At 42.1% G+C, this 72,089-nt stretch overlaps 1 protein-coding gene across 1 annotated transcript; it reads left to right on the forward strand.

Moving 5' to 3' along the window:
- Nucleotides 1-3,248: 3,248 nt before the first annotated feature.
- On the forward strand, nt 3,249-41,776 carry LOC148020594 (F-box protein At5g52880-like). Its single transcript, XM_087698376.1, has 8 exons — nt 3,249-3,408; nt 3,511-3,636; nt 24,502-24,659; nt 24,775-24,862; nt 24,950-25,146; nt 40,584-40,732; nt 40,949-41,099; nt 41,225-41,776. Exons 1-8 carry the CDS (start codon nt 3,359-3,361, stop codon nt 41,281-41,283), a joined length of 978 nt encoding a protein of 325 aa, XP_087554502.1. The 5' UTR covers nt 3,249-3,358; the 3' UTR covers nt 41,284-41,776.
- Nucleotides 41,777-72,089: the final 30,313 nt, after the last annotated feature.

Here is a 72,089-nt window from a genome sequence, read left to right on the forward strand (position 1 = left end):
ACTTACATTATACCATTTGTCTTGTTGTGTTGCACTTGCCATTTTGAAGAGCATGGTTCCCTCATGAATGACTTGAAGAGACAAGGGATCGACCTTGTACCGCTGGAGTATCCTCTCCCCTGCTGCCAATCTAGCTATGTGGCTCTTGCTCGACCCATAGACTTTGAAGCGCTAGAGTCAACTGCGAGAAAATAGTCCCTTTCAAGAGCATAATGTATCACAACAAAATGATAAACAACATTCCAACTCAAAATCAAGCACATTACCTATCTCCTGCTTTTGTTTGAAGAACTCAAGTGCGGTTCCACCCATTCTCGATCCCAATGACGAGTTGCCAACAAGGGCGTGCAATAGATCCAATATAGTCCTGTTGATCTTGGCATCAAGTAGAGTGCACTTGATGTACTGCCATAGTCTCTCAATTAGATTGGTGGTGTCAACATTACCATGCGAAATCATGTGATCAAACTTGGGCCATCTTGTACACCATATACAATCTTTTCCACACCATCCATTTGTAACGTATCGTACCACGTTTGGATGAGAGGAGTAGCGGTGCAGTAGCTGCTGAAAACAACTTGTCAAATTGCAATTCTATTGGACATTGCATGAGATTGGACAAGGATGCGTATACCTGATCACGCTCATCCGATGGAACCTTGATCCACGAGCACATGGGACATTAATCACTACCAAGCTCATTGAAACACACGAAATGTAGTTCTTAAAATCAAAACAATCATAGCAATGTGTACTTGTGGGAGAAGATTCTCAACCCAAGCCTTCTTTGTATGGAACCAACAAAGAATAATATGGCATGCAACTTGGTGTCTAGTGCTATTGAGATAGTTGGCAGTCCAGCAATGAGGATCATCAAAGACAACCTTTGAGAGTGCCTCCAACTCTTGTTGAGACTTATCGATGACAAGTGCAGAAGAGCGAATGTCACCCATTCTAGAGAGAACTATTTTCATTGTGATATGCAAAGCGATGACCTCTTGGTTCAACCCATTGTCACATGTGCACAACATAAACCAAATAGGAATGCCCATTCCATGTTGGTTTGGTAGAACTGCTGCATAGAGAGGAAGGCCAAACACATTGGTCTTAAATGTGCTATCAATCGCCCAGGCACTATTCTTCGAGAACCTCTTGCTCATTTCTAGCATCCATTCATCTTGGACAACCAATATGAATAGTCTATCCTTGTCCTCTTTCGCATGTGGATTATACGGTTGGCAATATAGCACCTAAAGGACCCAAGATTGCTTTATCAAATAGATGTACTAATCACTATAACATATAAATATCGAGAGAAATATGACAAGTACCTTGTTTTGGTCTTGTAGACGAATCGCTTCCAAGTACATCGCGGTCCAATCATCCTTAGAAAGTTTGCCTGCAATATACCAATAGCATTGATGCTCAAGGTAGCCCAAGAACATCGAACAATAACTTAAAAGATGAGAACATACCTTCATTTCGCATTTGGTAAGACAGTGTTTTGCACCTCTTTTGGAATCATGAAGAACCTATACGTTACACGATCTAATGGAGAGGCATTTTTGAAATGAAATTGCTCTTTCATCAAGCTCATCTTGGCGACGTGGTGGCATGTTCCCACGTCAACCACACATGGATACACTGGCAAGTGATACAAATCACTGCGAGAACTAGGTGTATGGCCCTCTTGTAGAGCATGTATTAGTAGAGTAACCCTGTGGAGACCATCTTTATACTCGATTTGCACCTTGAATGGGCAACCACATTTCTTCGAGGTTCTCAATCTGCGAATTTGGGAGCCTTTGCGAGTTGTGCTACCACCACGATGACATGCATATTCCACTATTATCTTTCCTAAACCATGCGTTTTGGTTGAGCGAACCTTGACTAGCCTGGCTTTGTGTTGAACCATGATCTCTTGAAGTTGGCACTCCACAAGAGATATGTCTGAGGTAAGCTCCAAGGTAGGTACTTTTCCGTCAAACCCATGGGGCTTTGTGGATGCCTTGCAAGTACAAGAACCGATGAGCTCTTTCACATAAGTGAGAGGGATGCCATGCTTTCTCATATCCATACACCAATTGGATTTGATGGAGTCCACTGTGGCATTAATGCTTGCGTGAGCACCTGTAACCCTATTTATGTGATTTGCAAGGAAAATACTCTCCCATTCCTCTATACATGCAATGTGCAATGATGGCTCCGGTTTAAGGGCTAGCACAACTTGTCCATCATCGTTTCTTCCCATGCAAAGACTTTCTTCTCCGTTCAAATCACTTACCATCAATCCATAGCTCTCCCTGTCGAATGAGAAGTACTTTGATGAGGTGAAGTTAAGCGCGCTTGGTGCAATGCCGCTGCTTTCTTGTATTGTTGAATCATTGCCTTTAGGAAAGAAGTCAATCATCTTAACCGCATCACTTGCTGATTCATCCGATGTTTCTTCATCGGTATCGACTTCCTCAATCTCAGGATCACTCTCCATAATCCATAGCCGTTGACTATATAAGCACATATCACCCATATATCACGAAAACATCATCACAATGTCGCAATTCATCCATTGCAAACATAAGAGAAAGAGATAGAGCTATGTGTACCTTGATGGGGAAGCCATGATTGACGGATCACGAAGATTTCAACTTGTGATGCCCATGTATGGTTGCCACGCGGACCTCAGAGCTCCTGCACAAAGATTCCTTCAATATGCATTGCATGCAAAGATATTCTGTGGGTAATACCGAGAGTGTTTTTTGCATCGATAGTTTTGCGCTTACCCTGTGACGAAAAGGTGGCCGGGTTTACTATTCGGGTTGGGTTTACTTTTGGTCCACTTTGGAAATCATATGAAGAATGGACTCCCCACGCCGTTCTATTGACCATGGGGCGCAAATGTCGTGTGTGACTTCCCTCAATCACCCCTCAGCAACTGTATAATAACCCGCACCCCACCGTATCCATTAATCTGAAGTACCCCCCCTCCCTCCCCTTTGTTGTCATGATGGACCTGCCTCATGCCCGGCGAAAATCGTGGGCCCCATCCACGTGCTGCGTGACCACTCAAATCATCCGACAGCCTCCCTTTTCCGGCGGACTGGGTTTCCTTTAGCGCTGGCCGGGTTTACACCCAAGACCAGGTTTACTTTCGTGGGCGGGGTTTATTTTTGGGGGTGGGATTTACCCTGAGCCAAAAGCAGGGGTCCACATCCTAGCTGCGATCCACGGCCCCGTGGCACATAGTCCTGAGGCCCCACGTGAGACAGGACGAACAATTTCTAGTAGGCGTGAAACTCAGGCGAAGGGAGAAGCAGTGATGTTCTTCTAGGCAGGCTTTTTGTACCGCATTATACGTACGATGCAGCAACGATACGAGGAGCTAGCCCTGAAATCAGCCCTCTCTCGGCGGTAACACAAGATGCCCCCGCCCCCCACCCAATCCCTTTTCTGTCCTGTTCCCTTGCCGTTGATTTTACTGATCAGGCATTTGTATTTTTATCTTTCTCGCAGCTCCGACTACGCTCAAGCGTGCAATGAACTGGCCGCGATTCTAAAAGGATGCTTCAAAGTCGCACCCAAGCGCTTGCAGGCCAACGTTTTCGAAGATGTGCGGGAGGCCATTCGTTTCGTGCCTGAGTAAGCCATTTGCTCGTTATCCTTGTTATACTGTTGTTCTTTCTATGCATCAAATGACAATTTGTAGGTGTAAGACAGATTATTCTTATTATCCTCGTTGTACTGTTGTTCTTTCTGTGCATTAAATGATAACTTGTAGGTTTAAGAGAGATTATATGCAACCGTTTGCAAGAGGTCAGGGGACCAGGGGATGTCTCTCGTGACTTGGGAAGTGCCATAGTTTGCTTGACCAGACAGGTGGCTAGAATTTACGGCAGCCTTTAAGTTGAATATGAACTGTTGGCCTGAATAGATGCTCTCATTGACCGCAACTGCTATGCTCCACTACCTCTGGTCTCGAGGACTGGGAATGAGGTGAGCTGAGAGTGGTGTTGGAGACCCCGGGAACAGCTCTGACTGTGTCATACTTGTGACGGCTCATGATACACAGTAGCAGTGCTGCAGTCCACCAAGGCTGATGACGTTGTGGCAGCAGCAGACAGAGCAAAATTAGTCCTCTAGGGTGAGCTTGTTGGAAATGAGCAAAATGCAGATCTCAGGCTGAAACACAGCTGTCCATGTGTGCTAATGATTGGGCAGGCATGTACAACCGATGATGTGAGCAGGGTGGCTGCTGATTATAATTGGGTGGCCTGATCCAGTGTTTGGAAGGCCCTCTATAGCCTGAAACAGCTTCCTAGGGCTTGGTACCAAAGGATTGATTGATTCTTCTCATAGAGTGGCTTCCATCGATCGGAACATGACCCCAACCTTTATTATAAAGTTGTGGGTGACAATTGTGTTTTAGTCATCTTATATGTAGATGACTTGATTATCACAGGGAATGAGTTGGACCTTGGGTTCCTTTGCCTCTTTCTTGGTCTGGAGATTGATCAGATGACACAAGGCATTTTCATCTTCAGCACAAGCACATCTTTGAGCTGCTTTCGGAGTTTGATATGACTGAGTGTTGGCCTATTTCTTGTCCCCATGGACCTAGAGTCCAAGTTGTTTAGTACTGGAGACCCCCTTCCTAATGTTACCAGGTAAAGGTGTCTTGTTGGATCACTAATCTGGCTTATCCATACTAGACCAGCCATCTCTTTTGTGGTGGCATTGTTGTATTCATTCATGAAGACTCCTACTCAGGCTAAACCAAAAGAACACAGAGGAATGATCAACTTTGAATGGAATTCATCACATAGTGTTCATCTTTCATCATCTTGATAGTCGTCATAGTCTTTTTGGATGGAATGACTTAGATTGGGTAGGTGATTGGAGTTGAGATGCTCCATTATAGGTTTTTCTTTCTTCCTCGGCTTGAGAGATATCTCATGGAGCAGTAAAATTTAGCCTACTATGGCCTTATCTTCTATGTAGGTTGAGTATTGTGTACTTTGTTCTATAGCTCAGGAGGTAGTTTGGCTGTGTCACTTGTTGGGGGAGATTGGCTTTTCAAAGACAGGTTCCACATAGTTGTGCGTGGATAGCCAGAGTGCCTTATCTCTGGCAAAAAACCCTATGTTTCATGCTTTTGCACAAAGCAGATGAAGGTCCTACCACTTTGTTTGAGAGCCAATTGTGGATTTTGAGTTAGCGGTGGCCTACTGGCCCATGGCACATAATGTGGTAGATCTCTTCATGAAGCCTCTTCCACAAGCTTCAATACTTCATCATACGAGATTGTTGGGCCTTCAAACACTCCCACGATGTGAGAGGGGGTGTTATTGCAATAATGAGGGCAAAGGAGATTTTGTACAAATCCATGGGTTGTTTTTCCCAAAAAGAAAAAAAAAGCATGAAATTTTTGTTATTTACTAGATCTATGAGGTGGCTTAACAAGATTGTCCTTTAGCCTAGTGGTAGGGCCATGGGCTTATACCAGAGCTCCTAGTTCAAATCCCATACCCACAAGCTTGAAAATAATATTTTAAAATTACATTTTAACCAAGATGGGTTGCGCATATCGGCACCAATTTTGGGTATTATCCTTTTCACACACGTGAATTTTGGATATTGCCTCCTTTTTTTGTGGGGCTCCTTTACATGTGGCAAGCACTCCATTGTTTGTGCATATGGGCACCAACTTTTTGGCAATTAAAAATCACATTTCTATTCAAATTTCAAAAATCCCTCTATGAATTCTTAGGCCACTATCTAATTGTTTGGAATTTTAAATTGGAAAAACCACTACCTTTTTATCAAAACCCCATTTGTAGGCCAAAGGTGGAAAAGGGAGTGGTTTAAATGTGTATACCATTGCCTCTCCCATTGGATCACGTCATAATCCACTAGTTTATGAAAGCGATTAACTCTTAAGCTAAAGGCCCTTTTTCATATTTTCCTAACATGCATAGTAACTAAAAGTTTTGAAAATGGTAAGGCAGGAAATGAGTTTCAAACAAAACTATGTCTGTAAGCGAAAGGTGGAAAAGGGAGTGGATAAAATGTACGCATCACTTCCTCTCCTATTGGTCCATGTCATAATCCACTAGTTTTTGAAAGTGATTAACTCTTAAGCTGAAGGGCCATTTTTTAAGTCCATATTTTCCCTAATGTGCATGGTAGCCAAAAGTTTCGGAATCGGCAAGGTAGAAAATGAGTTTCAAACAAGTTTCCTACATAATTAATTTTTAGGAAACGTGTGAAAAACGTTTCTTACCTATATAGTAAAAAATATGGGTCATAGAATCCATATACATGAAACATTTAAAGAAATAATCCTACTTATCCATTATCTATGTATCCAATGATCAAATTATACAATGTATACATGTAAACAATGTCAAATCTTCAAGAATTTTAAAATCACATTACGATTCATAACTATTAACATCATCATCAATGATAGTTGACACAAAATTTCAAAGAAACCTAACAGTATCAAATATTGATTTGGAGCAAGGACACATCACACACATTATAAAAATGATAAACATGAATAAAAGTGACAAAATGTCAAATAAGTCTTAAGCCTCATGAACCTTACCAAATGTTCAATGCATAAATAAAAACTACTAAAAGTCACTTCTAAATCCTATTGCAAGAATCCAAGATCTCAAGTAGATCCTCATCTTTGGCTGCAATAGTACTTGTGCTAGCTATATTACAAGTATGAGTTATTGATCTTATAGCTGGAACAAACACCATAAGCTCCTCATACAACATGGAACAAATATCCCTCTCCTCCAAAGAGATAATAGGAACATCTTTTGTCTTTGTAATGTCAAACTTGTCAACATTTACTTGCCTTCCCTCTATTGGATTCCCCTTTTGTTCCATTAACTTCAATTTACAATTGCAAAATATAAGTCTCTCTAACTAGCAATCCCAATGTTCTATTGTCGCAGATTGATAGTGTACGGACTGTTAGGAATATCGAGGTACGCTTGCAAGAGAGAAAGCGTCGCTTTTAGATCCTTTTAAGAGAAAATATCGCCTTCATGATTGGTCATGTATTTGGGGGAAAAAACGTTACTTTTTAAGCATTATCTTCAAAAAAAAATGAATAAGGTATACCTTAAAAAGGTAAGAAGCTTTTCGTACTTGTTTTTTCAGTTTTCTACCTTGGAAAACACATTTTTGTGCCATTATGTGCTTGATGAAATAGTTAGTGATTGAGACCCTAATTCACTGCCCATATTTGATAGACGGTTTTCCAAAAATTGGAAAGTCAATTGGCCTTGTTGTCCTTGAAACATCCAAAGACTAATGGATAGACTAAGAGGACATATCAGACTATGGAGGATATGTTGTGTGCATGTGATAGTTTGGCTATAATAATGGTAAGCATTCGGCTACCAACTATAGCTAGTCTATGCTTATGTATGAGTATGAGCTGAAACCACTAATTCTGTTGAGCTTGGGGGGGGGGGGGGGGGTGAAAATGTAGTATGTAGTTGATTTTCTGCATGATATGCAAGAGATGTTGACGATTGTGGGGAAAGCATTAAAACGGCCTAGAATTGTGCCACACTTTATGCTAATTAACATCGTTTTCTTGGAGAGCTCAAAGAGGGCATGTGGGTTTTACCTTAAAAGTCCCTAAGGACTCTGATTCAATGACTACCAAGGAGTACTATAAGTTATCTTTGAGGTTTTGTGGCCCTTTCTAGATTACCAAGAAGATAAGTAGCGTATCTTACAAGTTGGACTTATGTCAAGAGATTCGTGTTCATCTTGTGTTCCACGCGAGTCATTTAAAAGAATGATTAGGTCAAGGCGAACTGTTAGTTCCAATTGTGGAAGTCTTGCAGCTCAAGGATATTGCTCAATATGTTCCACTTGAATTGGTTCTTGACGGTCATGTTGGACTCTTTATTCGAAGTATTTGGTCAAGTGGAAGAACTGCTTGGAGGTAGAGGCTACTTGGGAGTCTATACATTCTTTCAAGAGTTATTTTCTTGACTTTGTTCTCAAGGATGTTGCTAAGAACAACAATCATTCATACGGGGGTTTGTGGATATAGCTTGTGTCATGTCTTGTGTGCAAGTTGAATCCTAGATGGATGTTTCAGATAGGCTGCGACAAGAGAGAGAGAGAGAGAGAGAGAGAGAGAGAGAGAGAGAGAGAGAGAGAGAGAGAGAGAGAGAGAGAGAGTCTCTCAGGAAGAGAAGAATGTCTACAAGAGAGAGTGAACCCTAGTAACCTTTAGTTTAATTAGAAAAATGATTAGTGAATGTAGCGTTCTTAGCAAACCTCTCAATCTCTCAGGAAATATTGAATCATGACCAACACAATGGTACCCTAAAAATAGGCAATGAATGCAGCCAAGTCAGCTTGGAAAATTGGGTTCACATGCCTGAAATTCTGTGCAATCTATTGTAGGTGACCGATTGCCTGGTGAAGATGTTCGTCGACTGCTGCCCACGCGTCCATAACTAGCTGCCTGACCTGACTGACCTGTCTAACTACTTTCTGTCCTTCTTGATCTGTCTACCTTGTTTGATTCACACACACACACACACACACACACACACACACACACACACACGAGTTGATCCTTTGGCTAATGCAACTTGGGGGATATAATGTAGTGGCATGTTTGGATAATCAATGAGATTATACAAATGTCATGAATGCAGCAGCTATCATCAAATGTATTAAGTAGCAGCTCTGAGTTCTTTGTTAATATCCATATTAGTATAATAAGTAGAAATTAGTCCTCTTCTTACTGAGGCAGGTCAGTGTTGTGCATGCAGTCTTGTTGGGTGAAACCAACCTTCCTTCTTGGAGAGGGTGGTATTTCCTTGATTAAGCACTTAATTATAGCAATCAGCAAATAAACATAAATTGGAATGCACAATTTACCTTAATAATCTTGGACATTGGACACCCTGTTGGCCCCAGCGTGGCACCCCTTTCGGTATTTCTTTAACTTGATTGCTAGTGGAGTGAGTACAAGTTGAGATTCACAATCTCCTTTGCTATTCCAAAAAACCTCTTTGTTGTAGCAACAATTAGCAATCAATTCGGGCCAGTTGCCCTTTGATTTTTCTCCTAGGAATTGCACAAATGGAACCACCAATTGGCCAAATGTTGCCCCAATTCACAATGGATGGCATGACATCTGAAATCCTTGTTAATTTCATGAATTTTAGGTGTTGATTTTAGTGTATGATGCTTTCTCATGTTGGTACGGGTTCCAAGTGAAAGGTGAGAAGGATCGAAGCTTGCTTGGAAGTAAGCTATGGCGAAGAGCAAGAGTAAGAAGAGAGAGACACAAATGGGAACTTCAACAGTCACAATGTGTGATCGGGCCTTTCTTTATTCAAACTGTCACTAAAAGAATAAAGAATAAAGTGACGATGACGGGCGCTCACCACCTGAAGTGAGCAGTGGTGGGTACTGTCAGTGTAGTAATACACATGCGGTTAGGCAGGGGCCTTTACCCCCAACAACCTCCCACTTAAAGGTGAATTTGCCCCAGTGAGGAGTGAAAAGAAAAAGAAAAGACAGTACAATGTACACATGTACAACAGGATGAGGAAAAACATCATCTCATCCAACGGCCATTAATCTCTTGAGGAAGGCAAAGCGCTCAGTAGTGAGGCTTTTTGTGAGCAGATCTGCAGGATTTTCGTTAGTGGAGATCTTGACAAGGTCAATAGACTTGTCCTCCACGACCCCACGTATGAAGTGATACCTCACCTCAATGTGTTTCGTCTTCGCATGGAAGACCGGATTCTTGGCTAGTTGAATACCCATAGAATCCGAATGCAGCGTAGGTATAGTATCAATCCCAAGGTCATGAACCAAACACCCCAACCATATGGCCTCCTTGCAAGCCTCAGTGGCCGCAACATACTCGGCCTCATCCAAGAAATAGCACCTCCAGTATAGGTAAAGACATAGCCGGAAGTGGACCTCCTACTATCTGCATGTCTTGCATAATCGGAGTCTGTGTAGCCCACAACTCCTGTATCGTGGCTGACATAGCAAATACATATATATGCTGTTCTTCAGATATCTCATGATACCCTTTACGGCATTTAATGCTTTTTGCCAGGTGTAGCCATATAGCATGCCACAACACCAACTGCAAAGGCAATATCTAGACGAGTGGCTATCATGGCATACATCAAACTGCTCACGGCTGATGCATAAGGGATCTTGACCATCTCGGCCCTCTACTCATCCGTCTGTGGACAATCGGATTGTGAAACCTTCACATAAGAAGGTAATGGACCGCCAATAGGCTTTTACATCCTGCATGCGGAAACGCTCAAGGACTTTATAAATGTATTTCCTTTGTGAGAGATAGAGTAGTCCTTGATGCCTGCCACGCTTAATGCGCGTACCAAGAATGTGAGAGGCCTGTCCCAAATTCTTCATCTCAAAGCTCTTCTTCAGCTGAGATTTAAGAGCATCCAGCTCATCATGAGCTTTTCCTGCTATCAGCATATCATCCACATAAAGTACTAAAATAAGCAATGAGCCATTACGGGCTTTCTTCGTGTAAAGACACGGATCCATAGCACTTCTATTGTAGCCCTGTGACTGCGTAAATGTATTAAACTTATGATATCACTTCCTAGGTGCCGGCTTCAAGCCATAAAGACTTTTCTTCAACTTACACACTAGGTGCTCCCGTCAGGTCCTGCAAAGCCCTTAGGCTGCTTCATGTATATCTCATTATGCAAATCCCCATGTAAGAATGCAGTCTTGACATCCATCTCGTACAAGTTCAAGTCAAGCTGCGCGACTAAGGCCAAAACCAAGCGTAGGGTGGTCATCTTGACCACAGGAGAAAAGACTTTATCAAAGTCAACTCCATGCTCTTGTTTAAAACCCTTAGCGACAAGTCTTGCCTTATAAGCCGGCTTGGGGTTTCCAGGGGTACTTTTCAGCTTGTACATCCATTTGCATGGCAAGGCCTTCTTACCCTGAGGTAGTGCAACTAAATCCCAAGTCATATTCTTGTGTAGGGAGTTTATCTCAAACTGTATAACCCTCTTCCAGGAGTGATTGTCACCCCTGCACATAGCCTCATCATAGGTAAGAGGCTCTTGCATCTGTAACCAAGACATAATGCATCGAGGGCTCAAAATTATTAGGTGGACGTCTATCTCTAGTAGATCATCTCACGGTAGGCTCTGCGGCCAGTCCAACACCCTGGCCATGTGTACCAATTGCTGCTGCAGGCTGTCCAACTGGCTGTGCAGGCTGTACTGAAGCACGGGGCTCCTCCTGGAATATAACCTTGCGTATCTCTACCACCTTCTCAGGCTGTCTATGCATCTTGTCTTTATGGAAGACTATATCATGGCTGTGGATGACTTTCCGTGCTTGCGGATCCCAGAGGCGGTAACCCATCTCGCCTGCATCCCCATAGCCAAGGAAAATGCATTTGACACTCTTAGGATGCAACTTAGTATGCTTGTCTTTGGGCACATGGCAAAATGCCTCACATCCAAAGACACGTAGATGCGCATAAGATGGAGGTTCCCCAGTCCCTACCTTCTCTGCAACCTGGAAATCCAAACCACTAGAAGGTGATCTATTTATAACATGCACAGGTGTATTGACTGCCTCAGCCCAAAAGCTCTGTGGTAAGCTTGCATGGCTAAGCATACTGCGTACATGCTCCTGGATGGTTCTATTCATCCGCTCAGCGAAACCATTCTGGGGTGGGGTATAGGGGGCAGTCAACTGACTCTTAATACCCCTCTCGTCACATAATTGCTCAAAAGCACATGACATATATTCTTCCCCATTGTCGGTCCTAAAGCATTTCAGCCTATGCCCAGTCTGGTTTTCAACAAATGCAAGCCATCTCTGAAACACAGCTAAGACCTCGGACTTAAGCTTAATGGGGTAAGCCTAGATTTTACGCGAAAAATTGTCAATGAACGTCACAAAATATTTTGCACCACCCATAGACTGATAGGGCATGGGCCCACAGACATCCGAATGTACTAATGCCAGGGGCTCACTTATGCGTGTCCTACCAGACTTTTTATGTGTATTCCTAGTCTGTCTGCCATAAAGATAATGCTCACATGAATCAAAACATGCGTAGTCAAGGGGCGGTAAGTACTGCAAACTAGAAAGCATTTTCATTTCTTTCAAGGACATATGACCCAAATGGGCATGCCAAAGAGATACATGTGGGATGGAACCCACTGACAAAACATGGTTAACAGAGGACCCATCAACTACAAGAGGATAAAGGCTGCCAGCTTTGGCACCTCTAGCAAGCACAAGTTTGCCTCACGGGTGATCTTCTAGGCAGAATTCCCAAATGAAACATGAAACCCAACATCATCAAGCTGCCCTACAGACATAAGATTGCGTGTAAGCGCAGGTACATGACGTACATCCTGTAACAGAAAAGTACTGCCAATAGAGAACTGCAGCCGTACATCCCCAATGCCAACAATAGCAAGTGACCTATCATCACCCAAGTGAACTGAACCAGAGACATGCCACCCTGTATGTCAGAAAGTAAGGCGTATGCCTTTTGAATTAAGGGACGGGTTGTACGAGGAACTATAGAAGTTGCAGAAAGCGGGTTTGATCTTCCTGTTCAACATACTGAATGGTGCTCACCAGTTGTGATCAGGAAGAAGAAGAATAATCAAATGTGTCTTTGTGTAGACTTTAGAGAGTTGAATAAGCAGACTATTAAAGATTACTACCCGTTGCCATTTATTGACCAAATTTTGGATCAACTAGCGGGTAGGGAAAGCTATTCGTTTATGGACTGTTTTGCAGGGTATAACCAAATGGCGATTGTTGAGCAAGACAAGCTAAAAATGACGTTTATTACAGTCTTTGGTACCTTTGCATACCATGTGATGGAATTTGGGTTGTGTAATGCACCTGGTTCGTGGCAAAGAACAGCCGACAAGACCTTTGGTGACATCTCCCCAAAGGAGCTGAAAGTATTCATTGATGATCTGCGGGCAACCACCATAAGGAAGAGAGTTGATCATTTTGCAGAAGTGTTTTGAGCGTTGCAGATAATTTTGCATAGCTCTTAACCCATAGGAGTGTATCTTTGGAGCAAGCCTGTTGAAATTTTCCAGCCAGTATATATATAACATAAAACTGAAATCAGTCCAAAACTGTTGCTAGAAACTCATTGGATGCATCCATAACTCATGTTTCTTAACTGTTATGACTATCAACCATAGAAAATCATCAATTCAGCATAAACCATAGCTAAAACTATCAATGGCATTTACTAACATGTTGTTGTCCATGGAACCAGTCGTAAACCATTGAAACTGAGTATATTCTGATCTTAAATTGATCACTTGCTGATCTGAGAACTGATCACAAAATCGTTGCAAAAATTGACCAACAATCAATGCAAAAATTGATCCCAAACGTGACCATAAATAGTTCTCAAACTGAGTCGAAACTAATTAGAGTTTTTGTCTCAAATTGAGGTAAAAAATCATATCAAACTGATCATAAATTGATGCAAAAGTATAGTTCCAGTGCCTCGGTGAAACTCATACTCATTTGCATACATCTCATAGTAACTAGTACAATAAGTAGTGACCTCATGGCAAACATACTATCAGCGTAGAACCTTGGATGTATGCTAAATACATCCAGGATCCACTACATACAAGAGCTGTCCACAACTGGGAGAGTGGAAGTGCTACCTTCCCCTTGAGCATCATGCAATACTCTGGACCCTTACTCTACTAAACCTGATTGAGCCTGAACTAAAGTCGGCTCTAATTGAAAGGTATCTAGGTCATGCAATACTCTGGACCCTTACTCTACTAAACCTGATTGAGCCTGAACTAAAGTCGGCTCTAATTGAAAGGTATCTAGGTAAAGCTGCAACAATTGAGGATGGTTTGCCAAGTCATCCTCTTCCATCCATGTGGCATCCATTGATGAATAATAATAATTTTCACCAAGTATCTCTTGGAAACTTTTCCTTTGATATTTCTTTCCTTATGTTCCAAAATCTGCTCGGGTACCAAAATCTCATCTAGCTCCTCAACCTCATACTGAATTCAGACTGATATGAAAGGCATTGTGTATCCTTCAATATGGAGGTAATTTCAACTGATATGCCACATCACAAATCTTCTCCAACACTTGAAAGGCCCCATAGTATCTCATACTCAACTTCGGATATAGTCTTTCTCTTCCTTTCATATTTTTCAGCCTTGCCTTTTCAGAATGCAGCAATACATAATCGCCCTTTGCAAACTACAAAGCACATCTATGAGGATCAACTGCCCTCTTTTGCTTTTCTTGTGATCTCTGAAGTGCATACTTTATCTTTTCATAGGCTACATCCAAGTTTTCCACATAATGGTCAGCCTTAAATATCTTATCTTTAGATTGCAAGATAGGTGGTATCGTCTTGCCACCCTCAACCACTTCAAATGGAGCTTTGCCAGTGGAACCATGCACTGTGTTCTTGTAAGCAAACTCAACTAAGGAAAATACCGCTCCCACTGTGTTTTATGGTCTAAAACATAGCACCTCAAAAGATCTAACACTATGGAAATATTCCTCAGATTGACCATTTGTCTGCGGATGGAAGGAGGATGAGAATTTCAGTGTGGTACTCAGATTCTCAAACAACCCCTTCCAAAATAAATTGGTCATTGGAGGGTCTCGATCACTAATGATCGACTCTGGCATGCCATGATACTTAAAGGTGTGCTGTAAAAACAATCGTGTCATATGATCAGCTTTTATTTTCTTTCTTATTGGAATGAAATGGGCTTGTTTGCTAAATTTGCAAAAGATAGTCCATATCCCATGATTCCTTGTAGGTATGTTAGGAAGCTCAAAAATGAAGTCCATTGCAATGCTCTGCCAAGGCCTGTCTAGAATAGGCAAGGGTTCCAATAAGCCTGAAATCTTTTGCCTATCATGCTTTACCTTCTGACATACAATGTATATCTTGACAAACTGTTCTACATAATGCCTCAAAGTTGGCCAATAAAAGAAATGCTCCATTGCCTTGACTGTGGCATCAATGCCTCTGTGTCCTGCATACGGAGCAACATGACTTTTAGTTATAACTTTGGGTCTTAACTGCTTTGTGACACACACTCGTCCATGCATTATCAGAAATCCATCTCTTAGCACAAAGTGCTTATGCCTTTGGCCATTGCACAACTGATTATAAACATTGGCAAAGTTCGAATCAGCAACATATTGCTCTTTCATGGTATTGAACTCAGTGTGATAAACCATCCTGAGGGCTGAAATTTGTGGCTTACGTGACAATGCATCAGCTACAACATTCTTTTTACCATCAATATGTATAATCTAAAAATGAAACTTAGAGAGAAAATTTGCCCATCTCATATGCTTCTCTCACAACTTTGTTTGCGTCAAAAAGTATCTCAAAGTCAGATGGTCCGTTTGCATTGTAAAATCAGCCCCCAACAAATAATGTTTTCATGTAGACAATGCATGAATTACAGCCAAGAGTTCTTTCTCATAGACCTGCAAATTCTTTTATGCACCATGAAGAATTCGGCTCTCATAAGCCAGAACTCTGCCTTCTTGCATAAGAATATAGCCCCAATGCTATTACCACATATATCACATTGAACTACGAATGACTTTCTTAGATTGGGCAACACAAGCATAGGATCTAAAGTCATCTTTTCCTTCAACTTTTCAAATGCTGAAAATTTCACTGCTGTCCATCTAAATGGCACATTCTTCTTTTGCAAGGCATGCAATGGAGATGCAATTTTAGCTAATCCACGTACATACTTCCTGTAGTAAGAATATAAACCCAAGAAATTGCAGATCTCATGCATATTTCTCTAAGGTGACCATGATCATATTGTCTCAACCTTTGTAGGGTCCATGCGAATACTATTAGCCGATACAATATGCCCCCAAAAGTGAATTTCATGCAAAAAGAATTCACTTTTCTTGTCATTGATAACTAGTCTATGCTCATGTAGTTCATTGAACACAATGTCCAAGTGTCTTCTATGCTCTTCCTCATTCTTTGAATAGACAATCATGTCATTAAAGAAGATGTCCACAAATCCTCTATGTGGCTTGAAGTTGCAATCCATCATTTGATTAAAAGTGGCAGGAGCATTTGTAAGACCAAAAGGCATGACAAGGAACTCATGTAGCCCAAAAGATATTCTGAAAGCTGTCTTAAACACATCCTCCGGTCTAATGCATATCTGATGATACCCACTTTTCAAATCTATACAACTGAATATGGCTGCCCCTTGCAACCTATCCATAACATCATTGATTCGAGGAATCGAAAAGTGATTCTTTTTCGTGACCTTGTTCAGAGTACGATAATCAATGCACATATGCCATAAACCATCTTTTTTTTTGCACCAAGTGTACATGAGAACAAAAGGGAGATGAGTTGGGCTGAATCAACACTTTTTCTCTCATAGCTCATTCACTTGATTCCTAATCTCCTCTTGTTGAGCTGCACTGACTTTGTAGGGTGGCTTATCAGATGGGCTACTTCCAAGGATAAGATCTATGCCATGATCTTCTGGCCTTTCAGGCGGTAGCTGCCCTGGAAGTGATTGATAGAAGTGATTAGCATGCATTTTTAGAAATGACATGCGATCCTTCTCTAACTTAGATATGTTGCCAACATTCTCACTATCATCTTTATCGTTAGTAAAAATCAAGTACTCGAAAAGATGATTTTTCATTACTTTAGAAATGACAGTTGTAGATACAAGGACAAATTCACCTTTCAACTTTACATTAAGTGAATGCATTTTCCTCATGTTGAATAGTGATCTTTTTTGGATGAGAATCAATCAGTGCATGCATACGATGACACCATGGTATACCAAGCGATACATCACAACCCTCAAGTGGAGCAATGAAGAACTCTTTGCTGTCCACATATCCTTGTATATGCAACCAAAGCTTTCCAATGAGTGGTGTGACAGGCGCTACGTAGCCTTTACATGCCATTCCAACATCCCCCTTAGGCTCCATCTCATCCTCTCTGATGCCTAGATGGGTTGCCATGTCAACAGAGATGAAGTTGGCTTGTGCACCATTATCAAAGAAAATCAATGCATACCGATCCCTAATTTTGCCCCATGCTCTATACAACTCAATAGCATCATCATTGGGTTGATAACTAACAACATCGAACACCAATCCTACTCATGTTTTGGGCTTCTTTCCTTTAGAATCTCCCTGATTTTTTGATTTTCGAGCTTGTTGTCTATTGGGACAGTCCCTTGCAATGTGACCCTCTTGTTCACAAACAAAAAATTTATTTGCAATGTGGCCCTAACATTGGTGTCCCTTTTGGTATTTATTTAACTTAATTGAAGAAGAAGTTGATGTACAATGGGATTCTCCAAATCCCTTTTGGTATTCCAACTCCCCTTGCTGTCCAAAATGACGAGCAAGTCTTTAATCTGATTTGCCACTTGATTCGGGCAGTCAATTGGCCTTTATCTGCTTTGATGGAGATGGAAAATGCCCCAAATTCATTGATTTGCTGGTTCCTCCACTTGAATTTGACTAAAAATAGCTTCAGCCCTATTGAATCCAAGTCTTGGAGCCTCCAGTTTTTGGCACACTTCTCGGGATTGCTCCTAAACCCTAATTTTTGCTATAGATTAGGGTTTACAGCAGAGAAATTTGAAATTTCTCAGTCTTTGGTGATCTCAATGCTCTAATCTTTGGAACAAGGCTAGGAGAAGAGAGAGAATATCGAGGAGAGAGAAAATTCAGACTTTCTTTGTGAAGAACTGAAGGAAATTTGTCATTTACTGTTGCTGCCCTGTCTCAACAACTTGTAGATGCAAAGAAGTGAAGAAAATCAGTTATTTACTGCTGTTGCTCTGTCTCAACAGCCTATAGATACTGTTATCTGCTGTTGATTGGTCTTCTCTTGCCCTTGGTTACCTCATAAGATCCTCCAATGGCTGCAAATCAACCCGCAGCATCTCCTCCCTCTCTCTTGCAAGCTGAATACACTAAAATGTCACTGTCTAGCCTCTAAAGACGTTTTTCAATCTTGTATGAGCATTTTTGACAAGTGACAGTCTTCCCAAGTGGTTTTTTTAGCATTATCCATAATTAAATTATAATTTTTAAGAAGCATCTTCTTCCCCTTTCTTATAGTTTGAATACACTAAAATGCCTCTCTCTAATCTCCAAAGACGTTTTTCAATCTTGCATGGGCATTTTTGACCAAGTGGCAGCCTTTCCAAATGGTTTTTTCAACATTATCCATAATTAAATATTAATTTTTAGTTTTTAAATATTAAAAAGTAATCTAATAATTATTTCGGTGCCTTGAAAAATAGTTTGATTGGCTAATAATTAAATTGGCTAGGCAACTTTCATTCCCAAATGTCTTTACGTCATCTTTGACCATCAGATTGGCGTTAGGTACCATTTAAAGCCACTTTTCTAGTATCACCAATTGATACCTATGGCTAAATGAATGACCTAGGCCAACAACTGGCACTAGATACCACCAAGTACTTGTGTAAGATAACTTATAACAACTTTTACCTTTGACATTCCGTGATTTTCTTGGGTACCGAGCTCGTAAATTTACTCTTACCTGAGTTATACCTCACATGTGTAACATTTACTTAACCATATGATTAAAAATTAATCCACATGTTAAGTGAGATTTTAAAAATACATGTCCTCATGACATCCAGCTTATATCAAGTTGTCATGATGTCCTCCTCAAAGATACTTGTCAACCAATTTGATGCAAAAATTTGCTTGAATTGTACCCACGTTGATGGTGCTCTACCTTGCATTAAAAGAGTGGACCAACACTGCAATGCATTCTCTTTCAAGAAAGTGGTTGGCTTTTGAATCTTCGAGGACTCGGTGAAATTCCTCCTTGAATAGGTTGCATCAAATTGTTAAATGTAAGTCAAAGCTTTTAGCCTATCTTGTGCACCACTGAAGGACTCAAACTTCATTGCTTTTCCACCCTCATCATAGTCTTTTGTTGCTTCTTTTGGTGTCAAGTTATCATATGTTGGCTGTTGCAAAAAGGATGCACTTGTTGAATTTATACCAAAACCAATGCCTAATAGAGCATTTGCATGACCAATACTCATTCCTTGAGTCCCATAAGCATTTGGGGATGTAGATGCATTACCAAACATGCTAGTTTGTGCCCCAGCCATCAGACTAATGTCACCGTACAATGGGTTTTGTATATTTCCAGCCATACCCGAATACATTGGGCCTTGCATACCATAGGAATTTGTGCCATACATTCTCGTATGTGGTCCTATTAGAAGTGGATGCGATGATGGAAGTGTATGGAAAATTGCTATAATAGACTACTGTACACAAGAGATAAAGAAAAGAGAAAGAGAAACACTGTAAAAGAAAAGAACATTGTATCGAGAACTTAGAAGCAAAGAGATACTCGGGAAATGGAATCCATATACCAAGATATGAGACAGTACAGAACCAATGTGAGTCACTAGCTATGAAGGCATTGACACATGCTCCTCTCCCTCCACTAGAACTGGTCAAGTGATGAATAATGATCTAACATATCTGCTAATATCCTCTCTCAGATCATGGATGATTTGATACAATACAATATACAATGATAATGTCCCATCATAGTACATACAACAAGGACCACCAGAGTAGAACCATAGATACCCAAGCAATGGGTGCGCAAGCCACCACCAAGGTGTCTTAGAGAGAACTTGATGTCAATGTCGATCGTACCAGCTCTTAAAAATAGAGAAGAATTATAGTAGCTCTCAATATCTTTCAATAATGTCTCACAGTAGCATACAAGACTATCCTGTTAAAAATGCCTCTGAACATATGTGACCAAAGTATCCCTCCATGTGAGCTTAGACTAGGAGCCAATCTTGCCCTTTGTCAAATAAACAGCTCATCATGAACCTGGATGTCAATCCCAGCTCCAGGATTTGAACCTGTTAAACTTTGGTTGGTGCGTCAAGGAAACGCCTTGCTGGAGCCTGTGTACTTGTATACATGTATAGATGAGGTGCACCTACCCCATCTCACCACTTACTCACACTCCCTCTTTGGCACTGGAGAGTTGTAGGGGATGATCCCATCACGTATACTAGCAGTCTGGAAGGGAGGCCCCTGCAGCCATTGTTGGGGCCACATAGATGGAGCCTAAACTTGGACATGGAGAAGATGACGACTCGCCTAGAGAGTCATCACTGGTCATCACCATCTGCGCTTGCTCTTGTTGTAAAGTTGCTAATGTCTTGCAATCCTTCCAAGGATATCCCTTCTTGCCACAATAATAGCATTGAGACTTCTTCGGCCATATGGCACTTCTCTAAAACAGGAACCTCTGAAGTACCAAGAGATAGCATCCTCATGGAAACTTGAAGTTGAACACAGCAAGTCTCCAATATAACACTTAGAGATGAGTAAAGAATATTTGCATGCTGACCATCAGGAGGAGATGCCGAAGGAGCCATCATGAGGGAGATGCAAAGAAGATGAAAACAGACTCATAAGGATTGCACAAGTTCCAAGTAGTAAAGAAAGCACGTAGAGAGTGTAACGAGAGTGTAGTGACGAAAACACGACAACCGGATGCACATGAATCTCTAAAGTTGAACATTGTACCACAAAGTGAGAAGATGGACCAAAAAATAACTAGAACCAACTTGAAAATATTGCTGCCCAGCCTTGCACAGGACCAAACAGCCAAAACGCAGGTGCTAATCAGTAAAACGTAGGCAGTAGACACCAAAACATAGATTTGGAAGGGTCAGTAACAGGTCTCCAACCTTGAAACAGGCCCAAAAAGCTGAAAACGAAAATGGCACTCTACAAAACGCTCAAGAAACATGTAGAAAATGATTAGAAGAAAATGTAGAAAACGAAAATGGTCACTTAGGTGGAAATCGGTCGTAGCAGTCAGAACAAGTCCAATCAGCAGACCAAAAGTCAGAACTCAGACCTGAAAGAATGTAAAATAGCAGCAAGAACAATGATCTTGCAATCTGATACCATGTCAAGAGTGGATGCAGTGATGGAAGTGCGTGGAAAACTATTGTAATAGAGTGCTGTACACAAGAGGCAAAGAAAAGAGAAAGAGAAACATTGCAAAAGAAAAGAACACTGCACAAAGAACTCAGAAGCAAAGAGACACTCCAGAAACGGAATCCATATACCAAGATATGAGACAATATAGAACCAATGTGAGTCATCAGCTGTGGGCACTTTCTCGTCTCCCTCCACCAGAACTTGTTAGGTGATGAATGATGATAATGTGGAGGAGAAGCTTGAATAAATAGGCAAAAATAATGCCACAAATAATGTCAAGTCAACCAGCAATAAATGCTAAAATGACCATCATAAAATGCTAGGAAAAATGCCTAAACGATCAGTATAATATCTTGGTACCCCAGCCCACTGATATGCACAAACTGAGCCATGAACTGCCATATTTGCTAACAAGTTCCTGTTGTCAAAAGATGACGTACTGGTGAGATAGTAGGGTTTGCGGGGAGGAACACAGAGTGAACTCGGCAAACATGGAGAAGAGAAGAGAAGAGAGAAGAAACTCTGATGAATGGAATGATGAAGTTCTAAATCATGGAGTGAATGTGATATAAGGGAACAAGGGTGCCGTAGCACAAGGAAGATGATGAAGACAGCTACCAACCACGAACCGCAATGTCCTCCTGAAGGGGTGTGAGGGTAGTGGAGAGGCTAGAGAGAAGAGGTGACGAATTTTATGAATTAGCCGTAAGGAATAAATAAGAAAGTGGCCTATAAATAGGCATAGTTAGTCTAGGATGGCGCCCCTTTTTGGGGCTGCAAACCCTAAACGCAAAACGCAGAAACGCAAAACGCAAACTGCAGGTGAAGGGTTTCTCAACACCCCCTCTTAGGCCCAAAAAGGAAAACAAGAGAAGAGTGAGGTGGAGATGCAATGCTACATGCTGAAGAATGCTCATGCAGTAGGTGCCACTTGGATAGTGTCCCTCGCGGGGAAATTGTTCACTTGCCCTTGCCCAAGTGCCCTAGTACAAAGGTGATGAAAACATGCAATGCATAGGAGGAATGTCGGACTTTGTGTGGTGTTGAGAACCATAAGGATATGCCCGTACTTGATTGTCCAAAATGACGAGCAACTCTTCAATCCGATTTGCCCCTTGGCCTTCACCCGCTTTGATGGAGATGGAAAATGCCCCAAATTCATTGATTTGCTGGTCCCTCCACTTGAATTTGACTAAGAATAGTTTTAGCCTTGTTGAATCCAAGTCTTGGAACTTCCAATTTTGGGCACACTTCTCGAGGCTGTTGCTAAACCCTAATTTTTGTTGCAAATTAGAGTTTACAAGAGAGAAAGTTGAAATTTCTCAACCTTTGGTGATCTCAATACCGTAATCTTCAGATCACCTGCTGTTGGTTGGTTTTCTCCTGCTCTTGGCTGTCTCAAAAGGTCCTTCAATGGCTGCAAATCAGACCAACAACATCTCATTTCTCTCTTTTGCATGTTGAATACACTAAAATGCCTCTCTCTATCCTCTAAAGACGTTCTTCAGTCTTGCATGGGCATTTTTAACAAGTGACAACCTTTCCAAATGGTTTTTTCTGCATTATCCAAAAATAAATATTAATTTTCAGTTTTTAAATACCAAAAATTAATTTAATAATTATTTTGATGCTCTGAAAAATAATGTGATTGGCCAATTATTAAATTGGGTAGGGAACTTCCATTTCCAAGTGTCTCTATGCCATCTTTGACCATCAGATTGGCGTTAGGTACCATTAAACGCCGCGTCTCTAGTGTTACCAACTGACACTTATGGCCAAATGAATGACCTAGGCCAACAACTGGCACTAGATACCACCAAGTACGTATGCGGCATAACTTATAGCAACTTGTATCTTTGATATCCGTGATTTTCTCGGGTTGCGGGTTCGTAAATTTACTCTAACCCCAGTTACATCTCACATTTGCAACATTTACTTAACCATGTGATTAAAAATCAATCCACATAGTAAGTGAGGTTTCAAAAATACATGTCCTCATGACAGTATCCCTTTCGGTATTTATTTAACTTGATTGCTAATGGAATGAATACAAGTTGAGATTCACAATCTCTTTTGCTGTTCCAAAAATCCTCTTTGCTGTAACAACAATTAGCGATCAAGTCGGGCCAATTGCCCCTTGATTTTTCACCTAGAAATCGCACAGATGGAACCACCAATTGGTTGAATGTTGCCCCAAGTCACAATGGATAGCTTGGCATTTGAAATCCTTGTCAATTCCATGAATTTCAAGTGCTGATTTTAGTGTGCGAGGCCTTTTCCTATTGGCATAAGTCCCAAGGTGGTTGCTAAACCCTAATTTCTGCAGAAATTTAGGGTTTACAACAGAGATCTCTCTGCTATCCATCAAATTTGACTGAGGTCTACTCAAAATGGCTGAGAAATGCTGAGATCTCCTAAGAATGGGTTAAAGAAGGTGAAAGAAAGCCAAGATGAGAGAGAAATTTGATTTTCATCATGAGAAAACCCTAAATTCAGCCTGCTGCTTGCTTCAGCCTATATTTAATGCAATCACCTACTGCTAGGCGCCTCCAAAATGGTGTCACCTAATCAACAATGTTGTTACCAGTCCTTGGAAGGTGACTTCTTGCTGTCTCTTTCTTGCTGAGGTCCCCGGATGACTGTCTTTTGCAGCAAATTGCTGTTCTTTGATCAGAAAATGGACCAGCAGCTCTCTCTCTCCCCCTCTCCCAAATTGTAAACTAACTGAATGGTTGAGTCCCAGCCCCCAAAAACGTTTTCTTAGTTTGCATGAGCATTTTTGCGAAGTGGCAGCCTTCAAACCCATTTTTCAGCATTATCCAGCCATTTAATTCATTTTCAGAATTAAATAATCCTGAAAATTAATTTCAGCCTTTTTGACCCTGCCGAAAATTAAATGTGCCCATCCATAATTAAATTGGCTCGGCCATTTGCAACCTAGAGTGGTCCCCATTAATTAATTAATTAATGCTAGTCCCTAGTGTCACCACCGACACTTATTGGCCAAATCACTGCCCTAGGGTCCAATTTGATACCAATTGACCAATAGAACCCAATCCACATCACTTATCACAACGTTTGCCTTTGACACCCATTGCACCCTCGGGGTTCTTGGCTTGTTACTATGGAATATTTGCCATGTGCATCACATGTGCTTAAAGAGCCTTGCACATTTGGTTAATAACTTAATCAAATGTTATCAGCAAGATTAAAGCATCTCAAAGTTTCACGTCCTCATGAGATTGGGACTTCAAAAGTCATGTTGGCATCTCAAACTGAAACACACAAATATAACTGATGTAGTTATGTTCAAAATTCTAAGTTTTGTGAGTTTAATGCATCTATAACTGTGTAAGTTGTTATCGAAGGATAAGATCTGGTTTCTACTGACAGGCTGGAGACAATACAAGAGCTGTCTGCTGTGAATGCATTGGTGCAAATTGCAGAAAGTGTATTGCCTAGACAGAAAAAAGCCTTGGTTTTAAGTGAGTTCAAGCATGCTGCAGTTGTACAGCAGCGTAGACAAAGCAAATGTAGAGGATTTGAGGCAGGTTAGTGTTTACTGCAGTTAATGTGGCAATTTGGATCTTTAGCATGTTATGATACTTGAAAGCAAAGTATTGGTGGCAATCTTTCTTTCCTTCATGTTTTTTTTTGTTGGGCCAGCTCTTTTTGATGCTTCAAGGGACATTCTGGTTCATACCTTTCAGTTTTTAGATGCTCGCTCCTTGGGCAGAGCTGCTTTGGTCTGCAGGTACGTGGAGTATGTACAGATTCCTAAGAATGCATTAAGGTCTGAAGTCCTTCTCAGAGGGTAATAAAGCTGATTATATGCTTTTAGGTCATGGAATGTAGCAGCATCAGATGAATGTCTTTGGCATGCCCAATACCTATATCATTTTGGAGAATCAAACCCAGGCTTTGAGAAAATTGGAAAGGCAATTGAGCGTGATAAAGGAAGAAATGGTGCAGTACTAGGAAAGTCACCCTTCGACAAATCAGGCAGCTGGAAGAGATTGTTTCAGGAGACGATAAAAAGTTTGTATACTATTCTCAATCACCCTATTTTATATTTTCTATGACATGTTTGTACAAGGCGATGAGACTTAAGTACCTTTGATTACCATAAATAGTGTTAATGATCTGTGTGATGCATGCAAGAGAATCAGGTGTTAGGTTTCTTCGATAATCACAAGTCTTATTGGTGAGTGGTGGTATCTTTTTCTATTCCTTGTCAGTCTGAACTTGTGGCTTTTGTCTGGAGCTGCGTTGTATGATGGAAAATTAGGAGTAAGCTCATACAAGATTTTGCACCTCAAGTCTGTGTAGTTTGTAAAGGGGAGATCTTGCTTCATTCTTGCTTAAGGCTCTGAAGAAAGCATAGCAAGCCCTGCTATGAATTGTGCCCATACTAGGGGCTGATATAAGTATTTTACTAGTATTAATACAACCATGCATTGTTTTAAAAAAGTCTGTGTAGTTGTAGCTTCTTCATGGGGGTAGAGCATGAGGCAGTGGATCCATCCATCAAGATCATTGGCACACAGGGAGTTGACTAGTTGGTTGAGAAATCTGAAGTCTCCAACAAGGGCTTTGGTTTAGATCTAAACTGCTGTAGGTTTTTTTTTTTTCCTTTTTTTGGGAAGTAAAATGTGGCTGATTATATTACTAAAAAAAAACTGATTACAACGGAGTGCTCATGCTCAATAGACTAGTTGGAGCTGATGCAAAGTCACAAATACATCATGTATACAAGCCTCTCAAGGCGGTCTGGGGGGGATGGGGGCAAGAAGCCATGGAGGGGGCTTGTATCGCCATCTGGGGCTGCCTGCCTGCATCACGAAAAACAGGTCTTGGCCGCCCCAAGTACGCATGAAATGACAACAGAGCTCCTAACAAGCCCTGGACTCGCCCTGCACCTAATCCCATCAGCCGCGGAGGGAGTGGATGATGATGGTCCAGAGCTTTGCTAAGGTCACCTGTACTGAAAGTCTCTCTTTGGCGAAAGCCTCCTGACATCGCGCCTTCCAGATATGCCATCCAATAAGACTCCCTATGATCTCCCATACCTCAGAGTGGTCTGCTGTGGGCTCCAGTACCTGGCGGATGGGTAGAGCCTCCAAACTGACCACTGCGCACGACCCTGCCTCGATGATGAATATCGTGTCTTGCATCCTAGCCTTATACAGAAGGTGACAGCCCTGGCTGACTGCTTGCCAGCAAAAAGCTCCCCATGAGATACATCCAAGGCTGGGTGCTATACGGCGAAGGATGTGGCATGCTCCTCTCCACACGAGCTGTGCCTCCTCACATGACCAAAGGCAGTGCTTTGGGGTTTCCAGAGGCTGCTGTGTGCAGTGCTTACAACCTCCCTCCTGCATCTGGGCAAGCCAACTTCCCACCGCCAAGCCTCCATGCGCCACCAGCCATAAGAAATACAATACCCTCCTCGGCCTCCAGCTATCCCATAGACGGTGCCAAAAGGTCCGTCGGAATAGCTCCGTGATGCTGTGCTCCGCCCAGTGTGTTTGCTATGTGATGGTGCCCAATTCATATCCTCTTGCATCAATACGTGTCTGCCAATCCTAGCAGTCTACTCCAGGAACCTCGATGGCTTCTTGGCGACTGCAGTAGCCGGCCATAGCTACTCTCCTGGATCCCACTCCAGCTCATCAAGTGGTTTGCTCTCCGAGATTCAAAGGCGCCACTCCTTGAGCTCCTTTCAGAAAACATAGGGGTCCAGTCGCCATGTCTTCCCGTGAAGGCCCACCACCTGAATCCTCCTCCACGAAAGGGGAGCTATCCCCTCGTCCTGCTGCCCTCTGTCAAGGGCCAGACGCCCCCCCTCCTAAAGGGTGAAGAAAGTCCCTTGTGGGGCGCCGCCCACTTTACCTGCCACCTGTAGGGGGATGCATGTTGGCAAAAACCTAGCGGCCCATACCTCCCCGGGCTCTATCGGCTCTTGTATCGGGGGAGCAAGCCACTCCAGAGGTATTGCTGTGTCTATCTCCCTTCTCCTCAACTCCACTCCTCTCTAGCAGCTTGATACTCTCTGCAGCACCTCCTCGTTCGCCATCCTGTATACCTTTCTCCATGTCCTGATGGTATGAGCCAGGCCGGTCTCCCAACCAGCCCATTGGATATGGGGACACTCGCCAATTTGTGCCCCTTCCCGATCTTTGACTTGGGGGTTGCAGATCACCGGTTGACGGTCCATCTCCTCTTGGTAGTCTAGGGGGCTTTGGATTAGGGCCTTAGGGAGGCCTTGCCACACGCGGAGTAAGGTGCGTAGGAAAGGTGATTTGGGGGGGGTGATTTGGGCTAACGTGAAGATCCATCTCAGGGATGGCCTCCACTCACCGCCAAGCCTTGGTTTACAATCCTGAAGACTCTCCTGAAATAAAACCTTCCAGGTTTGCCCACCTGGTGTGAGGCCGTGGACAACTAGCTTGCCCAAGAGAGCTATACTCTGATACTCTGGGTCTATGATCCCAAGCCCTCCCTCTGACCGATGCTGTACGATGGTCACCGACGCCACCTTGGCCCTGGAATCCCTAGAGCCATCTGACCCTGACTAAAGAAAGTTTTGCACTAGGCGGTGAAGCCGCACTATGCATGATGAAGAGAAGCACCAACACGAGGCGATGTACCAGGCCGTCGCTAGGAGGAACTGGTTAACCACCAAGGCTTGGCCGGCTAGGGAGAGGCGAACTGTGCTCCAATAGGTCAGCTTCCTTCGAATAGAATCAAGGATAGGAAGAAACTGTTGGGCAGGAGTGATGTCGAGTCCCACTTGGAACCCTAGGTACCGGACGGCCTGCCCTCTACTCACCCATCTAAATCCCAGGTGGACGCCCCACTCTATGCTAGAGTCCGGGACTGTGAGGAAACCAACCGACTTTCACCAGTTGATTTTTGCTCCCACTACAAGACAGATTACCTCAAGAGCCAGCCTCACTCTCTCTAGTATCAACTCATTGTCCTCTATGTAGAGTGCTGTGTCATCTGCATACTCTGAGTCTAACAACTCAGTCTCCTCTCTCACTGGAAGTCGGAGGCCACGTAATCCGCTCGCACGTGACCTAAGGAAATGGGACATGGCCTTTGTAAAGAGTAGGAACAGGTACAGGGCTAGGGGGCACCCCTGCCGTATCGATCTCTCTAGTCGAAACTCCTCCCCCCACGCTTACCACCTATGAGAACCCTGCTGGTGGCCAATCTGTAAAGTGTAGAGACCCCGCGAATCCAAGCTTGAGAGAAACCCAACCTCACCATGGTGCCCTCTAGGAAGTCCCAATCCACCTTGTCATAAGCTTTCTCAAAATCCAAGAGTAGTACAGCCAGTCTCTGCCCACTGTGCTAAGCCCACTTTGTTGCCTCAAAGAAGGTGAATACATTGTCCAAGATGCTCCTATCCTGGACAAAGCTTGTTTGTGTGTCATGGATGATGTTTGGAAGCACGGGTTGTAGTTGCCTACCAATCATCTTTGCCAGTGCCTTGTAGGCTCGTGACAATAATGTGATCGGTCTCCACTAGGAAAGCTCCAACCGGTCTCCCCCCTTGGGGAGAAGATTGATAAGGCCTGCCGAAAGACCCCCTGGCATTTGTCTTGAAGTGAAGATCTCTTGGAAGGCCATCAGTAGGGGGTCTTTCACCACTCCCCAGTGGGTAGTGAAGAAGGCCTTAGAGAGGCCATCCTCTCTCGTGCATTTCTGCTCGTCCTATGTATGGAAATATGGAAAGCCTCCTCTAGTTCCTTCTCTGTGAAGGGGGACTAGGAGAGAGCGTCCCATCTCCTTTGAGACAAGGGACGAGATGTGATCCCAGACCTGCTGTCTACATCGCTGCTCTCTAGCTGAGGTTGTCTCCTGCTAGAATAGGCGAGTGTAGTAGTTGGTGGCAATCTCCATCACCTCGTCTGGGCTAGAACGAGTCCTTCCATACTGATCTCGAAGGCTACGTATCTGCTCTCCTGAGGAGCAAGGTTGGTGCACTTGGAAAAACTCCCTGTACATTGTATCTCCCTTCCTCGCCCAAAAAGCTGCTGAGGTGCGGAAAGAGAACTTCGAGCACTTGTCCTTTAGGCCAACAATGGCTACTCGCGTGCGCACCTCCTGTGCGTGGAGGGTGGGATCCCCTGGTGTCTCCTGTAATTGTCTCTGTGTGGCTACAAGGTCCCGCCGGAGTGCTCTCTCCTCCTCCCAGCTCTGCTGCTTGGCCTATATGGCTACCTCTTGGCAGATTCTGCTTGACTCGGCTAGGGCCTCTGCAATCTCCTTTGCGATCTAGTCCCTCCTACCCCACTCCTTGGTTCAAACCTGCTCTATCTGTCTCTTCACCTCCTCCCTCCTGTAGATCGAGTCAGGGATCCGACAGGATCGTGTGTCTAGGGCAGATGCTGGGGGATCTAGTGTCAGGAGAACCGGGCAATGATCGGATAATGTGGTGCTTGCCAACTGCCCAATCTGGCCTCCACGAGAGCCTCCCCACTCTCCCACATAAAACTTGTCCAACCGCTCCAACAGGACTCCACCTAGCCGCTTGTATCCCCAAGAGAAGTCCAACGACCTCTCCCTCCTTTGGAAGGCAGGGTCTCTCCAGGCATCGCATGCTCCTACTGCCAGTAGAAAGACCTCCCATGCCTCCTGCTCCTCCCCAACCATGCCGTGGTAGTTTCTGTCTCTACCTTGCTGGTTCTCCAAAGCTTCCAGGTTGTTGAAGTCTCCTCCAACGATCCAGGAGTCCACCTCTGGAAGTCCATCCGCAATCTCCACCCAGAACTTGCTGTGTGCCCTAACCTCTGTAGGGGCATAGACATTGAGGACTCCATCCGCGATATCCACCCAGAACTGCTGCGTGCCCTAACCTCCGTAGGGGCGTAGGGGCATAGACATTGAGGACTCCAAGGCACGAGTCCCCAATATCCAATTTGATCCATAGAACCCTCCCTGCTACTATCGTCCTGTGTCTCGTACACAGTTGGTGAGACTCGGGCCAATAGAGGTGGATACGCCTCCACTCCTGGCATGGGCACCTATGGCGTGCTCCTAGTAGGTGTGTGAGCTGCTTGGGAGTACCTTACCTACCCGCTGGGCCTGGGTGGGAGTGAGCTTGTGCTCCTGTAGAAGTAAGATGTCGAGCCGTCCGGCAAGGGCAGCATGCTGCAGCTTCTGCCGAACAATCAACTTCTTGGAACCACGTGCCCCACTGTAGTAGAGACTATTCACATTCCAGGATGCAAGGTGTAAGCTCATGGGAAAACCTGCGACTGATCGGACGGTGTTCGGTGTGGAGGTTGCTGATGAGGAGGAAAAACTATAGGGCATGCAAGTACGCTATGTCACAGGTCTGAACGGCGAACTCTAGTCCCCCATGGTGGCCCTCGGCCGAACCAAAGAGGTGATGGATGCTCCAGGTGGTACTATCAATGCATCTATTAGCCATGTTGAGAGTCGTGACTCTATACATTGGTAGAAACGGGCCACTTGTGCTAGGGGCCACTCGATCACATCCCTCGGAGCTCTCCACTGTGGGGGGCTCGAAAGATCATGCTCAAGTGTGGTACCTCAGCTCCAGAGCCCACTGGTTAATGTCCATCATGCAACCAGGCCACTACCGTGTAAACAGTGCTAGTTCTCCTTCTCCCATCCACTCTGGGAGATGTGGTCCGCCACTTGACTCTTCAACTCCTCCTCAATCTGTGTCATCATCCAATTCCCTGAGTGAGAGGGCTGAAGGAAAAAAGCGGAGTTTGGTCCATCCCGTGGTGCTAGTAGATGGACCTTGCCCCTCCTTGACTTACGAACCACGAAGATCCCCACCTCTAGAGGTAGTGGGAACTCTCCGCACTCCGCAACTCTAAGGTAGGACCATGGGCCACTGTGGAAAAACTCCTGTGGCAACAATTGTGCCTGTCTCGGGAAAGTGTGACGGGTGGCAGGGGCAGATGAGCTGATGGCTGTGTGGGAGGGGGAACACTGCTGGTGCGAGGAGGATGTGGGCTTGTGTGGCTCATTGCCACTTGTGGGAGGAGGGGGGGTGGGTCTGGGGGGATCACCTGAAACGGGTGCGGATCAGGGAGGATGCTCGGCAGGGGGGGTGGTGGGGGGGGGGGGGGGGGTTGGGCGTGGGGGCTGTGGGGGACTGCGGTCTTGTTGGGTGGGGCGGGCAGGGGGGTTTGCGGAGTGCACTGCCGAGGGGGCGTCGCTCGCCCTCCTGCTCCATGCTCTCGGGGATGCGTTTGAGAAGCTGGTTGCGCCCCCCCCCCCCCCCCCCCCCCCCCCCCCCCCCGCCCCCCGCCGCCGCTGTCGCCCTCTCTGTCGTCTCTGGACCCGTGTGAAACCATAAGTGTCCACCTGCAGGTCTGTCGGTGGAGCCACCTTGGCTCCGAAACGTGTGCAATCTGCTGCCTGATGCCCAAAGTCCTGGCAGCGCAGGCATTGCCCTGGTTGCCCAGTCACAATGATCTACTGCCTAAAGGAGTGACCTCCTACCTCCATCTCCAGGAACTTTGGGATACTCTTTGTGTCTTTCATGGCCACTTGTACCTTTGGGACTCCTGTAGCTGTCATGGCATCCGCGAAGGAGGCATGGAGAACTGTGCCGAAGATTAGCCCAAAGTTGTCCACTAACTGAACTGGCGGTACTCTACTGCCAGTCCGGGGAAAAGTAAAGTGACTGGGTGTCTGAGAAATCTGTTGTGGAGTGCAAATGACTCCACATTGAAGCCGCTATACCATGTAGATGACCCCCTTCGTGGAGGCATAGGGCCAGCTCTCCACTAATTCACGAGCTGCATCCGCAGAGGTGAGTCAACCATGAAGATCCCTCGGCCCACGAGGACTACCTCCACAATCTATGTTGTGCCAATGCGCAATGTGGAGTGGAGCCAATCCCGTAGCTAGGCCCTCAATGGGGAGTGTCCAATGACTTGACCAAAGATCGCTGTTTCTTTCAACTCCAGCTCTGTGGCATGGACGGATAAGAGCTGTTCCTCAGAGAGGATGATGCGCAAGGTGTTTGACTGGGGGCACTCGTTGAATGCGCCAGCGTGTGACCAGAGGTTTCCATTGCGCGTCCTTGCTGGGAACCCACCTATCACGCTGCTGTGCTACGGTGGGGGGTTGGGGGGGGAGTTGCTGCAGGGGGATGGAGCAACTGGAGGTGGGGGGGGGGGGGGAATGGGCGATGGGTTGGTCAGGGAGAGGCGGGGGGGTAGCGGGCTGCTAGGGGGGAAGATGAAGTGCAAGTGGCCCAGGGCGGGCGGGGGGGTGCAGGATAGGCGGCCACAGGGTAGGCCTGGCAAGAGGGGGGGGTGCAGGGTAGGCCTGTCAAGGAGAGGGACTGGGAGAGAGAAAGAAGAGAGAAGACTGCAGAGAAGAAGAAGAAGAAGAGCAGAAGAGAGAGAAAGACAGGTACAAGGAGAGAGAAAGACTAGAAATGGAGAGAGAAAGACTGAAAAAGAGAGAGAAGACATGGAAGCTTGGAGAGCAAGGTGAAGGAGAAAGAAGACTTGTATTAATTATCTGATAATGAAAAATTAAGTCTCTCTCACCTTATATACCAGCCAGTGTAGCTAGTATTTCCCTGTTATTAAGTCCCCCTCTCTTACATTCCATCCCCACCCGAAGGTTTTTGCCCTCAAAAACAATTTGGACACGTGTGGTAACTGGAAGGGGCTGATCAGAGTACTACTCTGCTGCATTATTACAAGGGTATACTGATGAATGAAGAGGTATTATTGTGTATGATAGGTCATGGGGTATGTACGATACATGAGCCTTATTGGGGAGTTATAAACATGAGTTTTGACCCAAATATCTGGAGTAAATGCGGGCTGCAGACAGTGGACATCAAGCTGTTTACTACAGGACCCTGCTGTAGTGAATCTGTCATAACTTTCTGTGGGAGGCTCCGAACGGGGTGTGCTATACATCAAAACGGAACTCTCGAAACGTACTTTCAGCCCATGTATGGTGTGCATTGCTATCCATAGTACATAATAAAATCTGCTTTAAAACAGAGTGTTGTTTGCAGTCAGTCTGGGAGAAAACAGGGCCATAGTTAGTTGTAAGAGAGGGAACTTAATAACGGGGAAATACTAGCTACACTGGCTGGTATATAAGGTGAGAGAGACTTAATTTTTCATTATCAGATAATTAATACAAGTCTTCTTTCTCCTTCACCTTGCTCTCTAAGCTTCCATATCTTCTCTCTCTCTTTTCCAGTCTTTCTCTCTCCATTTCTAGTATTTCTCTCTCCTCGTACTTGTCTTTCTCTCTCTTCTGCTCTTCTTCTTCTTCTTTTTCTTCTCTGCAGTCTTCTCTCTCTTCTTTCTCTTTCCCAGTCCCTGTCCTTGACAATTGGTATCAGAGCTTAGGTTCTTGGTCCCAGTTAGTCCTTCATTTTACCCAGTTACAACTTTCTAGTCACATGGAATTTCGAGTCACAGGTACACAGGTACAGGGAGCAGTAGGGGAGTTCCCAAAGATTTCTGGACCACAAGGACTGCAGGCAGGAGCATTAATGGTGGCTTGGACCAAGTTTGGAGGAAGGAAGGCCGACTTTGGCAGCTCATTGGTCATTTTTGGCCCATTTTGAAGGTAAACTCCTAGTAACTGTGGTCACAGGAGTTAGAAGAAAGTCTAGTTGGGGTTACTTTTCAGGGAGACTCTTCTCTCTCCCCCTTTCTCAAGCTTCTTGCAAGCTCCCATGGAGCTAATCAGCCCCAAACTCTGCTCTTCCTCTTCCATGGAGTTTGCCTTCCTTTCGAGGGGCTCCATAAAGCCTTTGAGCTACAGCGCAAGTGGTGAAAGTGCTGTGTGATACCTCCTCTCCCCTCCAGGCAGCTCCCCGCGTTTCATGGCGCAAGAAGCGGGCTGATTCCAGGCCAAAATGACAGCACAACAAGCTTCCTCTCCCTCTTGGCTCTCATTCCCAGCTTCTTGCAGGTCATTTGGGCAAGATTGAAGCCTCCTTTCTCATCTTCTTGGACTTCTCTTCCATCTCAGAAACCCTACTCATATGCAGTCCATGGCAGCCATGAAAGCTTGGCATCAAGCTCAAGAATCTTGAAGATTTTGGTCTCTTCTTGGTCCCGGGGGTTCACTCTTCAAGCATAGCTCAAGATTTGGCCATCAAGAAGCATGGGAAGAAGATTAGAAGCAAGATTTGAAGACATGCATTTGTGGGTAGCCATGGCTATGGAAATAGAGCTTCAATTTCAGCAAGAGCTCTTCATGGGAAGGTCCTGAGCCATCCTATCTCCAAGCTATAGCCACATTGGAGCTCATTCTCAAGATTTGAAGGCTTCTTGGAAGCAAGAAGGCATTATGGAGTGCTCATTTGGAAGGAATCCTTCTCTTGATCGGTCTATGCAAGCAATGCCCTTCCCCCATTGAAGAATCCTTGTCCCCTAAGCTTGAATTCATCTCTTCTTGACGGAGCACAACCATTTTGGAGCTATGGAGCATGCGGGATCAAATTGGAGCTCTCATGAAAGACTGAAATGGTATTAGTGGCTGCAATCTTCATCAAACAACACAAGGTAACCGATTCTTGGCTCTCATTCTCTCCCATTAAGCCTCTTGTTGAATCCTATCCACTTGTTTGAGAGGATGCATGAGTCCAAGTAGGTAATAGGAGTTCCAAACATTGTATGCATGCTGAATATTAATCTCAATCATTCTCATTTGATCCTATGGCATTGGAATGGATTTTATTCATACTGAAGCTTCATTGAGATTATACTTTTGCTTATCCATAACCCGTTTGGCTTATTGTGAATTGGCTGAGCCAAGAATTGATTAATAAATCCATTGTATAAGGGTGAGTTGGCAGTGAGTCACTGCCGGTAAGCTCTCTATCCTTATTCCTAATTCCAATTCCATGGACTTCATGAAAAGCTAAAATTTCAATTCCTAAAATGCATCTCATGCTCAGTGTTTAATTAATAAATGTTTGCCATGTATATTCCGGGTGAGAGAAAAGCCCGATGCCAGGCGAGGTGGCAAGACAAAAGAGGGGTGATCCCCTCTTGCCATCAAAGACCCTGAAGGGGTGCACAACCTGGTCCGGGGGGGACTTTGCCCATCTCCCGGTGATTCGGAGCCCAAAACTCGTTTGCAGGTGAAGGTATTTCTTGGGAAATTGAGAAATTTACTTGGCATGATGGAAATTTTGATGACTATGGCATGACACACTCTTGGTGCATGGGATGTATGATTGCACTTCAGCAAATGTATCAACAAATGTATCTTTAGATACACATGCAGCTGTGTATGCAGTGATTTATGAAAATGTATTGCTTCACTTGGATTGAAGATGGATATATGTATCATGGGATACACCTATGCAGTCATATATGCAGTAAGGGCAGTGGTTATGCATGTATGAGAGCCTATCTTGTTGGATATGGTCATGGAAATGCTTACTCTTATGCTTAGTAATGTTGAAGTGATGCCAAACATGCTAAGGGATGCTAAAGTGATGTATGATGCCAAGCAAACAGCGAATCCCACAGTGCAATAGAAGGGGAACCCAATTTCAGCCCTCTTGTGATTGTTTCAGGGTGCTGTAGAGAAATTGCTTGCATTTGCAGAGGTGTTGCCACTCCCAAGAATTGAGGTGTTGACCTTGGAGAGTACCCTCCGGCCTTGCCAAGAACCCCGCTCAGTTTTGGATACCCACTTGGAGCATACCAAATACCTACAGCCCAAAACAGGCCTTTCCTAGGTGTAGACAGGGTGTTGGACTGCACAGAACAGTCCCACATTTCTGATTACAGAATTTTCTGTATAAAACTTGGGAACGCGTGCCTATGCTCATCTCGAAGAGGGCATCGCTGCCTCCGTTTTGAACCAAAAAGTAGGTCGATCGGAGTTGTCTAGCTCTAGTTATAGCCAAAACAGTGATAGGTGGTCTCACGGGACTGCACCTAGACATGGCGGGTAACAGGGGGAAAAACAAAGCAAATGAAGATGTTCAGCAACAGATAAGGGATGCACGGACCCCGAGAGATGACACCAACTTTGAGGTTGAAGAGGAAGACCTCTCCCACGGCATGGGAAGTCTTAGTGCACTCAATCATACCATCAGTTCACACGAGACTAGATATGCGGAGAGGCATAGGGAAGTAATGGAAGGTCAAGCTCAAATGGTGATCGAGATGCGCCAAATGACCTCTACCATGGAAGCATTTGTAGCTAAGTTCTCAATGTGGATGGATTCCCAAATAAAAGGCAAGGAAAAAGAGGATAGACCAAGCATGCAAGCTGAAAGAGTGACCATCCCATCCGTGAATGCAGCCTATGCAAGTACCCAAGGTATTTTGGGAAGAATGGGCATTCCCAACATCAGCTTTGAGCAAGGAGAGCCCTCACAAAGGCATGAGGAGCCCATAAACAATGGGATGAGGAGTAACTCTCAGCCACCACCCACGCCCATGCCACCTATGCGTGCTCAGCTGTCTTTTGGAAGGAATCACTCAAACAATAGGTCATTTATTGGCAGTCCAATGGATCATCCCCACTTTGGGTATATGGGACAGCCCCCCAACCATGAAAGAGAGTTGAGAGACAAAATCATTTTCTCAAAGTTCAATGGCCAGTCGTTCTCCCCGGCTGAATTAGAAGAATGGCTCTCGAAGCTTGAAGACTACTTTGACATAATGCCAAGAAATGACGATCAAAAGATACACTTTGCCACGATACACTTAGAGGGCTTTGCCCACACGTGGTGGCGGTACATAAAGAGGAAAAATCAGTAGCTTGTTGACACTTGGGATGCGTTCAAAGCTCTTATGATTCAAGTCTTTGTATCTCCGGTTGAGAAGGAGAAGCTTGCAAGGCAATGGTATGGCTTAGAGCAACGTGGGATGACGGTGCGTGACTACACAAACCAATTCCTCAATCTCACAATGTATGTTGAGTCCATTAGTGACGATGCAAAGCTTCACAAGTACATTTATGGTTTGGATCCCTAACTCTCGGTTGATGTTTCAGCCAAGTCCATCAGATTTGTTCAAAGCTATTGAGTTGGCTAAGAGGTACTCTCGTAAGTACCGTTGAGATACTTCATTTCAGCATGGACAGCAAAGAAGGGCGTCTCAGCCACTGTTTGGGCAGCAAAGAGGATCTATGCAGTCACATTTTGAGCAGCAAAGAAGTGCTGTAAGGCCCGGGCAGTTTGGGGCAGGTTATGGTGGTGGAAATATGCCATTCATCACCCCGAAGATTCCCACATACCCTACCTTTAATGCCTCTAGGCAAAACAGTAATTTCAAGACTGCAAATCAAGGAAGAGCTGAAAATAGACAAGGGGACAGCAGGGGTAAAAATGCTTCAGCTTTTGGTGGTCAACGCTCTATCCCGATGGACCTCTACAAAGAGAGGAAAGAAAAATGACTTTGCTTTAAATGCGGGGAAAAGTATACAGCCGAGCATGCATCTAAATGTGGTTATAGGAATGCAAAAGCAAGGGTACATAGCATGTTAGTTTTTGATGAATCTGATGAGGATCATGAGGATGCAAGTGCCTTTGCAATCATTGCCGAAAATGATGAGGTTGAAGAGAAATGTGGGCAAGAAGAATTCTTTGACCCGGCTGACACCTTTCCATTTGACCGCGGCGGTTATGTAGATGTAAATATGGGTGATAAGAATGGTTCACATGCTGCTGCCACTGTTTGTACTATCTCCCTGGATGCTTGGACAGGATCTAAGAGCCCCAACACTCTTTGTCTTCAAGGCAAGATTCACGGGAAAGATGTATTTGTCTTGGTAGATAGTGGTAGCACACACAGTTTCATAAATAGAGTAGTCATGGACAGGCTGAAATGTTTTGTCTCTGATTTATAGCAACCAATGAGGGTGCAAGTGGCCAATGGGAGTGAGGAAATTAGTACTCATGTATGCCCAGCTGTACCTATTAAGCTTGCTGAAAATTATGAGCAGAAAGTGGATTTGATTGCACTCAATATGGGGCCGATAGACATTGTGTTGGGCTGCGATTGGATGAAACCTTTAAGCACCATTTCCATGGATTTTTCATTGCTGTATATGCAGTTTTTCAGGGCTGGACAGCTTGTTCACCTGCAGGGAATTAAAAACAGCAGTGAATTTCAGCTTATTACAGCCAAACAGCTCAAGAAAGAGTTCAATAAATGCTCCCAGATTTTTGTGTTGCAATTAAACAAGGAAAATGCAGATGAGTCCCGAAAAATGCATGATAATTCAGCCCTTAAGGCTCTACTTGCGGAGTATGGTGACTTGTTTTAGTTACCTATAGTATTACCTCCCAAGAGAGCGGTTGATCCCATTGTTTTGGAGCCCCACTCCAAGCCGGTCAATAAACCCCCTTACAGGTTGTCCAAATGTGAAAGAGAATAAGTGGCCAAGCAGGTCAAGGATTTAGTAGATATGGGATTCATTGAGCCTAGCTCATCCCCTTTTGCATCACCTGTCTTGCTGGTCAAAAAGAAAGACGGCACTTTCAGGATATGCATAGATTACAGAGATCTGAATAAGATCACTATCAAGAATAGATACCCTATTCCTAGGGTGGACGACCTGTTAGATGAGTTGAAGGGAGCTAAGTATTTCACAAAGATTGATTTGAGATCCGGCTACCATCAGATACGCATGCGTGAAGGGGATGAGATAAAGACTGCATTCAGGACTGATCGTGGGCTCTATCACTTCTTGGTCATGTCCTTTGGCTTGACTAATGTACCAGCCACGTTTCAGAGCCTCATGAACAAAATACTTCAGCCTTATTCAAATTTGTATCGGTATTTTTCGATGACATCCTCATTTATAGTCGCTCAAAGAAAGCTCACCTTATGCACATGAGGCAGATATTTGATATACTTAGACAGCATAGACTCTTTGCTAAGGAGACAAAGTGTTCGTTCATGCAGACTGAGGTTGAGTACTTGGGATACATTGTCAGTGAGGCAGGCATTAGAGCTGACCCAAAGAAAGTGCAGTGTGTCAGAGATTGGCCCATACTTGCAAATACTATCTCTTTGAGAGGATTCTTAAGTCTCTCTCACCTTATATACCAGCCAGTGTAGCTAGTATTTCCCCGTTATTAAGTCCCCCTCTCTTACAAGGCCTGGCGAGAGGGCGGGGGGGGGGGGGGGGGGCGGGGGGCGCAGGGCAGGTGGCCGTAGGCCTGGTAGGAGGGGAGAGGCTTGGCGAGAGGGCGCAGGGCGGGGGGGGGCGCAGGGCAGGTGGTGGTAGGCCTGGCAGGAGGGGAGAGGCTTGGCGAGAGGGCGCAGGGCGGGGGGGAAGAGGACTAGCATAGGCGGGGGACTAGCGCTGCTGTAGGTTCATTTGCAATCAGATTGTCTGCGATTACTTCAACTGGCTACAGAAGACAACGTAGCTGCTTGAGTATTGCAGGATGCAACCCATCTAAATCAAAATATGGCTTCTTTGGTGAGAAGCAAGACTTAGAATTTGCCACTCATTTGGGCAAGGAAAACAGGAGGGGCTGACTCCTAAATTTGGGTAATCTCAGAAAGATGTTTTATTGCTCTCATCCTGAGAATCCAAGCTTGCAAGCCTGTGGATTTGTATTAAGATTCCTTGTCCTCAAAGATCTTCAATGAACACCTATTGCTAATGGTGTCTGTGTTTTGATGTATTTATTTGAGTTGCTCTTGTACATTAAAGCATATGAGGACCTGGCAGCTTACATACAGTATCATGGCTAGTTTTCCTTTTCCTTTGGAGACCTTTCAATGGAAGATTCTTAATAAGCTGGCTCGTTTCATCCTTGCAAAGAGGAGCATAAAAGCATCACATATACCATCAACTTTGGGAATGAGGGAAAGGTGGACTTTAATTGTTGATTTGGTAAATGCTTTCCTCATGAGAGAAAGATGTGATGGTAATCAAATGTTCTTTAGATGTCAGAGGAGGCAAGCTCTCTAGATAGTACAAGCTTTGTAGAAGCCTGCACAAACAGCTGTAGAGCACATCTGGCCCTGCCTGCCTCGTCCATTCAGTGGTGAAGGTCTAGGAAAATTTAGTGTGGTTCCGATGAATCTGCCACATCCATGTATCTGTTCTATGTGAGCCTCACTTACCAACGTGTTTGGAGGGCTGGCATTGTCTATATCTGTCTAACAATTACTAATCTCCATGTCTAGGGCTGAGCTGTAGAGCTTGTGGTCAATTTGATGGTCGTGGAGTTGGGTCTTCCAGCTTTTATGATCACTGATGTTATTAGTGGGCGAAGAGGATGGGAACATGTGGTTCAGAAGCCCTTGCAGTTTGCTGTTTCTATAAATTAAAAGAAGTGCAAGGATCTCTCTTTTGTGATGATTTAGAGATCTTCCATGTTGGGTCTTGCAAGTGGCTCATTCTATCATCCCTTTGGGAGAAAGCTACAGGAGGGAGGAAGAGAGTGGGGGATTAATGTGGTGGTACAATTCTCTGCATACTGATAATTTTGTTTATTTGGACAGGATATCCTTTTCGGTGGTACAAGACCAACAGAGTTTTTTGCATGACTTGTGATTCTTTTGTATGGTTAAAAAGTGCTTGCAGGCACTCTCCAGTTTGTTCACTTTCTGGAAGTCTGCATCATAAGTTGAAGCCGTTGGTTCCAGTTCAGGTAATATCTAGCTCCTTGTTGTCATAGTCACAAAGTTTTTTATCAGCTTTCTGAAATAACTGCACACATTAGTGGTACTAGGTTTTGTTTGTTCGGAGGTCTTTTGATGGTGTTGAAAATATTAACAATTCAGAGCAATGACTTGCATCTAGGTTGTGGTTAAAATTACAGACAATGCCGAGGTATTTATGTGCACAAATGTTGTATTATGTGTAGGTTTTACAGTTGGTGTTGAAAGACAGCTTGACATCCAGCTCCTCATCATCAAGCAGTGACAGTGATTCTGATAATCAAGCTACTAAACTAAGACAGAAACGGGTATTAAAACTTTGGGCTTTTCCCAAGTCTCATCTGGAGATCACTACAGGTGAAGCAAAGCTGCCTTTTATATACTTGCTTTAAATTTACACTTTCAGAAAAGAGGACACTTGTTATCTTTGCTTGTAGGGTTGCACTTGTTTACATGACTATCTCACTGGTGGGTTGTTTCAGATGAACTTGAAGAGCTTTCAGCCACTCTGGAGAAAGTCATCTGTCTGCAACTTGGTTGAATAGTCAGTATGCTAAAGGGTTCAGGTACTGCAAAGAAGGCGTTGCATGAGGCATGAGTGTAGCTAGATAACTGGGCAACTTATGTTGGTGGCGATTCTCTTGTTTGTCATATGTGAGCAAGTATGTAGATGGTGTATCCTTAGTAGTATGCTCACTAAGCATACCACTAAGCATACTAAGCATCACCATCGCACTGTACCTAGCTGAGGAACAAACTATGTTGTTATGGTTATGGGGAAGCTTATTCGTTAAAGATGCATGATAATGTGGACTAAAAAGTTATGGACTGTGCTGGCATAATCTAGATTCCTTGTATGATAATACGTTCATTTATGTAATGTGAGCACTAGAAAACAAATAAGAACAGCTTGCAACCTAGTGACAATGCAGGAGTTAAGTGCATATCTCACTCATTGTATTATTACTGGCTCTTAGGCTGACCAAATGTCTTTGTGAAACCAGCTTCCATTTGTTAACAACCTGATAAATTTGTTTGGTGCATATTTGTTTTAGTGAGATAGGAAGAAGCTTTTCATAGCATGCATTATCTGGGATATCAAAAGGATTATTGACAAGGTTTTTAGATGTCCTTGGCTTCTCTATTCTATTTGACCTTCAAAGTTCGACTTTAGGCTGCTCTTTGGTCGGAGTCTATTGTGGTTTAGGAGCTATCATTTAAGAGCTCATCCTACTCCGCATATACAACAACTTTGGCAACCAAGTTGGTGTTTATCTTCTCAGCTTAACTGTGCCTCTGTATGTCTTAGATGCTCTATGCACCTGAAAAAAGATTTACTTGTTGCTCTTGATTTCTAGCATCTTAGACTTGCATTCTTTGTAAGAAATGAAAGAGTATTGAGACTTACTATATAAGATGGGTTGCATGTATAAGAAGCTTACATATTTTTCTTGATTCGAGGCATGCACAAAAACATATGGCAACTTACTAGGCTTTCTATTTGTTGTAAGAAATGAAATAATGTATTTAGTTTAGCTTGACATACATTATTCTTCTTAAAAGTGAATTTATGTTTTAGTTAATATTAATAATAATAAATAATTGTAGTATAGACTAGAAGTACTCTACTAGCCAAAAAGCATCATTAGCTTGACTAAGTCCCTACTTTCTAATTTACTTGGTATACATGACAAATTCCAAAAAGACTTGCCTTTTTGTATGACCGTATTCCAAGAGACCTCTATATTGCTCCCTTCAAAGATTTTTTTAGGACTTGGCTTTACAAATGGATTGAAGCACTAATATTTGGAACTTTTGGAGCCCCATCACTTGATCTTGTACAGTGAGTTGCACATCCCAAAACGCATGCTTGAGGTTTTTTGTTCCTACTTGCATTGTTGCCATTTATGAGCCCTTGTTTGAGTTTTCCAGTTGTATAAAAAACCTCCATGATTGCCTTCCGAGCAAATGAATTTTCCCTTCAATGACCAAGACGAATTTCTTTCGATCATCTCACAATAGAGTTCTTGATCATTTCACAAAAGAATTCCTAAGTAAAACTAACTACTTATGATTTGGGAATCTTCTCAATTCAAGATCCTCTTTGTGATCCAATAAATTTAGAAAGCAATGCCATTATCCTTTGATATTTTGCTTGAAGAATCAAACCTAGCCATTGCTGTCAATCTAGTCTATTTATAGGTCACTTTACTAAGAATCTCCCTTTGCATCCTAAAATTGTAGCAAGAGGCGGCTTGAATGGATGACCAAAAACCATTACCTTGCTCACCCATACTTGCATTGTTCGACTCCCAAGTTAGTTTTTCTGAATATTTTCCTTAAAGCTTCAATGAGACTTGCACTTAGACCTAGAAGTTTTATTGCCTCAAGTCACCTATGAGATCATGAGATCTATGCTACTTAATCCCCATGCTATACACTCGAGAATCCCCATGCTATACACTCGAGTGTTTCATCCTCTAAATTAATCAAATGTAGTCCTCTAGCAACCCACGTCTTCTTGAGACAATTCAAAGCAATTGGTGCGAGATCAAGAAGACAATTCAAAGCAATTGGTGCCACATATCTTCCCATGCTTGCTCCACAAAAATTTATACATCAATGCATCCTAGGTCTTTTGTATCACCTTACTCCAGATTAAAAGAGGAAAGAGGAAGATGAAATCAAATGGTTGGGGAAACAACATGTGCAATCATTTTGTATTATCTCTCATCATGCTAAGTTTTGCTATTGGGAACATGATATATTCACAAGATATGCCTTACATTTAGCAATCATGCAATAGAGTTCCAATTATTTGGTTTCTTTCTCACCTAATCAAAAACCCACTTCATTGTGTTGCTTGAATAAGTTTCTCTTTTTGTGAACCTTGCCATCCAAGATTCAAGAGATCTTCCTTTGCAATATTGATCAATGTTGATTTATTGTAATTAATTCTTTGCATACAAAAGAAAAGATGTGATGCTATTGTGAACAATAATGGGCTCAATGGGCAGCCTTGACAATCATCTCTTTTGACTTCAAAAGAGTCCAACAAAGATCCATTAGCAATTTTCTTTTTGAACCCAATCTTGATCATGATCTTACTAAGGTTGTGCCAATTGACCTTATCAAAAGTCTTCTCAGTTGTCCTTGCCTAGTTTGTAGCCGTGATTACACTTAATACATTGCCCAAAATAGATCTTCCTTTAACGAATCCTTATTGATGCTTATTGATGCATCTTTATAGGATTGGGGCTATCCTTCAAGCAATGGGTTTTGTAAAGATCTTCAATACATTGCCCATAAGCAAGATAAAATCACCCATTTTGGTATATTGATGTTGGTTAGGAAAAAGAGTAATGATGTGTCTCTTCTAGGATGAAGAAATTCTTCTTAAATTCTAGTAATGATTGATCATTTTTGGAATTTGGCCTCGAGAGTTGGCCAAAGTGTTTGAAAAACTCTACCAGCATCGAATCCCAGTACTCTTCTTTCCCTCATTTTCTTAGTGCATTGATTAATTCTCCTTCAGTAAATTCTCTTGTTAGGACTGAATCGTCAAATTCAAACCCACTTTTTTCACATTACTAAGCAATAAATCCAATGCACGCTTATTGCTAGTTCCTGTCCATATTGGCTCATGAAATAATTCCTGCATGCACTTAGCACTTCTTTGCTAATCGGTGAGCCGATTCCCATCCTACTATTTTAAATCAATCGAGCTCTTCCTAAGCTTCTTTTTCAGGCCGGTGATGAAGTTAGGAGATGCAATACAGGTCTAGTATCAGGTTCTTGTTAAAGATAAAGCTTGTCTTTTCCAACTCGCTATGTATTGCAGCTTGTCTAATTTCATTAGTATGCTGTAAGACAACCAACTCATCTTCATGCAAGTTTTTGCCTATTGGCAATTTGGTTTATTTCCTCGAGACTTCTTCATCCCAGCTCAGTTCTCCTCTTTCCTTTCTACAAAGCCAAAGCCCTTGCAATATTATGCATTGCTGAATATTGCTTACAAATTCTTTCCATGGGCCATTTGAGCTGTAGATTAATTCATCTTTGAGGGATTCAATGGAACCATAAACCACTAATTGAAATGCAATTTGGTTAATGTGGCTTTGGTTAGACGTAAGAAGCTTATGCCTCTGTCAACTCTATGCAGCTCGGAAGAGCTTAAATTCAGTAAAACAGGAAGGTGATCAGAAAGTAAGCAGTCCTAGTCCATCCTGATTCGCTATGTGGACCACAAGAGGCAGCCAAGAGCCCTCTCCCATACAATATCAACGACCTAAGCGGGTCCAATAGCTCGAGTGGCTAAGTGAGTTGAAAGTTAATGCTGCAATCCAATCTTCTAAATACTCAAAATTGTCAACAAGACCTGGCTGGTTCACTGTCCATTCCCAGACGGATAATTCCTCTCCTTACATTAGTCTTTTCTTCTTGCTGCTGATTGCCCCGGGCTGCTTCAGCCCAAGTAGCCTTGACGTTTGATGGTTATTCTTGGTCTGCTGCTTCTTTGATATTCGGGCAATCACGATAGTAGGGCCTCTATAATCTGCTGTTATAGCAAGCATCCGTAAATTTGCTCCAAGAACGTTTGAACTTGAGTTCGCTTCCCACTTATGGGGTTTCAACATCAAGACAATCAGGCTTAGCTTCATTAGTAAGCAAGACCTATCCCAGCAAGAGATGGAATATATAGAGGCCTCCCAAGGCCCTTGGTAATATTTGGCAACATATTCCATAGATATGCAAGGAGATCGGGTATCTCCACCAAGATCGGACACTCCTTCCTAATGAGATCTTTCCCAATGTCAACCGGTTGCCATAGCATAATATAAAACAAATCCAAACCCCAAAAATAAGTACCTTGTGCCAAACCTTTCTGACTGCTTCTTTGCTACTAAAAACCATCTCAAAAACCCCGTTCCTGCCGTAGTAGATTTGATCAACAGCACCTACGGATTTAAGGATGGTGTTAACCCAAGAAGCCACAGCCATGGCTTTTGGTGGTCTTCCTATGAAGAAAGCCAACACAGCCTTTGTATTAAACCGAAGAACATTTGCAGAGACATTTTCTGCGTCGACGGTGATCTGCCTGGTTAATCCATCCAGCTCAACTTCCATTTTCTTTCGCAGGAAGTCGGCCAGTAAAATCAGAAAACAGATGTGCGGGTTTGCTGCACTCTTCTTGAGAGTCGATGGACTGAGCATCAAGTATCTAAGGTCGATTCTGCTTGTCAGGAGAAGAAACTTCACCACCAGCGATCTTTGAGTCGCTTCGTTTGAGCTTGTGAGAGCTCGCAGGCAAGTTAGATTCCACTTACTTTGATTAAACATATCTAAAGTTGGTGAAGCTTGGGACATAGATTAAGGGGCATCCACCCCCCAACTTCCAAGTATGTCGCATGATTTTGCTATCAAGCACATTGGTAGGGACTCCTATCTTAAGAAATTTACGCAAGGTACTTGCTGCAAGAAACTACTCATGTCTTTTAGATTCAAGTCCCTATATATAAACCACTTGCATATGTTTTTGAGCACATTCTTGCAAATTAGGCAAAGCTAAAGGTGACAAGAAGGATTAAGATGAATTCAAGGTAGGTTCACTATTCAGGGTTTAGCTACTAGCAAGAGAAGAACATGTCATTTAATTGGCACGCTTGAATTAAAGCGCATGTGGCAGAGTAAATACCATGAGTTCACTGCATGGGAGGAGGTCAAGGAACTACTCTCTTGCTACATGGCCACCTTGGAGGATGTCTCCATGGAAGATAATGAAACTCTATTCCACAGTGTTTGTCCCGTGTTGCTTGTTAGGTTTGCTTTCCTTCTCTTCTTTCTTCAACCATCACAAAAAGATTTTGACATTTCCCCATGTGAATAAAGAGGGGTTCTTTTCCTTTTGTTTTTCCCTTTCTTAGTCTCATTGTTTTTCCCTATAATGTTCAACATTATGAGCTTCTACTCTAGAGGGACCACATACCTAGCTTGGCAAAATCCAACTCAAGCAAACAGCCCCTTGCCCCTAACTGCACTTAGCTCAAGTAAAGTCTCCTAATATTGTTGTAATTCACAAGGTGGGAATCACACTAGGAATTTATCTAAAACTTCTTGTGCATTGTGACACATTTTGAGGACACCTTGATGGCTTTATGCTTGCATGTAACTAACATATCTCACAATAGATCTACTAGAATTGAGAAATGGGGAAAAATAAGAAAAGTGGGAAAAAAGTGAAAAGTGACCAAAAAGAAGGGGAAAAAGCACGAATCGAAGCTGAAAAGCTTAGAATTGAAAATTTGTATGATTCAAAACACAAAATTTTGGCAAGATGGCATGATTGTGAGGATGAACGCAGGATTTTATGGGCGACAAAGGTGAAATGGCTGAAAAGTGGATATGGATTTTCGAAGAGGGAAGAGGACTTGGAAAGGAGTTTGAATAGAGTAAAAGCTAAACAAGTTGAGTTGAAAGGAGAATTGCAGGTGCTGAATGGCAGGTTAGAGGAATGGTACAAAGATCATAAAAAGGGTCCTAATCTTGAACTGCTGCAGATGGAACGACAATTAAGATTGGAAATCATTGAAGAATATGGCGAGATAGTGGCGCGAGGGGGTATGCCTGATGAGAAGGAAAAAATTATGTAACCCCAAGGGAAATAGGAAAAACCAAGCACTAAAATGCAAAAGATGGAAACTGAAAGCGAGAGTAGTGAAAGCGAAGTGGAAAAAGGAGAAAATATATGTGCTGCAATAGAAGCCCAGTTGGCAATGGCTGAAAAGATGATCTCGGGGGGACAACTGAGTCACGTTCAACGCATAAACTTACTGCAGCTGATGAACACATTGAGAAAAGGGCTGGCGGAGCAAAAAGGAGAATGTGGAGTAACGACAAAGCCATCGGATACCATAAGTGAGTCAGACGATGAGGAGTCAACGATGGATGAACCGACTGCCTGTACAGATGAGTTTTACTTGAATGAGCAGATAGACTAGGAGGCCGAAAGGCGAATACGGGAAGAAATGATGCAGGATGTGCAGCGGATGGAAAGGGAGAGGGCTCTAATAGAAAACGATCCAAGCCGGTTTGACGATGCGGTCGAAGATGGGATGTGCGGGGCGAGTCAATGGAGAGAAGAGGAGTGGGGGGCAAATGAGCCCTACCATGAATATTGTGACCAACCCGAAGAAGCCTACTTTGGAGATCAAGAAGAAATGTTTGAAGAGGGTAGGTGGGAAGAAAGGAATCAAGAATGGGCTCTAGGTTATTATGCACAATCTCAAAGATCCGAGCATGAAGTACAGGACAACGAGTGGTGCCAAGGGGAAGGAGAGGAGACCTACGGGCCATATTCTTATGAAAACAACCACGAGATATGCCAAGTGGAGCAATGGTGGGCCGATGGGCCAGATGATGAGGGGCAACTTGAAGAACTCGTAACGGAACAGGCGAGTATAAACAAAACTGTGGCCATAGAGTCTCCAGGAGGACAAGGGGAGGCCTACGGGCCGGCTATCATGTTTGATGGAGTTCTCATCGAAGATTGCGCGGAAGAGGAGATGGTCTAAAATCAAATCTTCTACCAGATGGAGTGATCTTAGAGGAGTGCGAAACGGGGAATGAGGGCGAAAGAGACAGATTTCAACTCGAAGAATCCTGTACCTAGAGGGAGTATAAAGAAATTAGGGCAGATGATTCAGAGACTCCTGCACCTAGGGGGAGTATAAACAATCCAGGATAGGATGGGCTAGAGGCCCGTGACTTGGGTGGAAGGGATGTGGAGTTAGAGGAAGGGGATGGTTGGGTGACGGTGGATGAGGATGAGGCCGAATGGCAAACCAATGATGGAGTCGTGAGCCGCGAGTATAAATGAATGACCGGGCATGAGGAGAGACTCAAGAGCTGCGAGGATAAACTAATGGCCGGCACAATACTCGTGAGCCGCGAGGATAAAGAAACGGCCGCGTGTGGAGGAAAGGATGAAGAGGATGGAATAATACTCGTGAGCCGCGAGGATAAACTAACGGCCGGCACAATACTCGTGAGCCACGAGGATAAAAAAACAACCGTGCATGGAGAGAAGAATGAAGAGGATGGCACAATACTCGTGAGCCGCGAGGATAAACTAATGGCTGGCACAATACTCGTGAGCCGCGAGGATAAAGAAACGGCCGTGTGTGGAGAGATGGAGATGGAGGAAGAACTCATGAGCCGTGAGTCTAAAGAAATAGCCGTATGTAGAGTGGAAAAGGAGGAAGAACTCGTGAGCCACGAGTCTAAAGAAACTGCCGAATGTAGGATGGAGATGGTCGAAGAACTCGTGAGCCACGAGTATAAAGAAAAGGCCGTGTTGGGGGAAGAGGCAAACCAAACTCGTGGAGCCGCGAGTCTAAATGAATGTGCCGGATGTGTTGAGGAGAAGGTGGAGATCAGGGAGATAGGAGGGGATGAAGAACTCGTGAGCTGCGAGTATAAACAAACGGCTGTATGTTGTGATAGATGGGTGGATGATGTAGATGGTGAGACCAGTGGGACGTGTGGTAACGAGAATAGCTGTGCAAAAAAAGGGGTAAAGACAAAGGCCTGTGCTAAGGAGCGAATCGAACCTAACGATGCTTCAATGTCTAGGGTGGAGGGGGAGATGACGAAGTCCACTCCGACACTGCTAAAAACTGAGTTAGTTAGAAAGGGGAATCATGTATGCTTTAGCGATGAGGTTTCACCCTCCAAGTTCGCAAAAGCAGATCCGGCTCAATGAGGAGCTTAACACAAGTGCCGAGATCGGGTGTGAAGGCTTGGTTGCAACCTGGGTCGCTAAGGTTTATATTGGCATCAAGAGGCCACTGTTCACAGCCAAAGAAATGGATCTGGCTATGAGAGCAAGGCGGCATGCGAAAACTTCGCGTATCGACTTGTATAAGCTCTTCTTGTCCCACTTGCAAAATCAGGCCGTACAGGGCCATGTGGAGGTGGACACAGCGAGGGAGTTGGCCCTCGCACTTCAAGCTAGAAGGTTTGATGGTCCTCATCAAGTCCCTCTAACTTGTGCGTAGGTGATTCAACTCATTCTGGCCAAGCAGGGCCTTTTAATGCAAGCAGGCACAGTTTGGCTACCTAATAGCAATGGCCGTTGCATGTATTTGCGCATGGATCAGGTCAGAGAGGGCCGACACAAAAGTTTTCGGCATGAGTGTACAATCAAGTCGGATCTAGCCAAGTAGGGCTTCTTACTTCTCCACACCTGACTATGGACCGTGCTAGGAGGGCGCATCGACATTCAACCTCAAAGGCTGGAGGTGCGTACTTCACCAAAGCATTTGCGAAGATCCGTACCAGACAGGGCACCTGCTAGAAAAGACGAAGCGCAAGGGATGGCGCCGGAAAGTGGGATTGTGTTTTCCGGGCGAGATGTTACTCAACATTCACGAAGAGGCGATCCACGGCGGAAGATGTCAATCGGCGTATCCCTACGAAGATTAAGGCTCGGAGCAGAGGACTTGTTCATGCGGGAGCGATGGACAAAATAAGGAGAGCAAAAAGGTACGTGGCCTTCAAGCGCATCACCACGACATCCTCCAATAGCACAACAAAGAAATATCCGGCTACAAAGAGCACAACGAACAAAGAAGCTTGCGACGCCAACACCACACTTTGGCATTGGGAAGATCTAACCAGGTAGGTGGAGGCGTCACAAGGTGGCTTGTAAATATACTTGAGAGCATAACTATGTAGGGGCATTCGTATAGTTACCTTCACTTTTTTGAAGCTAGGTATGAGTGTTGGGTCTACTCTTGTAAATAACAAACCCTTAGTAACTACTCAACTTGAAGTGGGCTTTGAGTTTTTTGTAGGGGGGGTGTGTATATGAGCCATGGCCCATATGCTCCAAATCCATGTCTCACCAAAGTATACCACATCATCATTGGGATTTCCAACCCTTCAGTTGTGCCAACAAATTAGTTTTTTGTGAGGCTTGTTTGGTTATGCTAGTGCTTCATAAAGTCATCTAAGAAAATTGAGAGGAGCTAATGTGTGTACCCCATCATAGTATCATCCATGATAACACTCCCATCATTTTTGTAAATTCCATAGTATCGGCCCCTACAAACAAGATACAAAAATTTTGATGGGTCTAGAAACATAGGCACATAAAGGTCTAAGCAAGATAAAAATAAAATGCAAGTGTGTAGTTTACAGGATAATGTCCCTCTCCTTCATATGTGAGAACTTGAGTTGCCACGTCTACTAAGTGCACCTACCCTATGTGTTGGGCTCTCAAGAAGAGAAGGTTTTGTGGATGTGTCTCAAAATGGCCATGGCAGTGGAGCACCCTTGTGAATGACGTAAAAGACTCCTATGACCCAAAATACAAGTGATCTTACAAAAAAGAAAATCCTAATGTTCAAGTGATTAACCAATACAGTCCCACGAGGAGGATGTTACTGTGATGCTTAGTAAGGCAATGCATGATCTATGAACAATGTATACTCTACATGGACCATGAAGCATGTGAAAGTCGTGTTATCTAAAATAAGTGAGGAGGAGATGAGCACAAGTAACCAAAAAATACAAAATAAGAGAGGAGAAAGAAGCCATACTTGCAAAATGCTAGAGTGATTGGAAGAGAGGAAATAAATGAGTTGAAAATCATAGTGAAAAGAGAAATGACTACTTATATCATTGCTAGACACACCAAAAATTTTGGACAATTTCTCATTAAAAATTTGTGAAAAGAAAAACAATCAACTCCAAAAGAGCCCTTTAGATTAGGAGCTATGACTTCCTGAATTGTAGGACATTTGAGGTGGACCAATGGGAGAGGAGATAGTGTGCACATTTTATCTACTTCATTTCTCCCCTTGGAACCACCACTTGTAGGCTTGTCACCCTAGCTCCCCTTAAGCTCCCCGTTCCATCTCACCCTTTTATCTCTCCCATTAAGTAGGCTCCACAAGGCATCCAAAAGTGTGCACTAAAATTTGAGAATTTTCTTGTTCTCCCAAAATGTTTCTTATTTCTCCAAAAGCTCATTTGATATCAAGTATGTAAGAAGCTTTTTTTGGTGTCATTTGGCAAGAAAGGCTCCTAGTTCACGTATTTGTTTATATCCACTCCACAAATCTTTTTTATCTAATCTCACCTTCTCACCTTCTATGCTCAACATGGCTATAGTCACACTATCACCATAATCTTTTGCACATGTCATTGATCTCCGTCCTCTCTTCCATTTTGCATTCACACCATTATTATGTAGACTTCTTACCTCCTCCTAAGTAGCTTTCTTTTGCATTCCATTCCAATGGTATCCAAAAGCAGGCAAAGGCATCCCCGTGATTTTAAGTCTACCATTTTGGTACACAATGCAAAGGATGAGCTTGGCTTATGGGAAGGAGCAACATTTGAGAAGGACAAATAGGTCTATATGCAACATTCAATGATTGGGCCTTGTTGAGCTCATCGTCAAATTGTGTGTGGAGGATCATTGGAAGGGTAGATTGCTTGGGTTTCAGGAGGTTTCGGATGGTGGTCTTGTTATAACAATGCAATATGTTAACAATGCAAAGGACTTGAAGCTACCTCTGGGGGATGCTCGATGTATGTTCCCTTCAAATTATAAGTTGCCTTATCTACATTCTTGTTTTGTTAAAGAAAATTTATGAGTCCTTATAACCATTTTTTGAGAAATTTACATTGTTAAATCCTATTAGACATTTACATTTTTGAAGGTCTTGTTGAGGATCAACCTCCAAAAAGCTTGAAAAAGCTCTTCATGTGGATGTGGATGAGACTTGATGATTGTAAAGTCATCACAATGCCTTCTTCTAAAAGTACATGTATATAGTGCCTAGATTGGGAAAATCAGATGGTATGCTTGAACTACTCCCTTGCCTACCTTTCAATTCTATGGAATGGCCCATTGCAAATAAGTAGTCACTTCAACCATTGAGTTGGAGATGATATAGGATACCCATAATTCTCTTAATTTTGAAAAAAGCTTGAAAATTTGCAGGTCTTTTATGGTTTGTGCCAATTCATAACTTCGCATTTTCTTTCAAGACGACTAATCCACATTGTTGCCCTCTATGTTTGTTTTAAAGGATATAAGTGAGGAATTCTATATCCAACTCTATAGAATGATGTGATAAAGTGGGTGGGGTGCAAAAAGTTGATACCTACTCATGTAGGGTGGTGGCCCTTAGCATTGCCTTTCATTAGTTAACTATGCGTATATCATTGCAATATGCACTTCCTTTATTGGTGACGGTTGATGAAGACAGCCCAATGGATTCCCTTGGAGTCCAATCAAGACATGGGACCAACCTTTGATCTTGAAATTTATATGCTACATTGGATGATTGAGTTAGTCATAAATGAGTAATTGTTGGAGCATCTTGAATTTGCATGAACATCTAATACTAATGAAAAGGGTAAGTATGGAGAGCTTTACTTTTGAATTGGTGGTAGCAAGGTGAGTTTGTACCATTTTACATTCTTTGTTGCACAAGGAAATGCATCTTTCAAAAATTACAAGATATTCTTTTGCTTTTTTAGATGGGCAAAAAATGGAGAAGAATTTCAAAGTTTCAACTGCTTTGTAAGATTCAATGATTTGTATAGAGTTGGGTGATGCATCTCAAATACATAGCTAATAGATTGATGGCTTCTACTTTTATTTAAAAAAAAAAAAATTTCTAACCATACATACATTGACTTAAGTTTTTTCAAAATACTATTAGTGATTGTTATTTATGTTTAAAGAAGTTTTAAAAGTATGAGGCAAATGCATCCTATTCATTTCCTATATATACATATACCCATATCTCATTTTTACTTTCAATATCTAAACCACATACCCTCTTGCATATCCCCTACATTGCTATCTTCTTCAAAATTTTCAATGCTTAACCACATACCTCCCTCTTGCATACCCCTTACACCCCTATCTTCACAATGGAGCCTACACCCTCTAATAGGTACTTATATTTGTATAGAGTTGGATGATGCATCTCAAATACATAGCTAATAGATTGAGGGCTTCTATTTTTATTTGTTTTTTTAACAAATTTCTAACCATACATACATTAACTTGTTTAAGTTTTTTCAAAATACTATTAGTGATAGTTATTTATGTTTAAAGAATTTTTAAGAGTATGAGGCAAACCTGTCCTATTTATTCCTTGTATAGATGTATACTTACATCTCGTTTTCACTTTCAATATCTAAGCCACTATAAGGTAGCTCTACTTTATGCTACTATCTCCATGACACGTGTTGTTGGAATATGCACCATGAGTATGGTAGTGAGACTTCATAACTTGGATGCTTAACATCTCCAAAGAACCATAGTTCTCTAAGAGGTATGAGCCATGAGTGTGAAATATGTGTTGCAAAATATGTGCCATTGAAATTGAATTCACAATACTATATTATTTAAATAATTTAGCCTACAAAGTGAAGTTACGCAAATACATGTAGTGGGTGATGTCGGTTTCTCCCTATACATTGTCTATTAACTTGGTAAAGTCATGATTGGTTAGAGATACAAGGATGAAAGATTAAGATTCAAAAGGACTTGAAAACATCAAGGACTCCTCATGATAGGCCCAAAAGATATCAATTTATTAACCCCTCAATTCTGTCAATAGCTACTCAGTGCCTAGAGGGATGTTTCATTGTCTACACATAATTAACATGCAAGTTTAAAAGCATGTTAAACATGGACTTGAGGCAATATATAAAGTGCAAAATTGGATACTCTCAATGTCAATTGAAAATATAAGTTTATGGTTCTTATAAAGACTTGATTTGTTTGGTGATACCTTTGTATTGTAGACCAATGCCTATGCAACAAGTTCTAGGCCCTTAGAACAATTGTTTAGTTTTTGTATAGAGGTCAAGCTAGTGATGACACTTCTTAGAGTCACAATTGAACATAAACTTAAGTACCTTTGATCTCTATCCAAGTGAACTTGATTTTGAATTCCAACTCCTACATAGACCTTCTCACCACCTATTTGTTTAGAAATGATATTGAGATTATGAGTTTATTAAGAGATCCAAGAAAGTACATTGCGTGCCACAAATTTTATTTTTTGACTACATGTAGAGGAACAAGTGATGTTTTTACCATAGGACATTACACGATTCATTGATGTAAGATCCACTCTCTTTGAATTGTGTCCCTTCACAATCTAAGCTTCACGAAAAACTATAAAAAAAGTTTTAACTTTCTATGTATTGCACCATCTAGAAACAAGCAATGGTGCATTTCAATTTTATAAGGTCAACACAAATATTTGTGAACTCATCATACTCGTAGGAAATCTTCTTCTAGATTTAATTCCTTTCACTTCCATTTCACTTAGATGATAAAGTATTAGCTGATTGAATCACTAATGGATACATTTTGTGCTCATTATAGAGCTCCAAACTTATATGGATGAAGCAAGAAAGGCTTTATCTTGCTATGAGCTAGTATATCCGTGATCATATTTTATATTTCCTCATAGCATTCGTGACAAACCTTAGTGAGGCAGTTGTATTGCAGGTTAGTTGGAGTTTTTCCACATTGAAAATTTTAAGGACATACAAAGAACTTTTTTAAATATAGAAAGGCAAGGTACTTTGTGTTGAGGGCCTCTCAAAATTGCAAAAGTATACTTGCATTTCAAGAATATCTTAAAAAGATCAAATTATTGGCCCTTCCTCAGCCACTTGCATCATTAGAAACTTTCCTAGAAATAAATAGGACAATTCAGAGGACACAATAAATCAAGATAGCCTACAAATTGGAAAAAAACAATCTCAATGTTGGGATATGTCTATTCTCTCTGTACTCTACCCTTCCTTGATATGGATAACATTGGTACTCATTTATATATATTTTTCCCTTCTAGCCCATGGAGTGTGCTTCTATCTTTGTACCTTCTCCTCTTATCTATTTTTGGCCTTCTTCATTTGCTCAAGAGTTTCTTTCAAATATGCATTCTCCACCTCTAGGGACGTTTGCCTTTGCACCTACTCTCTCATTGCTCTTCATTGTGTTGGAGATTATATTTGCATTGCTTTAATTCTTCTTCTAGGTTAAATGCTCTGTTTTGATCTTACAAGGTTTGTTGAAATGCATACATCCAAAGTACCTTGTGATTATAGTAAGGATTCACAGCATTGATGGATAATATTGATGTGTATGACATTGTCACATAAATGTATATAATAACCTAATAGGCCTTGTTCGCCATTATCAACATGAGTGAGCAATGGAAAACAAAATGGAAAGGGGACTATAGCCTAATACTAGCATCAATTAAGCATAAGGAGCCATCACCACAAATATCAATATTTTTATTTACCTTTGAATGATATTGAGAAGTTATTATAGCATGTAAGCCATAATTATTGAAAAGGATCTTTAATGTAGCATACTTCTCATCCACACAAGCATCCAAGTCCACTTTTATCTTATGATTGGTTATACTTGTATTCCATTAGGCAATCTAGGATAAGAGAGGGGATAGTATTGCTCGATTTTTCAAGAGAAATATTGGTTTGGAGGCCTTGGAATATAAAAAAAGTATGAAAAATGGCTATTGAACATATAATATGATTGAGAACTATTTGTCATTCAAAAAATCCATTAAAAAAAGTTAATTTTTGAAGGGAGGGGAAATACTCAACTTTTTTGGGGTCGAAGTTAGGCCACTTTGTTGGCATAGCACATTTGAGAGAAGTATTGGAGAGTATCAGGTAGTTATGCAACTTCTTTTAGTGGAACCCGCATACAACATGCATTGAGTGCAAAAAATGAGGAATTGGTTTTGAATCCTTGTACGGAAAAATAGAGTATAAGAAATGGTTATTTCAATGTGCAAGATGGTTGGGTACCTTTTGTGACAAAGAAATCTTATTCTTTATGAGGAATGAAAGGAAAGTCATCTTTGAGATCAATTAATGGGCTTTTGATGTGGTATTTTTAGAAGATTAGTAGAGTTATGTAACTCTTTTTATGGACCTTAACTTGGAGGGTGAAAAGGGTAGTGACCATGATGAAAGAAGGGGAGATCCCTTACTTTCTACGTGGCATCCCAAAAGTAGGATGCTATCAAAGAGTATAGGGGGCTAGGTGATAGAAGAAGATGCAATGTGATGACCATAGAAAGGGGAACAATCCAAAACTAAGGTTTCCTAATGAATTCCTTATTTTTGAAGTCCATATTTTTCTTAATGTGTTGGAAGTTTATCAACACCATCATTAGTCTTTGAATTTGCATACCATCACTATTTTGGGTGTTAGTTAATAGGTAAAATGCTACAAATTTTACAATATAAAGTACTAAAAAAAAGAACACAATCAATTTTGGGAAGAAAGCCATGCATCGATGCATATTTATGCACTTTATGGGTTTTGGGTGTGGCAAATGAACCTTGATGGTGGATTATACTCATCCTTTGTAAATTGGTGCACAAAGTTGATAAAGAGGTTTTTTGTCAAGATAGACTAATGCTTGTCTTGTAATATCATCTCCCACCCAAGGAGATTGTCAGGTGCCGCCCATCGGCTTCCCTGGCACCTTTTAGCGGTCTATTGAGAAACGAATCTAAGCGTCGCTGCTCGGCACTCCAGGGAATGTTCCGAGTTTTGTCGCCTAGGGTTTTCCGAATCCGCCTCGCAACGGAACGTTCACGACTGAACCCACTAGGATCGACCTGAAATTCGGGTTCCTAGTTGTCAAGGTCTCCTGTTAGCATTCTAGCGTCAGGTTTTGGACATCCTACTTTACGCAGAGATACCCAATCCGAAGCAGACCCATGCCGCACTTGGTTCAAAGAGAATGGGAAACGAGAGGGATGTGCTGCTCAACCTCTCTACCCACGGCATGAATCGGGTTCTAACCTATCAATACCTAAAGGTCGAATAACATTAAAAACTTGTGAGAAGCCTCCTAGCTTTCTAGGACCACCCTGCCGTAGGACGGACCCGTCGGGGGGTTCCGCCCACCCGCTTCCCTTAATAGCTTTAGTTTTCTAATTAGGTCCTACCACATTTATGTGTGACACTTAAAAGTCAGCTTCATTAATTAAGCCTTTTAGGGAATGGAGTTCGTTCACATAACTTATAGCACATACACAAAAACAGAGCAAAGCAATCTATTGAGAAACAAGTTCAAACAAGTTCCTTAACTTATCTTCAAGTTAATCTTTGTCTCCCGCCCATACATGAGAAATTATGTATCGCTTCTGTCTAATAGAAGTATCCCTTTTGCCCTGCAGAAGTAACTGGTCCAATTCACATGGCACCACAAACTCAATCCTTTATCTCGAATAGGATCTCCCAACATGCCCAGACGTTGGGGGCCACGGAGGTCTTCAACTCCATTCTAGACCTAGCAAGGGGTTTCCAGAGCTCGAACTGACCCGCAAGCTGTCTAGGAGCGAAACATCATTCTCGTGGTTGGCCTTTTCACCACTCGACATTCGGCCCATGAATCGAGCAGTGCCCTCTTGGGTTAATACATGGTGCGATCATGGAGGTAATCCACCCGTGCAATATATCCTTCCTTAATTAAATCCTTTAAGAATCAAGCACAAACAAGGCATTCAGCCCTAATATCATTTTCCAAGAAAACATTCCGTTATTCCCATGGCGACTTGTCATCACAGACCCTTGCCATGCATTTACCATAAATCACAAGCACTTGGAATAATCATCCAAACAACAACTAACAACCAGTTGAATGTAAAAGCATGTAGGATATTGTTCGATCAACCAACAAAACCAATTAAACCAATGCAAGAATAGACGATATAACATTTTCATCGTATATTTGCTCTCCCCCTTGGGATCTAAGAGCAATACTATGCAAACATGTTCTTAACACTTCCTTCCTTCGGCTAGGGTATATGTTAAGGGTTCAAACACTATTCATGATGTAAGTTCTATAGGTCACTTACCTTGATTGGTAACCCAACCCTGGATTTGGATTGAAAAAAAGTCATCGTTATTAGACGGAACTCAAGACATCTTAGTTTTAACCCTTAAGATTAATTTCTTGTACTAGCTCTTAGTCAAGTCATGAGGCAACTAGGAAATTATCCTCATATATCAAACATGTTATAGGTATAACGTGTAAATACTTGATAAGATAAGTGCGAGATGATCTCAAGTAATTAGACTCCAACAGGCCTTGCCATGAGCTAGAATCTACTTCTTCTTAATATTTGGGCTCTTAAGCTAAGTACTTTCGAAGTATTTAAACTTTAAACTAGTACTTTCTATTCATGATTCTCAATGTCATATTCTTTTAGTAATTATGCTATTTATAACCCTTGACTATACTTTAATCTAGCACTTGTATGGACAATCTTTTAATGTCGTTCTTTTGATGACTATGCCATTCATAACACTTGACTAATTCTTCCTTGTAATTTCTCTACTAGCAAATAAGTCATATGTAACTAGGTGTAATTATCTTCCCTTAATATATGCACTTCACAAACTCTCTCTTTCGAGTAGGTGAGATGAAATTTATCCTTTCCCATAACCTATACTCGTGCATCGTAGTATGGGGCCTAACGTGTCTCATACGAGAATCAAAGCAAGCATCTATCAATTTGAAAATACATTACTTACGACCGGAACTGCAGTTGGATTGACAGTGATGCCTTTGCCCAAAGCCTTGTTGTTGGTTGCAGGATTGTCATCCGCACGCGACATTCTTCGCTTGGAGGCCATCGTCCGCAGGTAGACTCAAGAGATTAAGAAGGTGGAATAGATTCAAGATGGGAGAGCGTAAGAGAAGATGGTTAAGTCGAGGATCGGGATAGAGGGAATTGAGCTAATTCTCTTCCTCTTGCAGCCTCTCGAGGTGACTCCTCTCTCTCTCTCTCTCTAGCTTCTCGCAGCCTCTTGAAGGAGTATTCTTCTTTCTCTCTTCTCTCTCGCAGCCTCTCGGGGTATCCTTATGCTTTTTTATGCCTCTCCCATGCCTCATATTTATAGTGAATTAGAGAAGAGGGCTTGTGGTTGAGAAGTGGAGCTCTTTGTGGAGGGGGATCTTGGAACGATCAGTGATCTGATGCTCAGATCATAAATCTGATGGCTCCATTGGCTCTGAAAGGGGGGTAAAATTCCAAGACACTTGCAAGACACTTGGTTAGAAAGCTTTTAGTTCACTCCTTCTTCTTTTCTCTGTTCAAAGTGTTGTCCACTGCCTGTGTATTGCGATCGCGGCGCGCGCGATTTCGCAAATCCTCTCTTTATTTTTTCTTTTTATAAAATCTCCAAACTAACTAAAATATCACTTGTCTTTTCTTTTAAATGACATCCAATTCTAAAAATTTCTATATCTTTTTTTAGGATAATATCTAAAATATCTAAAATATACTAGTTTTGCCCCAAAACCAATATTTTTGGATCATCCAACTATACACATTAACCTAGTGATTAATATAACTCATAAGTCTCGTTCACGTTGTAATTTACGTGAAGGGTGGCTATGGTCCTTGTCAATCCGAGAAAAATATCAAATTTACGACTCTTGATTTTTCTAAATAAAATAGTTTAAATTAAATAAAAATTATTAATAATTAATGTTAGTTAGTTTTTATCTTAGTTAGTCTTTAGTTAGTAATCTTACTAACTTATTAATTGACTAGCTAACTTTCGAACCAACCAACTAACTTTTATTGTGCGGAGATATTACATTCTCCTCCCCTTAGAGAAATCGAGATGTCCTCATCTCGAGAGAAACGGGGGGTATCATTTTGGAACCTGTGGGTTATGGGCCCACCATGCTTTCGCTGCACTACTCTGATCTCTCATCACAAACATATCGTTTTTTGTAAAAAAAACAACCTATTGTATTTGATATATCCGAGTCTTGATGACAAGAGAAAATTTATTATAGTTTCATCTCATGGATATCTTCTAGGTTTTTCCTAAGCACTCGGTATATTCTAGATCATTGGAGCTTGTACAACTTCTTTTCCTATAAGCTTAAGTTCTCTTTGGGTTCTGTTGGGACAATTGATATAGTTATGTCCAATGTTGTGGCACTTGAAGCATTGATGTTTAGGGTGCTTTGGACATTCCCTTTTGAAATGACCTAACTCCCTGCAATAGAAATAGCGCAGAGATTTATCACTTGTGGTCACAAGGTTCTTGGTTGTCCTTGGCAGGATTTTCTTCTTTAGACCAAAGTGTCCTAGGATTCTTTTAGCAGATTGGAGTGGTCCTTTATCTTGGAAACTACATTTCCAGATTGTCCTGTCCTTAGTTTGGGACTGAGCTCCATGGACAATTGGCTTTGCTTGTAATACTAAAGAATACTTCCAAGCTTCGACATTCTGGTAAGACCCAATCTATATTAGTTGAGAAGAAATGACTTAAGAGAAATTCATTGCACATTATAACTATCATTCCTTGCCAGAGTATCTCTAATCATTTGCAAGTTCTAGGCTCAAAATAAATGCAACTCATAATACTCAAGTTAACTGTAGTTTCAAGAGTAAAGTTTATTCCAATACAAGTTGTATTTCATGTCGATAAAATTTCTAGGATTTCTAATAATCTTGAAGTGGTGTAGTAGGTTCTAAGTCTTCATCTTCATCTGATTCTTCTATATATCCGAAGACTGCACTTGTGTAGCTTCGTTTTCTTGGAGGCTCCGTATCTTTTGGACTTAAGTCAGGGCAGTCTGCTTGGACATGTCCTAGTTCATTGCAATTGAAACATTGACGGTAGGGACATCTCCTACGGATGTGCCCTATCTCTCCACATGTATGGCATCTCTTACCCAGATCTCGGGAGTCATCTTTACTACAATTTTCTGATTTAAATTCTTGGACGATTGGATTCGCTCGGAGTAATGCATCTTGCAAGTCCGTTGGACACATTGCTTCAAGACGGTGGTTCAGAGGAGTGTTTAGGCTATGGCAAAACTTGGATACTTGCTGCGCAATATCCATAGGTGGTGCGTATTTTAGTAGGGTTACAAACTTTGAGTAGAAAGCTTCCAAAGTTAATTCTAGTTGCTTTAGCTTGAAGAATTCATTCATCTTCAAAGTCTGGTAGGTTAGCGGAAGGTATCATCTGCGTACAACATTTTTCAGCTGAACCCAAGTAACAACAGCTTCAGAAACACCTTCATCTTTGCACCATTGCTTCCACCATAATCGAGCTTGGCCAACTAACTTAAGTTTGGCTATCATTGCTTGATTGGTAGAGGCAGTTCCCAAAGCAAAGAAATAGTCATCCATCGACTCAATCCATATCTCTGCCTCTGCTGCGATGTCTATCCCTTCTCCATCAAACTCGGGTGCCTTAATTTGCTTGAGAAAGAATTTCTTCTCTTGCATGTCAACATTCATGGGTGCAGAAGGTGCCTAACAATCAAGCCATACTGCTTAGATTATTTTGTTTAGGATATGTCTACAAACCATACATTAATCAATCACGTATCATTACAAAGTTTCGCTTTGATACCAACTGTGAGGTGCCGCCCATCGGCTTCCCAGGCACCTTTTAGCGGTCTACCGAGAAACGAATCTAAGCGTCGCTGCTCGGCACTCCAGGGAATGTTCCGAGTTTTGTCGCCTAGGGTTTTTCGAATCCGCCTTGCAACGGAATGTTCACGACCAAACCCACTAGGATCGACCTGAAATTCGGGTTCCTAGTTGTCAAGGTCTCCTGTTAGCATTCTAGCATTGGGTTTTGGACATCCTACTTTACGCAAAGATACCCAATCCGAAGCAGACCCATGCCGTACTTGGTTCAAAGAGAATGGGAAAAGAGAGGGATGTGCTGCTCAACCTCTCTGCCCATAGGGCATAGTCCCATTCTGGTCCCCTAAAACGGTATGAATCGGGTTCTAACCTATCAATACCTAAAGGTCGAATAACGTTAAAAACTTGTGAGAAGCCTCCCAGCTTTCTGGGACCACCCTGCTGTAGGACGGACCCGTCGGGGGGTTCCACCCACCTGCTTCCCTTAATAGCTTTAGTTTTCTAATTAGGTCCTACCACATTTATGTGTGACACTTAAAAGTCAGCTTCATTAATTAAGCCTTTTAGGGAACGGAGTTCGTTCACATAACTTATAGCACATATACAAAAACAGAGCAAAGCAATCTATCGAGAAACAAGTTCAAACAAGTTCCTTAACTTATCTTCAAGTTAATCTTTGTCTCCCGCCCATATAGGAGAAATTATGTATCGCTTCTGTCCAACAGAAGTATCCCTTTTGCCCTGCAGAAGTAACTGGTCCAATTCACATGGCACCACAAACTCAATCCTTTATCTCGAATAGGATCTCCCAACATGCCCAGACATTGGGGGCCACGGAGGTCTTCAACTCCATTCTAGACCTAGCAAGGGGTGTCCAGAGCTCGAACTAACCCGCAAGCTGTCTAGGAGCGAAACATCATTCCCGTGGTTGGCCTTTTCACCACTCGACCTTCGGCCCATGAATCGAGAAGTGCCCTCTTGGGTTAATACGTGGTGCGATCATGGAGGTGATCCACCCGTGCAATATATTCTTCCTTAATTAAATCCTTTAAGAATCAAGCACAAACAAGGCATTCAACCCTAATATCATTTTTCAAGAAAACATTTCTTTATTCCCATGGCGACTTGTCATCACAGACCCTTGCCATGCATTTACCATAAATCACAAGCACTTGGAATAATTATCCAAACAACAACTAACAACCAGTTGAATGTAAAAGCATGTAGGATATTGTTCAATCAACCAACAAAACCAATTGAACCAATGCAAGAATAGACGATATAACATTTCCATCGTATATTTGCTCTCCCCCTTGGGATCTAAGAGCAATACTATGCAAGCATGTTCTTAACACTTCCTTCCTTCGGCTAGGGCATATGTTAAGGGTTCAAACACTATTCATGATATAAGTTCTATAGGTCACTTACCTTGATTGGTAACCCAACCCTGGATTTGGATTGAAAAAAAAGTCATCGTTATCAGACGGAACTCAAGACATCTTAGTTTTAACCCTTAAGATTAATTTCTTGTACTAGCTCTTAGTCAAGTCATGAGGCAACTAGGAAATTATCCTCATATATCAAACATGTTATAGGCATAACGTGTAAATACTTGATAAGATAAGTGCGAGATGATCTCAAGTAATTAGACTCCAACAGGCCTTGCCATGAGCTAGAATCTACTTCTTCTTAATATTTGGGCTCTTAAGCTAAGTACTTTCGAAGTATTTAAACTTTAAACTAGTACTTTCTATTCATGATTCTCAATGTCATATTCTTTTAGTAATTATGCTATTTATAACCCTTGACTATACTTTAATCTAGCACTTGTATGCACAATCTTTTAATGTCGTTCTTTTGATGACTATGCCATTCATAACGCTTGACTAATTCTTCCTTGTAATTGCTCTACTAGCAAATAAGTCATATGTAACTAGGTGTAATTATCTTCCCTTAATATATGCACTTCACAAACTCCCTCTTTCGAGTAGGTGAGATGAAATTTATCCTTTCCAATAACCTATACTCATGCATCGTAGTATGGGGCCTAACGTATCTCATACGAGAATCAAAGCAAGCATCTATCAATTTGAAAATACATTACTTACGACTGGAACTGCAGTTGGATTGACAGTGATGCCTTTGCTCGAAGGATTGTTGCTGGTTGCAGGATTGTCATCCGCACGCGACATTCTTCGCTTGGAGGCCATCGTCCGCAGGTAGACTCAAGAGATTAAGAAGGTGGAATATATTCAAGATGGGAGAGCATAAGAGAAGATGGTTAAGTCGAGGATCGAGATAGAGGGAATTGAGCTAATTCTCTTCCTCTTGTAGCCTCTCGAGGTGACTCCTCTCTCTCTCTCTCTCTCTCTCTCTCTCTCTCTCTCTCTCTCTCTCTCTAGCTTCTCGCAGCCTCTTGAAGGAGTATTCTTCTTTCTCTCTTTCTCTCTCGCAGCCTCTCGGGGTCTCCTTATGCTTTTTTATGCCTCTTCCATGCCTCATATTTATAGTGAATTAGAGAAGAGGGCTTGTGGTTGAGAAGTGGAGCTGGGGGATCTTGGAAAGGTTAGTGATTTGATGCTCAGATCATAAATCTGATGGTTCCATTGGCTCCGAAAGGGGGGTAAAACCCCAAGACACTTGCTTAGAAGGATTTTAGTTGACTCCTTCTTTTCTCTGTTCAAAGTGCTGTCCACTGTCTGTGTACTGCGATCGCGGCGCGTGCGATTTCGCAAATCCTCTCTTTATTTTTTCTTTTTATAAAATCTCCAAACTAACTAAAATATCACTTGTCTTTTCTTTTAAATGACATCCAATTCTAAAAATTTTCATATCTTTTTTTAGGATAATATCTAAAATATGTAAAATATACTAGTTTTGCCCAAAATCTAATATTTTTGGACCATCCAACTATTCACATTAACCTAGTGATTAATATAACTCGTAAGTCTCGTTCAGGTTGTAATTTACATGAAGGGTGGCTACGGTCCTTGCCAATCTGAGAAAAATATCAAATTTATGACTCTTGATTTTTCTAAATAAAATATTTTAAATTAAATAAAAATTATTAATAATTAATGTTAGTTAGTTTTTATCTTAGTTAGTCTTTAGTTAGTAATCTTACTAACTTATTAATTGACTAGCTAGCTTTCGAACCAACCAACTAACTTTTATTGTGCGGAGATATTACATAGATCATTGTGATTGCTACAAGATATGCCAAACATGTATTGGACTCAAATTGGTTAGGTTGTGGAAAAGATTATCTATCAATACTCTTCGAGCTATCATTGCTTTTATGTCTATCTATGATAATATCTAGTCGGTGGGTTGGGCATCTCATGAACATATCTCTGTGCCTTTGGTAAGCATGTCTAGATGGAGGGGTTGTGTGGATGACATATGACTAGTTAAGACCCATAAGCTTGGACTGAAGACCACTTGCTCACATTTATGAGAAACATATACATATCCTCATCATTTCATTGGGTGGAGTCAATAACATATAATCCACTCTTATATCTACCCATAGTCACCTTGGATCGTCAACACACCACTCTAAACCATTTAACACTTAATAGGTGGACAATAAAAACCCTACATTTTATTTCAACGATGCTCTCAAGACAACCATACTAATCTAAATGCAAGCTTGCATCATTTCAAGCATCTATCTTGCTCAAGGCTAGCCATTGCTCCACAATCATGTTGTGTGATTCTCATTAATGCAATGTTGTTTACCATGCAATCAAAGTAAAAAATGCCAATCACACCCTTGCACAAGTTCCCTACTTATCTCCATATTAGTGGCTTTTTCCAAGTCTATTTTCATGTAACCATTCCCTTTCCATATGCAAAGGGAGAAAGTATGAAGGTATTTTTTAATCTTCTCTAATGCTTTCACACAATTGCCTTAGTGCTTCCATACTAATATGTTTCTTGTGCAATATTTATGGCATCATTTTTGCATCTCTTTGTAGTTTGTGAGGCAATGATATTCTAATGTATTTTCTTTTACATGTTACAAATTGCACTCCTTTTCCTTGAGGTGTCTCACCAACAATAAGTTCATTATTTTTTGCCCTCCATAGTGTAGGCAGGTTGACATTTATCTTAACAAGGTACTTTAATACTATTGCACAAGCCATCCCTTCACCATGCTTCCTTCTGATGAGCTTTTTGTAAACAATTGCTTTCAAAGTTTTGGTAAATTACTGCAGTCTCACGTGCGTAGCCCCAACAAGTTCAACTTCATCTACCAAATGGACGGACAATGAGATGTGTTTGTAGGTTAATTTCGTTATTGGTGAGCTTGTTGGGAAATCTTCTTTTATCAATCATACACATTCAATAGCATTCCCTCTTATTGTTTTAGTGATGGTTGGTCAATCTCTTTGCAAGAATTTGACTAAATGTGCCAACGTCTATAGACATAGCTTCATAGATTTTGATAATGTCAACAATATAGGTGATATGAACTATAAAATCTTGCACCAATCATATGACTCAAGTTGATCAATTCCTTGTCCTTGGTAAATTATCCCTTTAAGCAATGCATGGTACCTATATGTTCTAAAAGAGTTGACTGTGTTTTAAATGTTTTCTCATCCACTTTGGTAGCACCTTCATTACTTCTATGGAAGGAATCCATTTTCACCTACCCAAAACTCATGCATCATTCCCACTTCTTGTAAATCATCATGCATACATTTGTTATCAAGATTCCCTATTATATGGTCCTACATTGTGCAAGTAGCATTAAAAATATACATTGGATATAGAAGTCATTGTCAAGATAGGATGTTATAGTTTACTAATACAACAAAACCAATTGACCACATAGGAATTTTCACTCAAAAATATTATACCACACTAACTTATATGCTACCCTCCATGTATCATTCCTGTAGTCAATGATGCCTTGGTGCCTTCATGCTTTTGTGAAAATCTTGCCAAGATATTACCAAAGGACTTTGCATTGGTCAACTCCTTAGGCATCTACCATGGTTTTAGTTGGGCTAAGCAAACATTCATGAATCAAGTCATCTCCTTTGCTATATAGTGGCTTTCATTTGCCTTCAAAAATGTGATCCCTTTATGTATTATTTAATTATGGAATTACCTTATTTCCTCTTCCATGTGGACCTTCTTTGTTGTGTTGCAAATGTCAGAGTGAGGCAATGTAGAAGCGAATGACCGTGACAAAGAGTGAACAAAGAGAGAAGAGAGAGATAGAAAGAGGCAGTGAAACACATAAAATTTGCAGTGAAGAATGCTGTATAAGGATGCATAATTATACATGCGTGTAGAGAAAATATCTACGTATGTCTCCACCACGAGGACCTCGATCTTGGTCAACCCTGAGTGCAGTCTTTGTCACCAATAGGTTGAAATCTAACAGATACAAGTGTACAAGACTACTGGAAACTCAGCCTTATAAAGGCTGAAAAGAATGCCTAAAAAATGACCCAAAATAACCAAGTTGACTACATTTAATGCAGTCGACAGTTCGACTACTGCCACGTGGTAGATTGCCACATGGCACTAGTGACATGGCATAGGAGATGACTCTCAACACCCCCTCTTAGATCTTGGACAAGGTAGCAGATGGAGGGATCTAGAATGTCGATGAATCAAAACTTGGGGAAGTGCCTTTGTAAACAAATTTGCAAGATTGTCGTTAGTCTTAAACTATTCCACATCGATGGTGGTGGTCACATCCAAAAGCTTCTCCCTGATGAAGTGATAATGGATCTCTATGTGCTTCATCCGGGCATGGAATACAGGATTCCGTGCTAAGGCAATGCAACTCTCATTGTCACACTGCAAGATAGTGGGTCGAGTTTGGGGGTAGCCAAGCTCCTCCAACAACTGCCAAAGCCACATAGTCTCACATGTGGTAGAAGACACAACCCAATACTCTGCCTTAGTTGAAGATAGGGCTATTGTGGGCTACTTCTTGCTACTCCAAGAGATAGCACCAGCACCGAAGGTAAAACAGTAATGTGTAGTAGACCGCCTTTGATCCACATCGTCAGCCCAATCTCAATCACTCCAACCTACAAGAACCAGATTAGAAGTACTTGTACCTGTTGGATAGGAAATCCTGAGGTTGAAGGTCCCCCTTAAAAACCGAAGCATCCTTTGAGTAGCCAGCTGTCATGAAGGAAAAATACAACATTAATATTTGCACCTTGGATTAATTCCAGCCTTTGTAAATTTAGCTTTAGCCTATGTGTACATGTGTGAACAGCCCTTAAGTTTGGAAGAGGGTTAGAATAAAAGGGACTAGAGGCCAAAGGCAATATATCTTTTGATCATTCAATAATCTTGGCTTTACCATTTTCTTGGAGTAAGCTTCTTTCTAGCCTATGAAGCACTCAGCCATGGCCGTCATGTATTCTTGAATCCCCAACCATTAATACATGATGAGGATGTCTTGGTGCAATAGATTTGTTAATTCTTTGTTGTAGCTTAGTTAATTTTCAATTTCAGTTAGATTTCATTCCATGGTTGATTGCTTTCATTACATTGGTATCAGAGCTGTAGCTTAGATCCTTGCAGAAGTCATTTTCAAGTACTAGATTCAGTTTCCTAGGCTAGAGAGAGCAAACCATAGTTAGGAATTTGAGTGACAGGACTTGACAGGACATGAAGATTTCAAACCGGAGTTACATGTGAAGGTCTGCTACAAACAAGGATGAAGATGGTGATTCTTGGCATTACCAATGGAAGAAATGGAAGGCTCCAGCCAAAATAGCAGGACGTGATCAAGATTGAGCCAAAATTTGGGGTAAGTGTACAAACAAATGGTTACAGGACATTTTAACTGTGGTTACTTTTGAGAAGGAAGGGTTTCTTCTTCCCTTTCCTCATTTCTTCAAGCTTTCCACAAGAATCCATGGCCAAGACAACATCAGATCTTCTCCTTCTCACTTCTATCATGAGAATGTGTTGGATGACCTCTTTCCCTGCCTCAAGAGCTTCAAGTGGAGTAGCTAATGTAGCTACTTAGCACCATTGTTGATTTCTGGTACGTGAGTATGTACTCACGCTGTTTGCGCCACCTGTACATACTCTTATACTGCGTGAGAAATTTCAGAGTGATGATGCCTCTTGAGCATTGCTATTGATCTTCAAACCTTGGGCAAGAGATCTCTCACCAATTTCTTCAAGATCCTTATTAGTTTGGAGTTTTCCCTCTTCTTCAAAACCCTGGTTATGGAGTTTTATGACAGTTTTGGACAGCACTCAAATTTCTCAGATTTCTTCATCAAGATCAAAGGGTTTTTGCTCTATTATACTCCCTGAGGCTTCTACATACATCCTAGTACCAACATTGATTGATCTTGAAGCTTGAAGCTTTGTTGGAGCTTGGATATGGAGATTGCAAACTCTATGTGTAACAGTTTGGGACAGCATTAAAGATTCCTGAAATTTTTAAAGCAATTCATGGGGCTTTTGTGGGCAAAGCATCTCTGAAGCTTCCTCAACCATTTCCCCTCAAGAATCCATCAACATTGGACCGATATTGAAGAGATTGAAGCCAATAGAGGTCTAGGTGTTCAATGGACAGCATGAAGCTCTTATGACATTAAATTTTGGCATTCCCTCTCAAATTTCGGGATCTCTTGGACACATTGAAGCGCTCTCTATTGCCTATTGCAACCTACTTCAAGTAGAGAAGGTAATGGGTCTTCATCAACCCTCATTTGGAGCATTCATGGAGTCATGGAGCTTTCATGGAATTAATGAAGCTGAAGCTTATCAAGGAAGGGATTATTCTTGAATATTGAAGATCTCTTGGACTAATTTTAGAAGGATTATCAAGCTCAACTCACCTATGTCAAGCATTATGGATTGAAGGTCATTCCATCAACAATGCTCTTCTCCAATCAATTAAATGAGGTACTCTAATCACTCTTGATTTCTCTTTACATCCAATTGCTGATCTCATTTCCAATTGCTGAAGAGAAATAAGAGGATTAATGAAGCTTTCATTCATAGCCTAATGCATTACATGAAGCCTATAGGTTATGTCAGTCATTGTCTTTACTAAACCTCTTCAATTTACTGAAATGGCCATCTCTAAATGTCTCAAACTCTTCCATAATGAATGAGCATTACCCATCTACTTCCATTCACTGAAATCAGTAATTTCTTGAGCTTCATTACTCAATCTTTATTGCCTAACCCTGACATGAAATTGATTGCCTATTTTGCCTCTTGATCATAAGAAAATCATTACCCAATTGGTAAGTGAGAAAAGCTTTGTAAGCAGTGAGTCACTGCTGAGGTAAATACCTCTCCACTTCTCATTTACATTTCAGCCTTTTCAATTCCAATATTGCATATCATGAAAAGGGCAAATGAAAGGCAATTGTATTTCCTTCCTATTCCATGCATATCATACTGATTTTTAGAGCTAGGATTCACTTGCCATGTACTTGCCCACGAGGAAAAGTGGATGCCGGGCGAGTCGGTAGGACAAAAGAGAGGTGACCCTCCCCTACTGACGAGGACCCTGAAGGGGAGCGCAACCCGGCCCGAGAGGGAACTTTGCAAACCCCTCGGGTCTCGGATCCCACGTATTTTCAAGTTTAGGTGCAGGTACAAATCTCAAAGGCACTTGAAATCAGCCTACAGCATGAGTTATGGACAGTGAGTTCTTGAGATTTTGGGCAAATGTATGGTATGGTAAATGTATGAAGACATATGGCTACAGTAAAATGTATGCATCCTATGGTAAAGACACTATGGTTCAGCATTAAAGTTTGGAACAGAGTATGTATACATACCCTCATTAAAGATTGCAGTCTACTTTGAGTTAGACAGCCAATTTACTGGTTACTGAGGTCATTTTCAATATGGGCAGACGTATGAGACTCTCCTACAAGGTTATGAAGTTGGTACATGCTTGGTATTGATGGTACAAGCCATTAATTGACTAGAACAGGGTATTCACTGCCTGCAGGAATTTTCAGACAGCAACAGAAAATCCCTTATAGAAATTTCTATACTCATCCATTTTCTGCACTTGATAGATCGTTGGATAGAGGGTTCTTCAAGTTTTGAACAGAGCCAAAGACCTCGTAATTTGGAGCTCTAGAAGTGAAGATAATCAAGTTCTTCTATTGCAGGAAATTCAGTACAGTTATCAACCCATGGCCAGGAATAAGAAGAGAGACCCTGTTTTGGATACTATCAATGAAGAATTGAAGGAATATCAGCAGGAAAGGGATGAACATCAACAGGAAAGGGGTGAACATCATGACACTTCTCAAGATGCCATTTACCGAATGCATTATGAGAACGATGAGGTCGATGCAAGTTCCACTCACTCCCCTACCAATCAACCCATAGAGACGTCTCATATCTCAATGAATTCAAACAGTTTTCAACAATTGTCAAATGACATAAAGGATATGAAATCAGGTTTCGAGGGTATGAGGTTGGGTATTGACAAGCTTGTAGCACTTCTTGGTGAGAAAATGTTGCCTACAGCTGGTCTTAATATCCCACATCCGCATAGGGCTGAAGAACCACCTAAACCACTTACTCCTAAGGTGGTAGGTCAATTTGAAGTTGGAGAATCATCTAAAGCTAAGGATTTTGTTCATCCCACTTCACTTCAGCCACAATTCCATCAACAAAAGGGTCACTTTCAGCCACATGGGCAGGATCTTCAAGAAAGAGTGCAAACAAACTCAAAGCATGATGAAGACATCCATGGGTGCAACTCTTTCTACAAGCAATTTTACCCTCAAGCAAATGTTGGTGGCTATGAGCAAGGCCATGTTAATTCAGCCCCAAACTCTTATGGGCAGCCACATGGACATG

The sequence above is a fragment of the Lygodium microphyllum genome, chromosome 18 (assembly GCF_053477565.2).
Source record: "Lygodium microphyllum isolate KBCC chromosome 18, Lygodium_microphyllum_v1.1.10, whole genome shotgun sequence".
NCBI classification, from domain to species: domain Eukaryota; kingdom Viridiplantae; phylum Streptophyta; class Polypodiopsida; order Schizaeales; family Lygodiaceae; genus Lygodium; species Lygodium microphyllum.

Bases quoted from the DNA above. Each gene is read 5' to 3' on its own strand.
- LOC148020594 (XM_087698376.1), top strand. From the start codon at position 3,359: ATGCAGCAACGATACGAGGAGCTAGCCCTGAAATCAGCCCTCTCTCGG. The intron at 3,409-3,510 runs GTAACACAAGAT...TCTTTCTCGCAG, and splicing joins AAATCAGCCCTCTCTCGGCG to CTCCGACTACGCTCAAGCGT. The intron at 41,100-41,224 runs GTGAAGCAAAGC...GGGTTGTTTCAG, and splicing joins TCATCTGGAGATCACTACAG to ATGAACTTGAAGAGCTTTCA.